Source organism: Chaetodon auriga, chromosome 10, assembly GCF_051107435.1.
Source record: "Chaetodon auriga isolate fChaAug3 chromosome 10, fChaAug3.hap1, whole genome shotgun sequence".
NCBI classification, from domain to species: domain Eukaryota; kingdom Metazoa; phylum Chordata; class Actinopteri; order Chaetodontiformes; family Chaetodontidae; genus Chaetodon; species Chaetodon auriga.
In genome coordinates, this window is record NC_135083.1 from 26,326,950 (window position 1) to 26,387,617 (window position 60,668).

The 60,668-nt window shown below is 39.5% G+C and overlaps 2 protein-coding genes across 3 annotated transcripts; one reads left to right on the forward strand and one right to left on the reverse strand.

Annotated features, from left to right (window-relative positions):
- Positions 1-3,848: 3,848 nt before the first annotated feature.
- Positions 3,849-37,379, reverse strand: clcn6 (chloride channel 6). Of its 2 annotated transcripts, none has more exons than XM_076740518.1 (23): positions 37,242-37,379; positions 28,297-28,356; positions 27,777-27,842; positions 27,481-27,546; positions 27,325-27,391; positions 25,370-25,473; positions 23,357-23,483; positions 22,670-22,737; positions 16,346-16,404; positions 16,089-16,221; positions 14,672-14,785; positions 13,520-13,686; positions 13,221-13,332; positions 12,716-12,845; positions 10,309-10,462; positions 9,587-9,743; positions 9,378-9,484; positions 8,336-8,522; positions 7,582-7,742; positions 6,845-7,001; positions 6,637-6,744; positions 6,396-6,521; positions 3,849-6,214 (listed from the first exon to the last, which is right to left on the reverse strand). In XM_076740518.1, the coding sequence occupies exons 1-23, from the start codon at positions 37,314-37,316 to the stop codon at positions 6,134-6,136; spliced, it is 2,586 nt and encodes an 861-aa protein (XP_076596633.1). In that variant the 5' UTR covers positions 37,317-37,379; the 3' UTR covers positions 3,849-6,133. The 2 variants fall into 2 exon arrangements, with proteins under 2 accessions (XP_076596633.1, XP_076596632.1); XM_076740517.1 differs by having other exon boundaries at positions 25,370-25,476.
- Positions 37,380-38,181: 802 nt separating this feature from the next.
- mthfr (methylenetetrahydrofolate reductase (NAD(P)H)) lies at positions 38,182-54,797 on the forward strand. Its single transcript, XM_076740712.1, has 12 exons — positions 38,182-38,315; positions 38,934-39,195; positions 39,581-39,819; positions 40,435-40,545; positions 40,634-40,827; positions 45,277-45,527; positions 48,845-48,979; positions 49,176-49,356; positions 49,851-50,033; positions 50,139-50,240; positions 50,337-50,456; positions 51,955-54,797. Exons 2-12 carry the CDS (start codon positions 38,948-38,950, stop codon positions 52,174-52,176), a joined length of 1,986 nt encoding a protein of 661 aa, XP_076596827.1. The 5' UTR covers positions 38,182-38,315; positions 38,934-38,947; the 3' UTR covers positions 52,177-54,797.
- The last annotated feature ends 5,871 nt before the right edge of the window (positions 54,798-60,668 follow it).

The following is a 60,668-nucleotide window of genomic DNA, read 5'->3' on the forward strand; positions in this document are numbered from 1 at the left end:
ACCTCTGGATTCAGAGAAACATTTAGCTTTTTGACAATTCAAAATTATTAGTCACAGCAATATCCAGAAACCATCTTCAGAAGTGGCAAAGATAGATAATCACAGCAGTAAATAGCCATAATAGTCAATGACACCACAGCAGTGTTTGTGCTCAGTGTTTTGATTCTGATGTGAGTGTGTTACATTCTGTCTCCTCTCCCCTGTATATAGTCATAGTCCCTATAATATTATATTGAAAATTACAATACACTCACTATGCTGGTAGAATGGATCATATTGTTCCACGATGACAAATTAAAACCAGTGTGAACAAAGCCATGAGGAAAAGTACTGATGACAGAGAAGCATCATGTCAGCATTTGAAAATATAGTGATGTTAGCAATGAAACAATATAAAGGGTCAACTGTAAAATATGTTGCTCACAGTAAAGTCTGTATAAAGTTGAAATGTGGATGTTACACCACGGCTGAATTTCTCTGGGTTTTGTTTATGTCCCTGCACTTTCATTTTTCATGCATTTGTGCTGAGGAACATATGTAACACATCTCCTGCTGCCTTGCCTGAGATATAGTTGACATAGTCAAAAACAAATGTCACATTTTGCTTCATTAATTTTAGGCATTGAGATCTGGAACTGGTTAAATAAGGCACTTAATAAAACATGGCAGTAAAAGGGTGTAGTTGATACATTTAAGACTTCAGATCACGGCCACATTTAGCCTGTCAGGTCTGGGGGTGGAGTAAAAACACACACTTTTGTTTTATTCTGCTATTTGTGTGTGTGTGTGTGTGTGTGTGTGTGTGAGTACATTTGTTGTTGTTAATTGTACTCCGTTCTTAACCACTTCTTTGTGCATGATGCCATGTTTTTTTATGAATTATGAGCAGTTTTAATTATAATCTACAAAAGGTTCACACAGTTGTCTCCTCAGGATAGTTTCCTTGGTAAAATAAAAAGGACAGACTATGTCCTCACAGTTGTATATTTCCAACAGGTTACTGCTCTCCAAAAACTCTTTTCGTCACTTGCTACAGAACATTGTTACAAACCTCAAAGCAGGAGCCATGGTTCCTGTCATTTGGTGCCACCAGTCAACAGGCATTACTGATGGGGCGCCCCATGGCTCATTTGCTGCATGCTGTCCCCTCTCTCTGCCCTCCTTCCTGTCATGTCTTCAGCTGTCTCTGTCACAATAAAGGCAAAAAGCCCAAAAAATAATCTTGAACAGGCGTTACTGACTATTACCATGAAAACATGATGCTTAGTTCAGAGTTAGCAGGGAGGAAGGATACAAAACTTTTTAAAATGAGTCAGTACAGTACATCAGTACAGATCACTTGAAACTATCTTTGTGAAACTGAGCCCCACTCTTTCTGCCAGCACACACCATTGTCCCACACTGCATTCAAAGAAGCCCAAGGGTTTACAGCCATGTTCGTAGTGTATTAGTGTTATATTTATTGTCAAGAAAAACAAATGAAGGTATTGATAAAAGTTAAGGCTGACTATTTTTTTCCTGTTACTGATATATTTTCGGGCGGCACGGTGGCGCAGCAGGTAGTGCGCGTGCCTCACAGCAAGAAGGTTGCTGGTTCGAACCCGGGGTCGGGCAGGGCCTTTCTGTGTGAAGTTTGCATGTTCTTCCCGTGCATGCGTGGGTTCTCTCCGGGCACTCCGGCTTCCTCCCACAGACCAAAAACATGCTCGTTAGGTTAATTGGTCTCTAAAATTGTCTGTAGGTGTGAGTGTGAGTGTGTGAGTTGTCTGTCTGTGTGGCTGTGTATGTTGCCCTGCGATCGGCTGGCGACCGGTTCAGGGTGTACCCCGCCTCTCGCCCATTGCTAGCTGGGATAGGCTCCAGCCCCCCGCAACCCCGAAATGGGATGCGCGGGTAAAGAAGATGAATGAATGATATATTTTCAGGCCCCATTTCTTTGCTTTACAGCTCTCGGTTAGTTGTGTCAGAAATAGTTAATGCTGAACTGCACCTGAGCTGTTAGGTGTATCTGTTGGTCTCAGGTCTGTCAATGGCCACTTAAGGGTCAATGCTTATGCACCTGTCCATGATATAATGAGATTCCCAGGTCTGTCATGCATCACTGTCTGGATCTATAGAGCTCATCACATAATACATTAATTATCAAGCTTCAAGGAAAACTGCAGCGTATCAGACTTGGGTTTGTTGTCATGTTATTGTAAAACTGTACTTAGTTTTCTGGATAAATGTTAAATATCTTAAACTAGCTTGGTTGCTAACCAGACAGTAAGTCAATTGTTCAAGTGATGTAAAAGGACTCCTATCTGCAAACCAAGCCTCTTTAGTGGAGGGGGGGTTATACTCTGGCAGAGGGGGGTTGTATAAAACTAGACAGAACAAAACAGCTAATTTAAAGTTTGTACTAGTTTGGACTCGCTCCATCAGCTCTGTCAGTGCAGTTTGCTGTTTACACACACAATTTTTGCATCATGTTAACCAAGGTTGAACTTCGTGCAAAAGATTTGGACAAATTTACTTATTTTACTTTACATGTGTTTGAGTGGAGCAGCTGACAGCTATTAAATCAACAGATTTTGCTCTGACATTTCATCAGGATTGTCAAAAGGTTTCTACAAAAACGTATGCTAATAGAGTAGCCCAAAAAATGCTATAACTGGCAGTTTTTAATTTCACCAAGGGCACTGCCAATCACTTTTTCTTTCACTACAGAAAGGCAGAATTTCTGACCATGGTAAATAAACTTCTTGACTTTATGGAGTATTATTATGGTTTATTATTAATCTAGTCTCATAGTGGCACCACAGGAAAGGTCAAGATATTCCCTTTCATACAACTTTCCCAAACCACCACTTTCTCCTTTCTCTATGGGCTTCCTGCTTGTGTACCCTAAGACCCTAAGATTAGGAATCAATCTCTGGAGACCATGAACATCTACAGCAAATTTTACCTGCTTAACATCAGCATGTTAAAGTTCAGTGTGTCCTAAATCCATATGGTACTTAGACTACAGTATGTATAACATACTAATTGAATATACAGTAAGACGAGTAAGTCTACAGCCAGGCTCTACGTTCTTGTCCGAAAACTCTCCATAGTTCACTCATTCATTGCTCCCTTTGTAACAAACACTCAGAAGTTTATTTAACAGTGAGTTCACTTTCATATTTCACATTTAAGACACATACTAATTATCATCATTTTGTGCTGTCACTGACAGCTGTGGTGTTGCAGGTATTGGGTAAAAATTCAAAGTGCTAGACAAATTTTAATGTTGGCCTGATGATGAAGAGTAGGCGATCATCAGTTTTCCAATTAATCGTGAGGAGAACATGAATGTTTGAACTACATTCATCATAAGCCATCCAATAGTTGTTGAGCTAGTTCAGTCTGACAGATGAACTGAAATTGATGCAAGCATGACAAAAAATCAACACACAACATTTTTTACTGTAATGTGCTCCACTGAACATCAGTAGGAAATTACAGAGAAAACAAAATGTCTTCACCACTTACTTTTCGTTTTCCAAGATCTTTTTGCTGCTGTGACCATTACCTACAACTGTGAGCAGCTCCTCTATTTCCTTTGTGCAATGCACTGTGGACTGATACTATCTAGTGAACACATAAGAAATTACTATATTTAATATGCTTATTATCCAGTTTCAGTGTACCTTATTTTTCCACTTGGACTAATGCCAACAATTATTGTCATTATCTGCTGATTATATTCTCTATTAACCAGTTTATCAACTGCCAAAATAGTAGCAAATTATTTTTCTGTCATTGTGAAAACAATCAGTTAATCAATTTGGCTTTTTGAAAAAACAAACAAACATGCAGACACTTTATATGACTGACAAAACAGAAGGACCTTTATTATTTAAAGGCACAAGACAGAGGTCTCCCTGCTCTTTTTGTTACATGGCAGTAGCTTTTTTGCCATATGCCAGATATCTACATTTGTAGAAACTACAAATTCCTTAACAAGTACATGGTGCTATCTAAATATCCACACCATCTGCAATGCCATAGGCCAAATGTATAACATAAAATAATCTTTTTTATTTTTTTTATTTTTTTTTAAATCAAGTGATCAATGCCTAGATTGTGAACAATATTATCCAGGACAGCCTCAGTGCATTTAGAAATGCAGTTCACATGACACAATCGTTCACAGCACAGGCAGCAAATCATAAAAATAAAATTATATAAAAATAAATATAAATCAGAGACAAGGAACAAATAAGGAATGTCTGATGTACATCATACTATGTGCCATTGTGGTTGTTAGCAATTCATCAACCTAGCATGCAGATCCACTTGCTTTACTTGCCTTTGCTACTTTAAAATTCGTAATCGCTTTCAGGAATGACAATGAAATGATGTAGTAGGACAGTGGGCCAGAAAGTTACTATACTGCTGAAGAACTAATAGCAGAGGACTAATGTGTATATTTTCGACATTAGCTTAAAAAAAAAAAAAAGATTTTTGCAGTTTGCCTTTCAAAAATCCAGTCCTTTAATTCCCTGTTACATAACAAAAATTTGGTCAATATAATTCGACACTGTCAATCATACAGTCCTCTTAGCCCTGACACTTCGTGACAGCCTCTAACACTGAACTGACTTAAAGAAAGTGACATTACGTCATGTCATAAGTGCAAAATAATGCTTGTGTTTTTACAAACTACTGAAGAGGTTAGAAAAGTTATTGTACTGTATGTCCAACATGGAATGAACCAACATAGTCACTAAGCAAACTCCTCCAAGAACTACTGAGGTCTACTTTAGTCACAGGCTGTGAAGGAATGTTGGCCTGCTCTTAACATATATATCCCAATTACTTAAACAGTGAATAAATGGACCGACAAAAGTGAAAAATAAAAGTGCTCCAGTGACAACAAAGATAAAGCATAATTAAGGTAATGACAATGTGAAGGTTAGTAAGGAACCCTCTGCCAGTGGTATTTCACTTTGGTAGTTTGTTATATACCAGATTTCAAAATGTGAGTAGCTGTCACTTTTTCAAACTACTAAGTTTAAACAAACTTAACCTAACATAACCAACTGCAGCAGCAAAAACCTTTATAGCTTTCAGGATTTTTCCATTGATAGTGACAAAACTAAAATGCCTCTTCACATTACTCCTCAGATGATTCATGAAACAGTATCTGTTCAACAAAGCTTGCTAGTCTTCTTCATGTTGTGTTAGCAAAGAGAACTACAATAATAAAGTTTATTGACAGGTGAAGAAGGCATACCATGTCTAAGACTTGTTTACTGTCATTTTCAGTGAACTCACAAGCTGTGATTGTGGTTGCAAGGACCAGTTTACATTTTTCATGATGATCTTAGAAGGGAGATCCACATTTCAGAGTTACTGTTTTCTTACAACAATCTGTACAGCTACACCAATCTCATCCAAACTTGTTGCCATTTTGTAGCTATTTTCCTGTTGCATCTTTTCACAGATGTAGGTACTGTAGCTGGGTAGCTATGTAGGACGATGACTTCTTAATTCCAAATCCTGCCTACAAAGCTCTGATTTGTCAATTGTGTCTCCAACCAGCAGAAACTGCAGTCAATGAGCTCATTATAGGACCTTTGACCTTCATCTGTGAGGATGACTAGGCTGACTGACTAACTTCAGTTAAAAGAATAGGATTCAGGTTGTGCAGGCAATAAACTACAGTGTGCTGCTGCTCGCAAGGCAATCTTACTCAGCTGATTTTAAAAAAGAAGCCTGTTCTATTATCAATTTCCTCATGTTCCTCACACTGAATGCACAGCAAGTGAATTAATTATCAGCCATCTTTATGGATCATTTATGGGACACTTGTGACTTTTTTAACTTCTATATAGATCAGCATGTTAAATAATGTTCTATTACACATACACTATATCTGTCCAGCCCAGTGGATCTGAGGCTGGAGGAAAGCTGACAATTCCTCAACATTTCACTTACTGAAGAACTGTGTTCCTACTGTACCTTAGGAAATGTGTGTATGGATGTGACTGCCCTGTATGTATTTGGAAATCCCAACATGCAAGTAGAAACGGACAGAGACAAAAGCTCAGGACCAGGCTGAACAGGGTCTGGGGGTTGGAAAGTCAGCAGGACATCCAGAGTCAAATTAAATAGTGATGTAGTGCTGTCGCAGTTTGGCCGCAAGGAACTCGTGGGTTAAATTATGTCTTGTGATTATCCCAACAATCTGAAACACATGGCAGATACAAACAAGAGTTTAGTCAGACACAACATAAGCCACTGCATGTTGGACTGAAATGCAACAACCTTATCTAAACATTGATTTACAAACTTCGTATCAGCCTTTAATAAAAGCTTATACTGGAGGAACTACAACCATTTGACAACTCTTTTCCATGACTACTTACTTCTCCGACAGCATTGACCACTGGTAAGTGTCGTAGTCCCATGGTCCTGAACAGGTTGAACACCTGAGAGATGCGGGTGTTGGGTGACACTGTATACGGACATGGGTTCATGTAGGGGGTGACATCCTGGGAACACAGGGAATGTCATGGTTTTTATCAACTCAAAATTTTTCTTTTAATATTGAAAAAACTTTCCACTCGCAAAAGTACTCCCCTAAGTAAGTGTTGGAATTGGTTGTACCACTATCATGCGGGGATTGAGCAGGGCGAGGTCCAAGTCATGGATGTCAGGGTAGCGTGGGTAATCTTCAGTCATCTCCACATAGGACAGCCTTGGCTGTGTGGCGCTCTGTGATGGATGGGTGGTATGGATAGATTTTCAGTTGGATGTACATAAAAAAAAAATTGTCACATAAGTGACTCTTTGTTTTTGTTTGTGTCTGACAGACCGACTGGTTCTCAGCGTAGCAGACCCCTCTGATGAGCAGGTTGACCAGCTGGGAGCGCAGGATGAGACCGTGGAATGTTAGCGGCCTGAAACGTTCTTCCATGGTCCACTCCTCACTGGGAGACTGATCTGGGTACAGGTTGGGGTAGGGAGCATACCTGCATGTGGACAGCAACAATACAACAATTACCAGAGGGCTGGTTAAGTGCCATAACGCTGACACAAGGAAGATTTTCCAAGCAATTCCTCGTGTTTCAAAAAATAAAAAAAGTATGGTCATATTCAGCTTGACATAGTATCAACTTAAAATATAATTTATTGTATTTTTATATATATGTTAGACAATTTGCACTTTAGCCTACTGATAGGTCTGCTCTCTGCTGGAGAACACTGAAATGTAATACACCTCTTCACTTTGTTTTGACGCAAAAATAAAATACACTCAGTATGTTTGCATTTACTGACTCAGTAAATGCAAACATAAAAAGCAAATAACAGCATGTACTGTGTTTCACTTAATTTCTATTATTGGTTTGTTTTTATAAAGGCATTTAAAATCTTGCAAGCCATATAAACAGTACAATAATCTAAAGTCACTTTTAATTTCAGTATAATCAGTATTTCAGTTACCATTGATGTTTAGTTGTCAGCAACTTACACTCCACTCTATCTAAATGTTACGTACCTGAACAGGTAGAACACTGACAGTATACTGGTGTGCCTGTGTGTCTGTCCTACCTTCTCTCTAACATCTGCTGCAGCAGGTCCTCTCCCTCCTCTGCCGGCTCTACCACAGCGTTCTGCTCATCACAAACATTCCTCAGCTCACTTGATGGGTACGACTTCATGGACTGGCAGCGCCGTCTCTGTTCCCCCGCACGGGACATCACACTGGATTTCTACGTGTGACAGTGAAGGTTCACACTGACCATTTGATTTAGAATGGAATAAAATCTTCTATCACAATATATGCAACTTTGCATTGCATCATCAATATATACATTAGAATATAGTATATTTTCAGGCTGGCCTAATGCAACTAGAGCTATTAAAGGATAAATTTGGCTTAATTCTATATTTGAGGCCACATGGTCCACTGCTACTGACACTACACAGAAACCTCTACTGCCACCTTGTGGTTCTACATACTAATTATTATTGCAGCGCTATAAACAGGAAAATTGTAGTTTTCAGGAAAAAGAGAAAAACGAAAGATTAAAAGTCAGCACTTAGAAGACAAGGAGAAAATGATTTGAACAAAAGATAATACTGAGATAAAATGTAATAATAGCCACAACATGTACAAGCAGAATATTACTTTTTATGGTTTAGCTGCACAGTGTACATTGTTGGCAGGGTGGCAGCATCATTAGTGAGATGTTTCAAATCCACAGGGTCATTCCTATCTGCTGAAATATCCTCAACCCCCACTTCTCTCTGTCCGACTCCCTCTGGATACTAAACTAAAAATGTTAAATGGCACAGGACGTACCTTGAAGCGTATGTTGTTGCTGATGAGGATGTTTCCCTTCATGAAGTCCTGTTCATTCTGCCGGTTTTCAGTCACCACAGGGAAGGCGTGATAGACAGTGGTACGTAGGATACTGACTAAAGACTGTACCCGGGTGTGGGGGTAGACATAGGTCAAGTTGGGCTCCATGATATCACTGGCTGTCAGCCTTGGAGAGATGACAGAAAGAAAACTCACAGATAACATAAACCCATAGGATGAGCACAGGGGGAATGTTTGACCTGAACCTGATGAAAGATGATAACCACTGCCAGACTTGGAGAGGGGTCAGAACTTGAGTGACAAACCTGGCACTTGTGCTATTTTTAGTAATTTGGTGGCAGCTCTGGCAAGGCTCACAGAGTGGGATCAGAAAGTAAGTAATTATTGTTCAGGATGTACACAGTTTCAAATATGACTGCAACACCTCAAATATCCTGCCCAGAACAGATGATGACTCTTTTCAAGCTACATTCACTTTTCCCTACATGATGAAGATCTGGCAGTAACGAGCAGATCTGCCACACATCACTGTGGTTTGACAGTAACATCATCAGATGAAGCAGATACCTGCTGACTTGGTGGTGATAAAGGAAAAAACTTAAGTGTGGATGACAGTTGCCAGTAAGAATTACTCATTTATCTTTATTCTGTCTCTCTAGTATTAATTTCATCATGAGACTAACATATAATAGGATCAACTGGTTGAACGAGGTAGAATACACTTGAGCAAAGTATGAATAAATGACTTGATGTTTTAGAGAGGTTTATGCTGGTGTACATACCTTCACCAAAAAAAGCAACTAGAATATTACAGAGATAGGTTTGCTGGGCATGCTACACAGTTGTTTTGTTCTAAGCAGGTGGGCGGTGGACCACATGAGATGCAGTCATTTTTAGCACCAAAATAGCAGTACACGCCTGGATTGCCAGTAATACACCCTCTGCTGCATGCAGAAAGTCACCAAACTACCAAACTGGCACAGATAAAAACATGTGTTTAAATTTGTTTAACAACTCTTACTTGTCCATCTCAATTTCAGTCTCCCACTCCAGCAGAGGCACTCCTCTCAGCTGGATGTGGATGTCATAGATGCCCTTGTTGAAGAAATCTCCAGTCCACTTGGCAACCTGATAGTCAACACAGATCTAGTTATCACATAAACCACATGGAAATAGATACTACTTAAGATACTAGACACCAAGAGATCAACACCCCTATTCATATCATACCATAAGAGTTATCATGATGGGCAACCCGTATGTGATTTCATTGGTAGATTCAATGAGGATGACAGTCAGACTGATGGTCATTCTGACCACGCCTCCAAGAAAAGCTGCCGCTCCAATTAGAGCAAAGGTCCCAGAGTAGATGTCCATTCCCAGTTTCCTAACAGATACACACACAATATAAACCAGTATAGTAGTAGAGGAGGGTGAGAAACAGCAGTGAGTGTGTGAGGTTAAGTGCATAATGACAACACCTCTATAAGCTTTTCTGTGTGTTAAGTATGGGACTGGAGTCAGGATGTGATTAGCTTACTTTAGCATGAAAACTAGAAACTAGGGAAACAGCTGAAACAGCTAGCCTGGTTCTGTCTAAACTTCAAAAATATTCCTAACAACACCTCTATAAGCTTATTTCCTAAAATTCTGAACTATTTCTTTTCACCTCAAACATTTCCTGGTTTGTCTTTATTCCAGCTGGACTAACTGGGACCATTTAATGGAACATATGTGTGAAATATTGTTGAAAATAAATAAATAAATAAATAAATAAATAAATAAAACATTCTACTGAACTCTTAAAAGGTTTGTTTATAAATTTGTGAGATAATTTGCTATACTGAAAACAATTATGACACATTTTGACATTTGTTATATTTCATGGCCATTGGTAGGGAAGAGTGGACAGCCAAACCTTGGTCATTAGAACATTAGGAGAACATTGTTACACTTTGAGGATGTTGGCAACCAGACGTCCAAAAGCTGCCCCACAGAGCAGTGAGGGGACAAAGAGACCGCTAGGTACAGACACACCATAGGTCCAACAGGCCAAGAGGAAGTACAGCAGGAAGAACACTGACAGAGTCACAGGGCTGAAGGTACCTGAGTGGAAGAATGGGAGACAGGTGTTCATTATGACCAGTCGGTGAATAATATACCTGAAACGGAGCAATACAAAGCTGCAAGGATTAGTGATTACAGGACAATTCACTGGTCTCATGCTGATTTCTATAGCTCTTGTACAACCCTGATTCCAAGTTGTAATGCTGTGTAAAATGTAAATAAAAACAGAATGCAATCATTTGCAAACAAACTGCTTATCGACAACAGTTTTATAAAGTGTTCTACAGGTGATGCTTGTGAATGACTGAGCCTTCTGATGATGCCCCTTTCAGAACCAATCATGATACTATCACCTGTTAGCAATGAACCTGTTTACCTGTGGAATGTTCCAAACAGGTATTTTTGGATCATTCCACAACTTTTCCCAGTCTTTTGTCCCAACTTGTTTCAAATGTATTGTTGGCATTAAATTCAGAAAAAGCATATATTTATGAATATCACTATAGTTGATGAAGTAAAACATTAAATTTATTGTCTTTGTACTGTTTTCAATGGAGTACACGTGAAAAGGTTTTATTTACGTTTTATACAGTGTCCCAGCATTTTGGAACGGAGACGAGTGCTGTATCCAAGCATATTAAGAGAAAGTTAAGTGGAAGAAAAAAGTGTGGTAGGAAAAGGTGCATTTATTCTATATATTCTAATTTTTTGAGCTGCACCTGTAGGCCATGCCCATTTCCGCCTTTTTTTTTTTTTTCCTCCACAAAATTGAGGAATACACGGAACCTACTTTTTCAAACTCAACCTGGGCTCTGACTCCAATCTGCACAAAACCTTTTAACAAAGAATCTATGGACTCTGATTAAAGAAATTTGATAAAAGACTTTTGATTATGCAAAAATGAGCAAGTTATAAAGGAACAGCTTCCTGTAGGCTGAAGTGAAAATAAGAATTGTTACATATCTTGGAAACGATCACTACTATTAACATGAAACTCTGGTCAATAGTTTCCCAAACTGGAGTCAGGCTCTGTGCAGAATTTGCTGCCAATCAGTCACTAGGGGCCCAACAAATGCAAAAGTTCCTATCTTGTAATTGGCTACATGGATTTGCATGAAACTTGGTTTGCATGGTATAGGGCAATGACTACATTAATGCAAATAATTCAGTACTGACTGATTCAAGTGGGAATGACTTATTACAGCAAATCCAAATTTCATAATAGAAATCTTCAAAAAAAAAAATTGAAAGAAATCACAGAATTTAAATTTTTAGCACATCCATTGAATTGTGACAAAGGTTTGTCTCACTGCAACCCATGATCAATTTAGAAGTCTGTCAAAATCAATAAACAGACATTTATAGACATTCTTTGAAAACTCAATATCATATATCAAATAGTGTTCAGATATGCCAAATAATTAGTCCACAGTACCGTTTAGTGTCTTACTGTATGTACTTAGTATTGTATGCACAACATATTATAGTTTGCCAAATGTTTGATCAAACTTCATTCAAATATTTTGACAACACAGTGAAATGTGAAACAAGTCCTGAAACCTCAGCTAACCTACATCAGCTTCTGAAAGAAGATTTACATACCTCAACAGAGCATTAACATATAAGGGTGACCACAATTAATTATTTGAAAGAAAATCATGAGTTTTGCCTCATGTCAATTACATAAGAAAGGAGCATATCAATGCTTGCTATCACTCTGGACCCTGATCATTGTCGCTTCTGGCTATGTTATTCATTTAATTAATCCAATGTGCATATTAAGTATAAAACAAAAAAGACCGAACTTGAAACCGAAAATATTTGCTCAAAATGTTGTAATAGTGGACAACATACTGGATATGTGTACCACATTTTTGGCATTTTGGGATTCTATTGATGTAGCTAACAAACTGACAATATTAAAAATTCATAACTGGTTTTACAGCAGATGCAAAAGTGAGTTTAACAGTTTCATGAAATATGCACTGACTTTACTAAGTCAAATTTCTTTTGGCAGAAATGTGATTGGGCTATAACACTAGATGCAACTTTATATAAAAAAAAAACATGTGAATTTAAAGCACTTGAATGTGCCATGTACAGTTTGCAAGATATGATATGTTTGATCTTAAGGTTTGGTTCCATCACTGCTGGTGCTTCAATTACAATAAGAAATATACAAATGAAAATTAAATTATGTGTTTAAGTACCAGAAAATTCAAGAGCAAATTTAAATATGATCTGATTTAACTAACACTGAGCTGTTAGAATGTGTCTGCATGCTCATCTCACCTTCCTGGTGGAAGAGCTGATGAATGGCAGCCTCCTGTGGATTGAAGAATAACGTGGCCATGTCATTGTAGGTCTTGTTGGTGCAGAAGAACTGGCGGTTGGTTGAGTTGATGTCGTCACTGCTGGACAGCTAAAGACAAAACTCAGATCTTAATATGAGATAATAAACACGTGATGCTAAATGTAGAGTGAGTGGTAAGAGGACTGTGCAGTGTGCTGCATTGCTTCAGTTAGCAGAGTTTCTGCAGTGCTCAATTTAAGAGTTTTAAAATTTAAACCTGACATAAAGAAACATTTTAGAACTAACATTATTGGCTACTGCAGGCTTTTTTCTGATGAAAGTGAATTCAGTGCTTTTTCAAGACCTGCAGATACACCACATTAGCGTCTGCTTTCATGAACACTGTACTGAACTTTGAAAGATTAATTCAGTCAACCATGTGAGAGTAGACTTGTGAAACTTGTGCTAAGCACTGTCACGATGGAGGAAAGAGCTGATACTCACTGTGGTGTTATGTGTTGTGGGTGAGGACAGGTCACGACATTCACCCAACAGCATTGAAGCTGCAAATATCACCACTGTTGTCACCATGGCAACCAGCAGACTCTCTAGAATCCTGTTAAGTGCAACAATCAGATCAACTTCTGTAATTACAAGCTTCAAAAGAAATTTGTGTCACATTTTCAAATAGTTGCTTTCAAAAACACAACTGATACTTACTAGACAGTTAAGTTGAATGACAGGCGTGATGATTTGTATGAAGATGGACTGTTCCCTATGTAAAAAGCTTATGCAGTAATCACCTGATAAACTTGGCCTTGGGGTGAATTTGTCTGATGCGGTACTTGGCCAGGCTCTTGTTCATGCAGTTGAAGAGTGCCCCCAGCAGGCCACCCGCCACCCCCATCATGACAAAAAAGGCCAGGTCTACTGCAGTCCATAGGTGGCACTTCCTGTCTCCATCTTGACACTGAGGAGCAAGGAGATTTGCAAAAAGGGGTTAACCTGATACATGACTGTATCATGTTATATAAGACTGACAATGAAAAATAGTAATACTTTTATTTATTGTAATTCATTTACAATAATTTGTTAATCAATTAATGAATTAAGACGTTGCAAAACTCATCAAATAAAGGAGTCTAGAGAACTAAAATACACTTAAGATACAAGGAAGCACAGGTAATTAAATCAAACATTAATAGCAATTTTTAAAGTTCTGAGTAGCTGCTTGAACAGACAGATCAGAGCAGTGACAGAGGAGTTTGAGGAAGGTTGCGGATGTTTGGGGATGGAGACAGAGAGACAGATTACTTTTCAGTGATGGTGGATTTAATGTAGATGTAGAGCTGGATATCATTGGTGTAGCAGTGGAAGTGGAGATAGTGACAACAAATGATATTACCAAGGAGGAGCATGTAAAAGATGAACAGGAGGGGACCAAGTACTGAGCCCTGGGCTACACCTTGAGATAGAGGAGTGGTGGATGAGATACAGTTGTTGATGCTGATGACCTGTTTTTCTGTCTGTGAGTTATTACTTCAGCCAGGGGAGGGCAATACCAGTGATGTTGAGGGAAAATACACTGAGTACAATGTTCAAGTCCAATTCCTTGTATGTGCACACATACTTGGCCAATGAAGCCGATTCTAATTCTGACTTTGAAGAGGGTGGTTTCTGTGCTGTATTTTGTGTGAAATCCAGATTGAAATGGTTTGGAGATCATTGGTGATGAGCTTGGTTTTGAGTTAAGAGGTGAGAACATGTTCCAGTATTTTTGACAAGAATGAAAATTAGTTTTTAGAGGTTAAAGTTTTTGAAATCAAGCAAAAATATTTAATACCAGTAGGATTACTTGTATAATGGATTTAAGGATACGAGAATATGAAACATACATGTAAACACATACTTTGTGGCAAATGAAGGAGCAACTTCAGTGATGAAAGGAGCTTTACCTTGAACTCTCCAAAGTTGAGCAGACCAGGCTCCTGGAAGGAGCCCCACTTGTTGAAGCTGATTCCTGAACGGAAGAAGTTGAGGGTGAAAGTGGCTGACATGGAACAGAAGAGCTGTAAGAATATAAAACAGAAGAGCTGAAGACAGGAAACAGTTAATCATAGTCGATGGTTAGTGCCCCATGCTACATATGTGTAATTGTATTGCAAAGCTTTCTCACCGACAGACTAAGGCAGTGAGTTCAAACCAGGTTTGTTTGTTTCATGTCTGGATGATATTCTCTAACAGCCACGCAGTTCTTGATATCATGTGCCACAGTGCTCAATTCATGGACCTTTAGTCTTCTCTCCATACAGTTCCTATTTACCCTTGAACTTGCATTGTTTTCAGTGCAACAGTGACACCAAATTATATATGAGTTTTCTCTTTATGAATAGGGTGTTTAGCTAAAATAAACGTTAGTCTACACACTCTATATTCTAGTAACAACACCAACATCATTATCTCTGAACATTGCATTGACATGGAGGTTTCATTGCTCCACTATGTATCCATCCTGGGCCACTATGCTATACCTACAAAGAACACAAGGCCTATGGGGGTATAAAGAAAACACAGCTATAATAAAATAAAGACAGAAAAGCATATTTGAAATCATTATTTCAAAAAAGGTGAAAACTGAATAAAACTAAGTGTCTCCAGCCTCATTAGTACTCACAGGAGCAAATAAAGGAGTGCTTTACGCTGTGAGCAGGGGGGTAGAAATGTTGCTGCTGTTTATTTAATATTCTAATATTTTCCACAGTCAACATATTAGCTTCAGGGTTTTAGCCTTTGCAATATAGCATCAAGCACAAAGTACAGTTGAGGCTGAATGACATTAGTTTTGCAGGTATTTGGTCAGAAACCAACTTACTGGACAAAGCAAAGTTTTGACCTGATGATCGTACTAGACAAAATGTCAGATGAAAAAGAAGTGAGGGGAACACAGAGGATACATAGTTTGGGAATCATGTCTGCACCAAATTTTGGGCCAATCTATTTAGTAGATGTTGAGACATTTCACAGGATAAGTGAAAATACTGATGAAAAAAATCAGGGTTCAGATAAAACTAGAGTCATTGGGAATCATCCTCTAAATATGTTTATCACATTTCATGATAACATTCAACAGTTTCTGCCCGAACCAACGTTGTGGTAGGTTTGGCAGAAAAGTCAGAGGATCACCAAAGTCATTAGGATTCATCTTTTGGGGGAACATGAATGTCTGTACAAAAATGCATGCATCTATCTAACAGTTGTTGAGATATTTCTATCGACCAAAGTGATAGACTGACACTACCATCCCTCTAGCCACACTGCATGCTTGGCTAAATGTCTTGACCCTCTTAGTGTTGATTGAATAAGGTGATGTACCACTTTCCAAGTGAGGGACTGGTTCCAGAAAGATGAGCCCTCCTCCAGACTGAAGAGCGTGCCACCTATAGGAGCACCAAAAGCAGCAGCTACTCCAGCAGCAGCACCCGCTGACACAAAGTCTCGCTTGTCCCTGAAGAACAGCAAAGACAACATGATGGGTATGTTTGACAATATTTGGACCATTTATTGACTTCCAGGGAGGCAGTCAACAGTATGCAGTGTTTTGTTAATAAGAGTGTGTACCACAGTCATACCTGTCACTGCGGAAGTAGGGAAAATCAAATTTGATCCTCTTGAAAGTTATGCTCTGAAACTGATGGAGGGAGAAAATATGATGAGCACACTTAAGCCAATAAGTGTCAAATGCATCAGTGGCTGTGTTAAAGCCATAGCAAAGAACATTAACAACATTATGTACACTAGCATAATTAGACAAGATTATTTTAGCTGTTGTGTTGGTTTGATGTTGGTGTTTGTGGGTGGTTTTTTTTTTTTTTTTTTTTTTTTTGACTCATCAAGGCCAGCTTTGGTATTTGCCACATTCATATGCAGTAGACAACTTCTTCTTGTGATCTAGTGTTAAAAAAGTAAACAAAAATCACAATAATAGTAATATTGAATCACAATACTTGTATAACCGCAGTACTTAGGAATTGCAATACATATTGAATGGACACCCAAGTATCTTATTAGTGTCAAATCAGGAGATAAGCATATCATCCAGTTCTAGTGTTGATCTCTGGCCCCTGGTGAGACCATAAATGGACTCGCTACAGTTCACATTTCAACCTGGCATCGAGGTGGATGACACTGTCATCTATCTCCTACATAGATCCTTCTCTCATCTGGGAAAGGCTGGGAGCACTGTGAGAGTCATGTTTTTTTGATTTCTCCAGTGTCTTTAATACTATGCAGGCCACAAATCTGAAAGACAAGTTGGAGTGCACAGGGTGGGCCACCACCTCACAGCATGGATCATGGATTACCTCACCAACAGACCACAGTATGAGAGGACACAGGACGACGAGTTCAACATGGTTCTTTGCAGCATGCTGGCCTCACAGGGACTTCACCCTCTGCTAGGGATGTAGCGATATATCGAATCTTGCAATATTGCAATAAAAATATGGCTTGATGCCACCATGGGACTAACGCTATCTATCGAATTACATGGTTATTTACTCTCTAATTGTCAAAAATTATATCATTTTTGTTTGAACAGCAGAGGGTGTACTTGTACTAGTCAACAAGACAGACTGCTGTCACCCTTTGGTGTAAGCCAAGCACTTCTAAAAATAGACCCACCAGATGAGTATGCCAACAACATGGACTTTTAGAGCTGATGTATCGCAGCATTTTGGTTTTCCCTTTTCAAGAACTGACAATGGCAAAAAGGAAACTAACAAATGCAAAAAAAATTGCAAATACTGCCGAACAACAGTCAACTGCACTGCGCACTACACAACACATCAAACATGAGAAGTCATCTGGTACATCACCACCCACAAAATCACAAAAACAACATACTGTGAGAAAAAGCTTCAGACAGGCCAAAGGAGCCTGAAAGAAGCATTTGGAGCGCCGTCTTGCCATAACAGTCTGAGAGCTGAAGAAATAACGTGCATATCTGAATATATCCTCCTGACTACCAGTAGTTCAAATTTGTCCTCTGTGGAGGACATTTGTAGACCTGAATATCTCCCACCCACTGCATACTACTGAATTAACTTGTTTTGCTATCTAAAGAGGACATTTAGGGCTTTTCAATGATACCAAATGTGAAGGGGTAGGGCTTTGGTACCTTTCTCTTTCTCATCAAGGAAAATGGCATCCATCAGTGCAAGCGCATTTTATGGGAAGAGGAAAAGTAAGCTCATAATACTTTTTATTGTGCAAATTTTGGCTTGAAATGTTGTTGGCATATTTTATATAAGTCTCTTAACAACACATTAAAACATTGTCTGAATTATTTTAACTGTATATTAGCATAGTATTTAATTGTTTAAAAAATGTCCTTAAAAAACAATTTTTCAGTATTCCAATTAACTTACAAAGATTGGGGAATTATAAAAAATTGATTGGAAAATATTTTTTTCCTGGCAGTCAGGAGGATATAGCCCAAAACTTGAGGCTGTTTTCTGTGGTTGACAACGATGGATTTCAAAGGTCAGTAAACACACTGGAGCCAAAGTATACAGGTCCATCAAGGTCATACTTTAGTTGTACAGTGATACCAGCTCTGTACCAAGAAACAAAAGAGAAAGTGACACAGAACCTCAAAGAAGCAGAGTGCATCTGAATAACCACAGATGGGTGGACTTCACAAGCCTCAACACAAGGGCTCAAGATAGCTGAGATTTTGAAATATGCTGTTTTAAGGTGGGAGCTAGGGGACATGAAGAATAACAGAAATCATCACGATATTGCTGTTTGCACACACTTTAAAAGAAAAACAAAATGCAGCAGTCAGTAGCAGTCCATTCATAAAATAAAATAAAATGTAACACTCAAGCATTTCGAATGAGCTATTCCATCGGGTGACAGCATCCATGATCTGTTTATGTACTGGCAGGTTTAACAGTCTCTGTTTGGTGGTCAGCATAGCTGTGGCAGTTGAACTACAGTGAAAAAATACTGTTCATGCCAATTTGCTGGCTTACTTTTTACTTTTTATTTTGATTGAAGAAATTTGTTTTTCAGTCAAAAACAAATTTTATATGTATAAAAAATGCTGTACACACTGATTTACTAATAAAGGAGATGCTTTCAAGTAATTTCTCTTTCATTCTGTCTTTTTTTTTAAATATTGCAATAAATATCAAATCAAAAACGTTTTATCGAGGTATTCTCGTACCTTGAGTTTTTGGTCTTGTTACATTCCTACCCTCTACAGTGCAGCCTTCATGCACAAATCAGCTAAATGTCACATGCAAAAGTTCTCAGATGACTCTGCATCACTGCCCTTATCACAAATGGGACAACAGGGAGCACAGAAAACTGGCCAAGGAATTTGTGGATTGGTGCCAGCAGAACCACCTCCAGATCAATGCAGGGAAACCAAAGAGCTGGTGGTGGACTTCCATAAGAGCAAACACTCGCCACTGAACTAGACAATACAAATACACTATATAAAAAAGACCACAGCTGACTGTATCTACTGTATCTGCTGAGGAGACTCAGATCATTTGCAGTGTAGGGGGCATTGCTGAGGACCTTTTATGACTAAGCCAACCAACTATCTTTGATGAAGTGATCTGCTGGGGCAGCAACATCTTGAAACAGACTGTTGAAGACTGGTTAAGCCCCTCCACTGAGTGGAGGTGGTGGAAGAAAGGAGGATGATAACTAAGCTATGATTGTCAGTCAGAAAAAATAGGAAAGAAGGAGGCACTGCGTGCATTTTTTTCTAAACAGTTTATGTGTAATGACATTGACCTGGGTGAATTTACATTTGAATATCTGGCTTGTGAGCTCAAACCAGAATTAGCAGTTCTCACCATTACACTGTATCAGCCACCATAATATTCATCCCTGTTTATGCAGGAATTCTCAGAGCTCCTGAATGGAGACCTGAATATTCATATCAACAAAAAGAATGACTCCAAAGCTATGGAGCTTGTGAATTTACTAGACAGCTTTGAATTTACAGAACACGTAAATGAAGCCACTCATCAGCATGGTAACATTCTGAACTTGGTAATAGCAACAGGGTTGAACACTGACAATGTTTCAGTAGCAGAATTATCTATTTCTGACCATCACTGTGATTTTGATGCCAAACTAATCGTAACAAAGACTAAATGGGAACAACAATACCATGTTGTCTACTTTAACTACTCTTGCTCTACTAAGGGTTAAAAGGAGTTTGACTGACAAAATCTCCCCATGGTTAAACAATAGCATTGTCTATTGAGCAGCTGAAAGAAAATGGAGGAAAACTGGGCTCACAGTTCACTGTAATATACACAGTATATATAATAAAAGCCATGACTGTCTATAACAAAGCAGTACATCTGGCAAGAAAGGATTACTTTTCCAAGACAATTACAGAATATACTAGAAACTCTCGAATATTTTTCTCCACTACTGACCAGTTACTCAGCACCACCTCCACCCGTCCACAGTCCTCTACATCAAACTGTGCAGAACTTGCATCACTCTTTCATAAAAAAAACAATCTAAATCAGAGCCAGCACTGCTGCTGATGTGAACGCAGATGAGCTCAGCAAACCCTGTAAAAAAAGGATGGAACCATGGAAAAATTCTCCTGTAATACAATAGCTGAGCTCAGCAAGACTGTCACTGAGTCTAACTCGGCCACCTCCTGCATTGACCCTGTACCTGCAGCATTTTTAAAGCAGATGTTTGACAGTGACTACTAGGGTTGAGCCGTGCTCGTGCTGAAGGAAAATCCTCATTGGGTAACTGACTGTCTTCACGCTCTGTGATCGGCCAGTCACACACAGCGCCCGCCCCTCCCTACACAGTCATGTTGCTCTCTTCAGTACTCCTTAGGTTTTGTTCAGCTTGCCTCTATTTCGGTTTGTATGATATTTAAAGTTACTTGGTGAACTTGTTTTGTAACGTACGTGGTGCATTTGACAAGACAGTGCTGAAAACGGCTTGTGTCGCATTGGTCACTGCCTCCACTTCTTTTTTTTTTTTTTTTACCGTCTGCTTGCTCTTAGTTTGGCTGGTGATGTTGTGATCAAAAACACTGAATCTCAATTCTGAGGCTGTTCTGTAAATATTCATTCATACACTTAAGAATATTCATGTTCTGAGTTCATAAAAAACTTGTTCTGTAAATAGTTCTCTTACTTTTGTGATCAAAAACATTGATTTGAATCTCAATTTGGATAAAGCATTTTTGACGAGTACGAGCATGATACAAGTAAAACTCGTCAATATCTGTGCTCGTGCTGAAGGAAAATCCTCATTGGGTAACTGACTGTCTTCACGCTCTGCTCTGTTCTCACGACTTGTTTCGTAACGTACACAGTACATTTGACAAGACAAAGCTGAAAACGGTTCGTGTTGCGTCGGTCACTGCCTCCACTCCGCTTGGGGTTATTTTTTATTTATTTATTTTTTTACCGTCTGCTTGCTCTTAGTTTGGCTGGTCAGTTGGAAAACTTTGCTCGTACTGAACGCAGTGCTTTTGAGAAGAATACAGTGAACAAGGCTGACATATTATTTCCCTGTTTGCCATCACTGGATGTTTGCATGAATCACCAAGTTCACACAGATCATTAAAAATAAACAGTCTTACAGACCACTTACACACTTACACACATATAGCTGAACACACAAAGTGGCCTATATTAATATTTTTATTGTTTATCAATTTCAGACTTAAAATAATGTACTGATTTAAGCCCCACCCATTTCCGAGTACAGATACGGATACAGATAATTTAGATGGTTGAATAGATACAGATACAGATACAGATACAGATAGTGGTGTACTCGCTCATCCCTAGTGTCAAGGCACAGATCTGGGGGAGGGGACAAAAGATTTTCAGCAACATTGAAAATGCCCAGTGGTAGCTGCCATCATTCTCAATTGGAAGAAATTTGGAACCACCAACAGTCTTCCTAGATCTGGCCACCCAGTCAAACAGAGCAAGCAGGGATGAATGGCGTTGGTAAGACAGGTAACCAAAATGGCAGTGGTCACAATGAATGTGAGCCATAGTTCATTTGTGGAGAACCTTAGAGAAGGACAAAGTGCAGCACTCTATCAATCAGGCCTTTATGGTAGAGTGAACAGACGGAAGCCGTTTTTCACTAAAAGGCACAGCTTGCTGAGAGTTTGCAAAAGGCACTAGAACGACTCTTGGACCATGACATGTAAAATCATCTGATCTGATGAAACAAAGATTGAACTATGTGGCTACATTTCCCAACAGAGTGTGTGGAGGAAACAGGGCACTTAGCATAACCTCATTAATTCCATTCCTACAGAGGATCTCAGGCTGGGGCGAAGAACTACATTTCAACAAGACAAGGGCCCAAAGCTTACCGCCAAGAAAACACAGGAGTAGATTTCACAGTAGCTGTGAAAGTCCTGGAGTGGCCCCGCCAAAGTCAAGACGTGAACCTAAGAAATCATCTCTTAAGAGATCTCAAAATAGCTGTGCACAGATGCTCCCCATCCAACCTGACTGAGCTTGAAGTATTTTGTTAAAATGAAGGACTTGTCGCTATACTAGTTTTGTTAGATCTTAGCATTTGACACCACTGACCATGGTATCCTGACACAGAGACTGGAAGACTTAATTGGCAGTAAAGGAACTGCACAAAGATGGTTTAAATTGTTCTTTTCAGATCAATTAATTAATAATGATTCATCTGTGCACGCTAAAGCCAGTCAAGGAGTTCCGCAAGGTTCTGTGCTAAGACCGATATATTGACCCTATACATACTTAGGCAACATTATCGGGAAACACTTTCATTGCTTTGCAGATACACACAAATATACATATATATACACACACATATATGCATATATACACGGTAACTTCAGACATACATTATATGAGTTTAAATTGTGTTTAGGATGTGTAGCGGTGTACCTGAGGAAGGCCAGCTCCCACAATGGCTCCACAGTGTATCATTGGACCTTCTTTCCCCACAAACAGACCTGAGTGGACACAGACCAGAGTCAGAGGCACTGTCCACCCACCTGCTCATCACTGACCCATCAACAGCACCAGAAATAAAAGATGACTCTGTTTGATTAATCAATAAATGATACTTTGCTTTAATGTTACTTGAAGGTGACAGCTGACATGATGGCTCATCCATACAGTATAATGTCATTATTTTGTGTGTTCAAAGTTCAGATACAGAAATCTGTTTGGGATCTTTGCTTTGTTGTAGAATATTGAGCAATTTTATCTCAATGGGCCTCAAAATATTAAATGAAACCATGTGAGTTTGGAGGGGAAATGTTTCTTTGGCGGAACTGCTTACAAGAAACATGACAAGGGGTCAAGACAGTAACTTTAAATAAGATGTCACAAGCCAGGGAGGTTGAGAACCACTAATCTTAGTGGTTCTAATCTAAGTAACTTGTAACAATAGCTGTCAGATAAATAAAGTGCAGTAAAAACTGTATTATTTTCCTCTGAAATGTAGTGAAGTAGAAGTACAAAGTGGAGAAAAAAATGGAAATATTAAACAACCCAGACTTGAGGTAAGACATCAACACTGTAATCCCTAAGTATTTTTATTGTACAAAGCCCTCTGCCATACTTTACCTCCAGCCACACTGAACAGGACTCCAGTGGCCTTGCAGAGAAAAGTTCGTAGCCGGACAATTCCAGGAATTTTAACTCCGTTCAAGTAACTTTTGATTTCAGGGATCCCCGAACCTGCAGCTACTGGCTGATAAAGGACACCAAAACATAGCGTGTTAGCATCATCACATGATTCAACAAATGTGTAGTGTATTCTCTAGTATAACAAACGCATTTCTACCATAATCTATTGATGCCTGGTAGAAATGGGGTCATGTAAAAGTAAGGTGGTAAATGTTTACCACCTTACTTCCAGTCTGTACAATTTTATCCTAAAGGATAATAAACACCTGTCCAGCAGGCAGTTTGTGGTTGACTCTTTCATCTTTTATGAGGGGATGTTATTCACCAGGTGTCCAAATCTCACAGAGGAATTTGATTGTAACAAATATGCTTTTTCCTGAAGTCTTCGGGACCTTTTGATTGAAATTTTCAGATGTTTTTTTAGAGTTCCTAAAGGGAGCATTGACTCAACAGGTTCAAGTTATAGATCAGGGGTAGGGAACCTCTGGCTGTTTGACCCAGTCCACAAGGAAATTAATAATTACATAAAAGGAAAGATTTTTTAAGCAAAAAAGAAAACATCATAAAAATAGTAGACATGTTCTTCTGAGTGGTCACTGAGTGCAACTTACTGGTAACAATATAACAATTTATCAATGTCAATGTCAATGAATCATGAGCGCATTAACTGATGATTGATGCAGTTTGACACAAAACAAAAGTAAACGTGGAACGTCGCACTCCGCAAGAGAAATGGAGAAACAATTATTTTTGTTGAAGTAAAAGTCAAGTGCCTAAGTTAGTTTGTGGGGATGAGATCAAAGTGATGAAAAAGGCCAATCTCAGAGTCATTACAGCTAAAATGTGCCAGACTGGATGAGCTGCAAGGACAACCATACTTGTAAGTTAATACTCTTGGGCAAACTCTGCATGCTCATCAAGCACCTTTCTCAAAAGAACACTGTAGGAGAGACAGTGTTATGAAGGCAAGTTTTGTGGTGATAGAGCTAATACCTAAAAAGGTGAAACCTCACTCAGGAGAATTTGTGAAGGACTGACTTGTTGCTGCTGCAGAGCTGCTAGCACTGGACAATGTCAAATATTTTCCAAAGTGTCTGTTTGTCTGGAATGATTCATAGGGATGAAGGGAAAACCTGTCATGGAAACTCAGTGACAGCAAGTGTCTGTGTGATTTGGCCTTCATGGTGGACATTATCATGCACCTCTCAGAGCACAACCTCAATCTCCAGACAGCTTCTCGGTTCTCTGCTTTCAAATGTGAAATCATTTGAATCAAAATAATAAAGCTTTGGTAAGTGCAACTGGAAAGGGAAAACACACATTTTACTACTCTGCAAGAACATGCATTGTTATGACATCTGAATATGCTGTGAGTGTTCAAAACTCCTTGAGGCAGTTGGCGAGAGTTTTCAGTACATGAAAAATAAACATATATTTAACGTAGTTTATAACAACCATGGTTGCCTGACCAAGTTGTTTGTTGCCTGACAACCCAAAACATGAAATCATTGAACCGCAAAGCAACAACCTACTACTGTGAGCAGTAGGTGACTGATCCAACCCTGAAAAACCAGCTAGGACCAGCATCTTCAACTCTACCATTACCATCTGACATCAGACCCCTCACCAAAGAGAAGCAACTCCAGTCAATGCTGAGGTTAGTGTGATATACATCTTAAGTAAATTAGTATGGCCAGGGGCGCACCTGGGTCCCCCATTACATATGCATAAAAACATTCACTGCCCAATCACCAGTGACCATATGTGCCACCCCCACAGAAAATTTCGGGGGGTGCCATGGCGTATGTCCCTTGAGGGATAAAAATGAAATGTTACAAAAACTGAAATGGCTCTTGAATGGGGTCGGGAACCCTTGTCCTGTTGTAGATATTAAATATCAGCAGCAAATAAGTTCAGTTGGAAAATCCAAATGTATCTGAGCAGTCTTACCTCAATGAGGACGAGCACACTGGCGATAAAGATAAAGGTCATGTTGAATGCCAGGAGCTCCAGCAGAGACAGAGAGAGACAGCCTTTGTCACTGCACTTCTCAACTGCTGGAAACATTAGGATAAGGTAGAATAACCACCGAAATTGATAATAATTGATAATCCATCTTTTTACAGGTTGGATGTTAAAACATACTGGCATGAGTGGAGAATGGTGGCTGCCTGGTTTTGGGAAACATTATTAATTACTGGAATTATTGTGAATGATTTTTTTGCCAACACGCAAACATGGGGAACTGCTCATATGCTCTTTTTATGCATCTCTATATTCATTAGGCACTACAGTATATACATTGCAAATTATTGTGGAAGGAGACAACTAATAATTTGCACATTCTGTACACTGAATTCACTGCAGTGACTGCAGACCCCATAACAAAAGGAAACAAGATGTATACCAGATATGCCTTACTGTCCTGGTAATGTACGGATAATTACTGTGAGAGGAAAAAAGAGATTTCCAAAATAAAGTTGAAATATCTTCAGAAAAAGTTATAATGTTACAAGAATCAAGCATCATTTCAAAGAATTTAGTCTTAATGTCACAATATAATGAGATAAGATTTTAACATTTTCAGAATGTGCCCAACTTCATTCTTGAACTATATCAACTTTGATGTTGTAAAATGATGTGCATTCTTCAAAAGTATTGGACTTTTTGTTTGATTACAGCACATTCTGATAATAATATGACCATTTCCTCAAGTCAAATCAAATATGTTCATAGAGCACATTTAAAAACAGCCTACACTAACACTAACATGCACATCAAAACATCAAGCTCATTGGCATCCATAAACAATACATAGGAATAGGAACAAGTCAAAAATCAGGCACATCAGGAGGATTCAAACACGAGTGAATGAAAGACAGTTCTGAGTCTGAACTTAAAAGAGTCAGTGGAAGAGGCAGATCTAACAGGGAGGGGTGTGATTTTCCACGGTCTACGGGCTGCAACAGCAAAGGCGCTGTCACTCTTGGACTTAAGATAAGAGGCATACAGTCATGGATGAAAGTATTAGCACCCCTCTGGAAGTGTTAGTTTTCTAGCAAAAGTCGCACACTTTTGGAAAATTTTTGATAAAAATAACCAAACCCGGATCATTTCAATAACTTAACACAACTAAAACAACAATTGGTTTCCCCAAATTCAACACAAAATACCACCAAAATGCTGCGGGAAATGAAAACTGCATGGTCAAAAGTATTGGCATCCCTTCACAACAAGTGTCTTTTGTACTGATAGAAGCACATTTCTCATTGTTAGAATCTTGTGTTAAGGTTATGGGTAGTCAGACTTCAGCTCTGTTAGCATTCCTGACAAATATCAGTCCATTTCTAAAGGACAATAGGCTCCAGTTGACTAACATTACAGTTCAATTGATTTCTATGGAACACTGATGTTTTCTCCTCGGACTTCCAAATATTTGAATGAATCTACCTTCCCCTTTACATGCAGCTGATTTTCAGTGCCAGAGGAAGCAAAAGACTGCACCACCGTGCTTCACAGACAGCCAGTGGGGGGAGCCCGCAAGGAAGCTGTCTGGCATCCAGGTCACTGCCTGGGATAAACAGCTGGAGAAAGATGGACTTGGTCTCAAGGGAGGATTTCTCAGCTTAACCAAGGAAATTGGACATTTATTCCAACTCATAGCTTGTTTCCTACTACGATAGTCACAGGGCAAAACACATTATTTTCAAAACATAACATAGGTCCTCACCAAACATTAGGACTTTACAGTGACTGTGATGCTCCGCTGCAACCAGCACATCACAAACTGTATTACCTTCTGAGTATTGATTTTCACAAATACTTCTGTGGGTCATGATAACTGATGTGAGAGTGAATTGGGCTGTTTCATATTTAGACATTTGCAGAGGCAGGTTAAAGGATACAATCACCAACCAGAGTAAATTTGATTTTGGTGAAGAGGTGTACGAAGAAATGCACAAACAGGCCCACCTGAAAGAGACATGAAGACAATTGTCCCTGGTCATCAGTAGCATTTTGGAATCTAGCAAATAAAACCAAGATATCTGAAATGCACTTACCAGTCCCACGGTGACTCCAATAGCAAACATCATCATCCAACTTACTGCTTCATACTTTTTGGCTTTCTATTGGCAGATGAAAAAATGTTTATAAAAACATTTTATATAAAATATCTCAAATTGAGAATCAAAGGTGGGGTAAGTGATTCTAATCAAATATACTGTTTGTCAAGGGCAGTGAATATCTCCTCATGGTCGGCTAGCTGTCTGTTGTGTGTAGAAAATCAAATCCTATCTGCATACACTGCAAATATGTTGTCCACAACTGAGCAAAAGACACTTTTAGCTTGTCTTACCTTGTTGTCCATCCCCTCCAGAATCTCCACATGGGGCTCATTAATGCAGCGGTCATAATCCAAGCTCTGTAAAAGTCAAAAAAGACATACTTTTATTAATCACAACACACACATGCTACAGGGGGAGACTGCACACACGCCAGGCTTAGTGAAATTATTTTCTCCGCATTTGACCCATCCTGGTAAGTCTTTCCTCCGCGGCAGACCAGGAGCGGTGGGCTGCCAGCTGACAGCGGCGCCCAGGGACCCAGTTTCTTTTTGTCACCATTCGGTCAGGTGGTGATCTTCTTGCATGTTTTTAGTGGGGTTTTTTTTAATGGAGGATGCCCCAGGTGAACACGGGTAGAACATGCAAACTCCACACAGAAAGGCCCCCCCTTAAAGGGCCTTTCTAAAAAAATTGGAAAACAAATATTGTGTAAGTATTACCAGAGTCACACATCCACTGACTCATGTGTACAAGGCACAGCATGAACTGATTAACACTGGCTAATGATTTTTTCCCCCCAGAGTTTCTCACCTCATAGTCTTTCCTGGGTAGAATCTCATCTTCTTCATCTCTGATTTCCCCAAGGATTGTCTTTGGGAAAAAGAGGAACACTTTGAATACAGTAGAGTTTTTTTTTTAGAATACACAGCAGGGACAGCCAGTTACAAACTACCTTGTTTGCTGAATGCCAGTGAATTCACAAGATGGAGACTGTTGAGAGTCCTGCTATATTTTGATTATGAATAATTTTGCAAGAAAATTTTGCAGAAAATTATGACATTGTATTGCCATTCTTGCTTAATTAGAGGAGCTTGCCAGACTCAGAATTCAGTTAATTTAAAGCTGACTTATTTTGCAAGTGTAAACACCTGACAGAGTGAGCTCACATAGATATAGCGATTCAACATTCTAATAATCTCCCAAGTAAAATCAAAATAAAACTGAAATTGACTTGGATAGTAGACAACTGTTGGTAAAACAAGGCAACTTAATCAAACATAAAAGTTGTTGGTGTATAGAGTACAAAGCTAAATGGTGTGTAATATGCATGCTAGATTGAAGAAGGAACTGTTCAACCAAAAAACATGACAATGTTGTTAACCCACATATAGTTATGGGTGTGTTCGGATGTGCCCATGCAATCTAAATCCATACAACAAACTGAGAAGTCAGACCATACCGGTCAATAATAGTATTTAAAAATAAGGGAAATTTTTCAGCGCCCCATCTTGGGTCATGCCGCCACCCTTACACTACCCCTTACATGTAGAAAAGGCTACAAGGTTAATTTGTGCATTATTTGAAAGATATGTAGACGTCACTTGCACATTATGCTTAACTTACTTGAGAGAGACTACTCGTAAGTGAAAAAATTGATTGCAGAGGCATGATATCACGGTGTTGGTGTTGTTCCTACAACATCATAATTATGTTGCTCCAGGACTGTCATTGCAACAGATCATTGCTCCATGACCATCAGATTGTTGTGATGTCAAAGCTTTGCAACTTGGAAAAATCTGGAAAAGTTAGCCTTTCTAACATTGTGAAAGGGTCTATTTTACCTCAAACCATGATCTTTTCCAAAACCTACCCAAGTAGCTTTGCTGCCTAAACCTAGCCAAAATGTGACAGATACCTGAAAATAAGAAAAGAAACTGAAAAAAATAAGATGTCAGTCAAGTTCCACGCAGGACATGAACCTCCAGTCTCCCGGATAAAAATCCTGTGGTTGACCCATTTATCCACCATGACTTGCTCCCTATGTGGACTTAGTCACTCTTTGATCAGCTGCAATGCAATTATAGTCCTGGAGCAAGATTATTTATGATGCTGTAGGAACAACACTAACATGGCAATATCAAATTAATGGTCGCATTTCTCTCCATCTGATACACTAAATCCATGTGGCATATTTTACAAAAAGCATGACTTTGACCAACATACGAGTAAACCTCCACCCATTTGGAGAAATACTACTCCCCAAGGCATTTTTTCAAACATTAAATGTTTACTTTGGGTATGCATTACTCTTCTAATTACAAGCTGCACACTTGAGCACTTGTTTTCCTGATTAAAACAAGCAACAAGGCAACTATGTCCACAGGCCAACTGAACAGTTTGTCTGTTTTATCATTTGAAAAGGAGCTGACAAAGACTTGTGTTGAAATGCTGAAATGATTTCACCGTTGAAGACCAAGCCCTGCTGTCTTGCACTGTGATGCTGTGGTATGTATATTGCATTGCTCCTATTATTTGCTGAGACATGGTAGCCATACTTCTGTCAAGGTGTTTTTTGTATAAATTGTACCTACGGTTTTCTCATTTGAGGGATTCTGAATGTAATGACAAATTATAAATGAATCTGAACTTCATTCATCTCACACTTGCACTCACAATATGGTTGGATACACAATGCTTAAGTGGTGAATAAAAGTGTCACACAGTCATCATCAAGAAATATGGTTGTACACCTACCCCTGCTATTAGAAAATCTGATGAGATGTAGTTGTATGTTAAGGGCTACTTCAGTGAGTAGACCATTGCAGTCATCACAACTTCAAGTCTGACATTCCCTTTATGCAACACTTGGGTAATTATTATTAGGTAAACACTACAGCATTAAATGGAGAAATACTGTTGCACCTATCAACTTCCACTGATACAACATAAAAAGTGAGTAGGCAAATTTGGCAAAATGTTTTAATGAGATGTTAAAATAAGAGTTGCAAAACTATTGGTTGATCTACAGATCATTTTTGCTATGGTTCCTGCACACATCAGCTGGCACTGAGGGAGGTCCCAGTGCTATCAGAGTGTCCTGCATGGGGTGATACATGTCCTTCATCAGGGACATATCTTCATGTAGGGAAATGATCATCAGTCCAGATCTTCACAGCCTTCCTCTGTGGAGACTGTCTTTTCAGCACCGATGTGTATCCTGGCTGCAGATGGACGAGATTGTGATCAGAGTGACCGAGGGGGGGGTGTACGCCTGACATTAGCATACAGAAGGTTCAGAGTTTTATTGTCCCTTGTGTGGCAGTTTACATACTGTGTGAAGTTGGGGAGAGTGGCAGAGAGCAAGGCATGGTTGAAGTCCCCAGAGAGAGAAAGAAAGAGAAAGAGGGCCTGTGGGTGTCTTGTCTGCAGCGTAGACAATGCGCTGTTTATGCGCTCGCAGGCAGCAGTACCACCAGTCAACGGGGGGATGTACACAGTCAGCACAATAACATGTGAGAACTCCCTAGGAATGTAATACGGCCGAACGCTGACTCCAAGAAGCTCAATGTCCCTGTTACAGAGCTGCTCTTTAACAGTGATGTGGCCAGGGTTACACCATCTGTTGTTAAGAAACACACACAGTCTACCACCTTTCTTCTTACCGCTCTCTGCCACTTTCCAGTCCGCACGGACTAGGGTAACTCCGGCTAAGGAGACAACAGAGTCCAGTGTGTCCTGGTTCAGCCATGTCTCCGAAAAAACATATAAGACTGCTCTCCCTGTACTCCCGCTGCAGCCTTATAAGCGCCAATAGTTCGTCTATCTTGTTGGAGAGAGAGCGGACGTTTCCCATGATAACAGCCAGTAAACATGGTTCATGTCTCCGTCTTCTCTCCCGGCGCTTGAGACCACCTCTACAGCCTCTCTGTTTCCTCTGTATCTCCGCTGGAATCTCTGGTTTCCCAGTGTGGAGCAGTCCAGTGTGTCTGAGAGCTAACAGCTGGTCCTGTGTGTAGACAATAGAGCCATGGCTGAAAGGGTCTCCCAAGTCATACTCAAAAAGTCCAAAAAATAACTGAAAAAAAAGCGCAAAAATTACAGAAGTGGAGCCCCTACTTGCGCATATCCATAGGAGTTTTAGAAAACAAGAAAGAACACAAGAAAAACACACAGAAATACAAAAAAACACTAAAGTGAGGAAAACAGAAGACAGAGCTGCTGCAACTTGCTGCCACTCACACGGCGCCATCTTGGAGCATCTAGACTTCCTTAGTCATCCATCCAAGAAATTAACAATACATTCACGTTCTCATTTTTCCTCAAAACTGTGTTACATCATATAATCCATATTATTTGTCGTATTAATCATTATTCATATTCATTCTCATTATTGTGTCAAATAAATTATGTTTTTCATTTAAGTTGTTGTCAGACTGTGTCCTTTTAAGCGGGAAATAGACAATCACTGTATCGAGATCTTATGCTTCAGATTATCAGACTGATATACCGTTAATTCATTATTATTAAACCAGCATTGAAAAGAAATAATAAATAAAATCCTTCTGAGCTGACCAGAGTCCAACAAAGTCATCACAATTGCCCGTGCACTCCAAAAGACTCATCCGCAGATACAGTCTGCCCTGACATTTCTTATACAGTGCATTTGTGTAGTTAGTCCAGTCCAGTTTATCATTTAGCTGACCAAGGATTTGTAGGACTACACCATCACAATATCTGTTCCCTGGATGTTCACTGGTGTAGGAGGAGAGTGCTTACACCTGTGGATGCCCACCACCAGCTCTTTGGTTTTCCCTGCACTGATGTGGAGTTGGTTCCCCTCGTGCCAATCCACAAATTCGTGGGACAGTTCTCTGTGCTGCCTGTTGTGTCCATCTGTGATGAGGTCAATGATTGCAAAGTAATCTTAGAAATCTTGCAGGTGGCATTGTGCTGACTGCTGCATGAAGGCTGCAGTATAGAGGATGAAGAGGAAGGGAGCCAGAACTGTTCCCTGCGTAGCACCAGTTTTGCAGACAACCAAGTTCAAATCAGAGTCCTGTCTCCTCATATACTGTGGTTGGTTGGTGAGGTAGTCACGATCCATGCTGTGAGGTAGTGGGGCAGGGGCAGGTGACTGATCAAACTTATTGATGGAAAAGTTGGATTGTCCATCTTCTTCCTGTAGCTGGTTTCCCCTTCCTGAATCTCCTCCTTAGCCCCGTCTGCACATTCTTCGATGTCCTCTTTGTTTCCTCACTTAAAAACCCCCTGTTTCTCCTTGAAAAGAGCCTTTATGTCTGTTGTTGGAAAAAGACTGAATAAGCCTGATGGGTATGGCATTCTTCACACATAAACTCATATCATCTGCTATACAGTGTGTGTAACAGCTCTACCCAGTGTAGCAAGATGTGATGAGTTACATGCCTCCTTGGTGTTGGCATGAAATAAATCCAGTATTTTATTGTCTCTTGTATAGCATACTGAGTGAATGTGGGCTGAGTGGAGTACAGAGAGGTATGATTAAAGTCACCAGCAATAATGAGGGCATGCGCATGCCAGCTGCAGTAGGGCTGTCGACAAATATCCTAAATTCTAATATATATTTGAATTTTAAAAAATACATTCATTCGGAAAATCTGTCTGTCATTATATCAGGTGAAAAATAATTCCTAAATTAGATGTGAAATTATTCCAGCTCTACTACATGCTGTTTTCCCCCGCTGCTTCTCTGATGTCGACGCTCACCCCTGTCCCAACTCCATGAATCAAGGGTTTTTTTCAACCAGAGTTTGTAGTGCTTGCTGTTTCTGTTAAATTTAAATGAAATGTATTTTACATTAGAAAACAATGTTTCTGTGAATGGAGACTGGTGGTTTTAATGACAGTGATAAAATGACTACTTCTGGTTAAAGAAAAGGGATCTTACTCTTTAACAAAAAGGTCTACCTCCTTGTGGGTCATTTCAATAATGCTGTCAGACACTTAGGATAACAACTTGAGCCTGTCAGTGGCCAAAACAAGCACTTTGAGAGGATGTACAAACACCTGAACAGATTACTTTGCAGCCTGTTTCATGGCCGCAGCGCTTCCACAAAATACTTGAAAAACTTTCAAAATTTTTGTCTCCATTAGTCAGTTGGGACACAAATAATGGGAAAATAGGATCCATAGTACTGTTTACTATGAGCCTTTATTGTGGCCGAACATAAGCCTGCTATAAGAACTGGCAACCCTCAATAAGCCACGGTTCTATATTATGTAGAGCCATGGGGTGGCAGTTGCAATGCACTAAAGATATCAGGCATAGACTATATAGAAAAGTCAATAAGGGGTAGAGAAAGATTTAAAAGGTTGGATATATAGACTGAGAGCCACACATTACCCAGGTTCAAATGGGTAATTCGACTTGTCTTTCTCGTAACTGTCCTTTATTTAGAAACTATCATTTGCTGTTTTGCCTTTGTGTGCTGAGAACTTAAATATTACAATGTATCCAGATGTTGTGTGTGTTGTTCTTGCTTCTGATGAACATGGTCATGTGACCTTATCTGCCTATACAAATTCACTGACTTCTTACATACTGATCCTGTGACTTCCAACCTGTAGATGAAAGAGCCCAAAGCGACCATTTTGTATTTGCCCTGATAAAGTCTTTATTGGCTCAAATGCATAGTCATATCTTTACTGTTATTATGATTCAGTAGTCATGAAATATTAAAGACTTTTTTATTCACTATAAAAATACATAATTGCCTCCTAGAAATAGCAAAGACCATGGCTACTCATTAACCACTGAACAACCAAAAAGAAGAATAAGAAGTGTGCCAGACTCGTGTTTTACCACCAGTCAGGCAATATAGCATGTTGAAAAGTCACAACCCGTTGAAAAGGAAGAAACCTCCAACAGTGTCCTGTTCAACACCATTCAGAGTCTCACTCATAAATATGATACCCAAGGTGACCATATAAAAGTTTGCGAGTGGCAACTGAAGGAAAATACCAAAGTGATAGTCAAAATCAAAGAATCAGTTGGCATACATTATCTTTGAAAGGTGAAGACAAGGTGAAGAAGCAGGTGGCTACACTACAGAGAGAAAGCAGCACTGCGTGAATAATGTCTATAGCATTCAAGGTTCAAGCAGAGAAGGACATTAGAGCTGAACAGTGTCCCAGACAGAGAGAGGGGGAAAACACCAAAGATATGATTAGGATCCAGACCAAGGTATCCCCCCCTCAGCCAAGCAACTGCAAAACATGGTGGATCCTGTGCACAAGCACAATCATCTGACAGTTTTCTATGAGAACTGTCCACTATCAAGTTTAGAAGATGTCCAAAAATGCCAAGCTGTGCAACAAGATGAAAATCTTCTTCAGAGAAGACTTCTATAAAGAGGACTGAGAAGTCCATGCTCATCTCTGGTGGAGGAGGTTAGGAAAAGGGGACTTCTGCGGGATGGTGATACTGTTATTTGCAGATACTGTGAGGTCTACAGAAAAAGAACATAATTTTCCTTCCTTGTCACCAGCTGTTAAAGATATATACTTGTGATTGTTTAGAAATGTTTCAATGTTCAGTCGCATTGCATACTAAGCATACGCAAAATGACTAATGACTCTACTCACAACAGACTGTTTCAAGCTTTGTTCTTAGCCAACTAATGTGGCTTAATAGTGTTTGGCTGTTGGTTGAAATTAACATGATTCTTGAAGGTTGCGGTTTACTTTAATCCTGTATTGAGTTAGTGTACAGATTCAAGTTATACAATATGGTATTTTCTTTATTATTACTAAATGTTGGAGGAACAGCACAAAGCACAAGATAATACTTATTTTTTGCAAGGAGCAACGAAGGATTAATTTTTTTTCCTACAAGAGATGGACTCTCAGATTACTTGATTTTGTTGGCATATGACATAAAATTAATCCAGATAAAAACGATACACATTGAGTAACCAAACAGGGTGGACCCAGTGCTCGAGACTTCTGGTTAACAACAAGCTATTTCGTCAAATTTGTCCCTCTCCCCTTACTGACCACTGCGTTACTACTCTCTTGTGTCCATTGGCCGTTTACAACAATCAAAAACGCCAAACTGTTGTTACAGTAGCTTCGAAGGTTTTAACAGTCATTTTTGTGAATGCTGTTATCATCTCAGATTTCGCCCATTCATAGATTTTATTTTGTCTTTAAAGTATAACAATTACAATTAATACAATTAGTTTAAAAATAAACATTCGGATGACATTTTATGGAAAATATAATCTTCTAATAACTTGAAAATTTAAATGGCTTTTGATATTTAAGATATATTCTTCATAGTACCTGCAAGATTTACCAGTAAGAAATGTCAGTGAGGCACTTTCACCTGGACCCACCAGCAAATAGACAAACGGCCTCAAGTAGTACATATTAAGTTACGTCTACAATAACAAAGGTGAGTAGTTAAGCCTTTGATTTAACATAGCTGCCTAGCTTGATGTCTGTAAACACGCACGAGTACTTCCAAGCCCTTCTCGACATCAGTGGAAAGCATATGACATTAAATTTCTACCAGAGAAGGGGATCTTAATCTCAGACAGTGATGCTGGACAAATACTCATAAGGTATGCTTATTATGTATATGCGCTCATTTGCGCAGCAGGATTTTTTCATGGTCATAATGAAACGGACACTGTTGCTATTTTCAAATACCCCGGGATACCACATTACTGCGCTACCCTAAGACACAGGTGTAGTGTTATAGGCTTAACTACTCACCCTCGTTATTGTTGATGTAACTGGATATGTACAACTTAGAGCCATTCTCCCATTTGCTGATGGGTGCAGGTGAAGGTGACATTTCTTTGTGGTAAATCTTGCAGGCATCATGAAAAATATGCCATTGCTGGTAAAAACAACCAGAAGACAAGTGAAGACTTTATGAAAAGGCCCACAACACAGAGGAAGTGACACTCACTGAAGGCCCGCCTTTACATTTTCATTTTGATCACTTTACAACATGTTGATATGTAGATGTAATGGCACTGTTTCCCTTATTGCATTTGAATATTGTCCATTTTAGAGCAGGTTAAATCTTTGAAAATGAAATGTCATTCAGCTTTTCCACTTTCATTTTAATATGATCATTGTACACCCATATGCTTATGTAAAAATGGAAGTGCAAATTGGATTATTGCATGTTCATTTGAATTATTACCCAAATAACCAATACATAAATGGAAAAATAATACCGCTGAGGAATTACATTTTCAAGTTAGCATTTCTATTCCAATAAAGTCCCCTGTGGGCTTTCATATTTTAAGTGTATATTCCTAGTGCTAAAAAAAAAATGAAAAAATAAACAGAAATTGTGGTGACACTACCTGTCAACGCCACAAGCAGGACCTCGGTATATCTCAAAGAAAGGAAGCCCTAATTTGCAAGATTTGGAAAACGGAGTTTGGTCAAAGAGCTTGCCCTCCATAAACACAAAGAAAAACAGCAAACAACATCTACCCGCGACGAAATTACATTACAAGGAGTGCTGACTGCTTAAGCCTCGTAATTGGTTATGCAATGAGAATGGCTTTAAGATAATTGTGGTTTGCTTGCAAAAACGAGTACGATGACAAGAGTAAACAGTCACTGAGCAGCAGGGTGGCGCAAGCAAGCCAGAATATGGCACTCAGGGAGTTCAGAGAAATTCTCAGGAAAAATACTTATTATAAAATAATCAAGAGATCCCAGTTTGGCCCAAGTATTGCATCTTTCTTTACCAGTTCTTCGGGTGTCCGCGTCCCTCCTTCTCTGCAGCAACATTGGCAATAAAAACAGTTTCCACAGCACGCCATCTTGGTTGTTGTGTCATGCTGTGTTCAGGGCTAATAGTAAAACGGTCAAACTCAAAATCGAGGACAGATCTTGAAAAACACATTTAATGGTAGTACATACGGTGGCGTGTCTACATCAAATACAATAACCTTGCCGTATCTGCGTCCTAAAGTTGGTCTTTAAAATGTACCTTCATAATATTTTCACTATCGTTAAAAAGTTGTTATATTTCCCACGACATTTAAATCTAGCATTATCGTCTTTTCCATAGTGTCGTGTGACGACAAAGGTCGGAAGTTGTTCCAAAATGTCAAAATTACGTGTAAATTACGCACAAGCCTTTTAATAAGGAGCATCCCGAGTCTTTAAAACCACGCACGAGACCGTGAAACATCCCACAATTATATTTTTTGTGATATTGCAAGGAAAGCTACTTGATTGGGTAGGGGGCCGATTTTAAAAATGTGCATGCAATATTGCGCAATGGTGTTTCCCCCAAATAGAGAGATATTTTATGCTGCATTTGTAGCCCGTGGGGAAACCGGCGAAAAGGCCATCTACTGAGACGACCATTCACTTTTAACTGTCAGATAATAAACATTTGCGTATTATTGTTATATATGTTGTGATCGCTCGGTCTCTCTTGTCAGGATTCTAGATTAATTTCAACAAAATCAATAACAAAATCATAAAAACTGAAATGTATCATGTGTACGAGTTAAGTAACGTTATGAAAAAGTTTATTACAATTTAGACCAAGGGTTAGGTTCATGAAAAATAATATCAAAGTAATTTTAGAACGATTTTGCAAACCGAGGAGTCAACCACTCATTGGTTTCATCGGTTGAGCGTAAACGCCATATTTTCCCTTGTGATGTAAATGCAGCACAGGCTCGTTGGCACAACCCACGCTGCGTTGGATACCAGAGGACTACCCGTGTGCATTTCCTTTGCCTTATCAGTTAATGTGTCGACTTGGATGGGAAACAGTGTTACACAAAGACGAACGGCTGGGGGAGGTGGGAGAAGCAATAGTTGCTTAATTTACCCTACGTAAAGAGAACGTTCCTGTTGTGGTACTTCTGTTTTTAATGTAACGTTAATACTCCAAAGGCTAACATTGCTCGTGAGTCACGTAGCTGTCAAGCTAGCAGGCTTTAAATAGGTGCTTGCTGCTACCATAGTTTTCACCTGGATGTACGCGTGTATGAGTGTTACCTGGTATAAAACGAGCGGCTCGTGTCACTGTGTTTGGCACGTTATCGAAAACATCAAGTACAAATCACTCATGATTTGCTACTTTAATCCTTGCTGTAGAGGGGCCGAGTAGGTTTTGGTGTGGGGGGCCCTTTTGTGGGTCCCTGGTGGGTTGTATGCATAAGCCTGCAGGCAGAACTTTAAAAGTGTAACTTGGACTTTCATTATCCCGTAGTGCTATGGATTTATACTGATTATTGTTTGCCATTTTTTTCATGGTGTCTGAGGTTGTGTCTTGCCAAAAAAGCAATAGTATGTAATAAGATGTTGAACAGGGTTTGGTGTGACTTTTCCCCATGCTGGCAAAGTAGGCCTGTAGCTAAATATTTCCAATCACCGAACAGAGTTGGACATATTTGTTGTGTATTGTTTTCTTTCAGTTTAATCTGCCATCATGGTGAACCAGGTTCAGCCCGGGGACAGTAGTTGGCAGTCATGCAAGAGTGACTCCAGTGGGGCCAGCAACAGCAGTGGGGAGAGCTCCAAGGAGAGCTCTAGGTGTTCCACACCAGTGCTAGATGCAGACCGGTCGGACAGGCTACGGGACAAGATGCGGAGGAGGATGGAGTCTGGAGATCGCTGGTTCTCGCTGGAATTCTTTCCTCCCCGCACAGCCAGTGGGGCTGTCAACCTCATCTCAAGGCATGTGAAATCAAACTGGAAAATACAGGAAATACAGTGTACTTAGAATTGATCTACAAAGCCCATATAGTGTAAAAGCTGTACACAAGGACATGGTCAAATAATTTTTGAAAAGATATAATTTGTTATTTCCAAAATAAATCAGCAAAAAACTCCACATCTGCCTAGTTCAACAATCAACGAGTACTTTTAAGCAGCTTTTCCTAATCCATAGTTTGCTTCTATGTCAGTGACCCATTTTGACTTGGCCGGTGTTCTAGAAAAGAGGGTGGAAGATCAGTATCATGGTTCATCAACATAGCATTATCTGTAGCAACTCAAGCATTTTATATATTGTTACCAAACAACAGTTGGACAATTTCTATTTGACCTAATTTTTCCTCAGATTTGACCGTATGGGCTCTGGAGGGCCCTTGTTCATTGACATTACCTGGCATCCGGCAGGGGACCCAGGCTCAGACAAGGAAACGTCATCCATGATGATTGCCAGCACAGCAGTCAACTATTGTGGCCTGGAGAGCATTCTCCATCTGACCTGCTGCAACCAGACCAAAGAGACGATTACTGGTTATCTGGGTAAAGCAAAGCACTTGGGTCTCAAGAACATCATGGCACTAAGGGGAGGTGAGAAAGGTGGCATTTGTTTACATTCACAGTTGTAGGAGTGGTGGTACCATGTAAAACACTCCTCCTGTGATTCTGAGTGGTTGAAATTATTATGAATGAAGAAGTAAATGTGTGCTCCGTTGTTTATCCAGTAGCTTGTTCAGTGTGTGGACTATTTAACCTTTTGTTTACAGGCTTTTTAGATACTAACTGCATTGAAATGGCACATAAGAGGGAAGGCATGTACCTGATCTGTGGATAATGTATGTATGTTTATATAAAAGTCATACTGTGAAAATAAAGCTTTGACAGGAAAGTCATAAAATTTCAACTTTATTCTACAGTGTTGGATATGTTTTTCCATCACAGCGGCCTTAACCTGTTGAATTGAATCTCTTAGCTGCTGTTTAATTTCGTTTTGCTGTCCAGACTTTCTGAAATCAATGTGGATACAATCTTGACATAACAAAACACGGATTTGGCCTAGCAGTAAGAACAAGGCCTCTTCCTTACAAATCTGATTTAAGAAACAAATCTGTTTTGCCGGCAGACTGCATAGAGCCTTTGAGTATAGCCTAAGAAATCATAACATATGGCTGCCAGCTGATGTGTGATATTCTGATATCTCCACAGACCCAGTGGGAGCAGACTGGGAGGAAGAGGAAGGAGGCTTCAACTACGCCATCGACCTTGTTAAACATATCCGATCGGAGTTTGATGATTACTTTGACATTTGTGTTGCTGGTATGTTTTGTGCCTCCATATCGGTAGTAGTCAGTTCAAGTGGAATTCCTTTTGCAGTATAGTGATTTGAATAAGTTTGTGTATATAGGATACCCCACAGGCCATCCTGAGGCAGAGAGTTATGAGGAGGATCTCAGACACCTTAAGGAGAAGGTGGATGCTGGAGGAGATTTTGTCATCACCCAGCTGTTCTTCAGGGCAGAGACTTTCCTCAAGTTTCTGGATGACTGTCGGGCCATTGGCATTACATGTCCCATCCTACCTGGAATCTTCCCAATTCAGGTAACTCACTGTGGCTTCCAAGAACAAGAATACTGTTGTTATTATCATGAACATATCACAGGCTGATTTTTGATGAGCTCATGCTTGGAAACCAGTCTTACAACTTCATGAAGCAGTAGGTCCGGTCTTAATTTTGTATTGGCCTTTTCACACACACACACACACACACGCACATACACACTACAGTACCATAGGGATCACATGTTTTATTAAAGACTAGTACCTCTACTTTACTAATAAAGTGAAATAAAGAGTACTAAAAAGAACATACTAAATACAGAAAATAATGCTAAGAAATTATGTATTAGTAGGGTAACAGTACGATATTTACATCCATTAAGTCCCTCAGAGCAGCTTTTCATGTGAATATCCACTGATTGAGGAAAGGCTAAACAGGGTTCTTTGTTTTTGTGAATGCAGTGAACTTTGTTGAAAAGTTTTGTCAGTAGTCTGTTTTTAAGGAGTTCACTCTGCTCCTGCTCTAGGATTTTATTTTGGTTGCCTTTTACTGCTACTTTGCCCTGCTATGTTTCATTGGACTCACCAGGGTTTGATTCAGAAGGGAGGTCAACTAATACATTTGCTGGGCTGATATAATATTAGCTATATTAGCTTCGTCAGTATTGGTGTATATGTTGGCTGATGAATCACAGGAAATCAAACTGAAATATCGATAACCAGATAGTTTCTGGTGAGCACTACATAATTTCCTGCACAAGATAAGGCTGGGTGATCAATCTTGATAGGGGATCACGATTAAAATTACATTTATGATTGTGGACAGCAGTGTAACTTCAGAGCAAAGCCTACAGGGAATGACATACTATCACAGAATATACTTTACTGGAGTCAACAATGCACATTATCCATAAGTGCAATAAATGGAAGACTGTATGATCAATTTATCAAACCCCTTTTGCATAAGCAAAACACAAACTTGCAGAAATGTGATGCCAGAGGTGAGAGCACTCGCGAACAGAAATAACTGATGAAAAGGAAAAGGAAATAACTGAAAGGAACTAAATTTGGTCTGAATGACCAGTTTCCACATGATATAAGTGAATGCTGCCAAGTACCCAATCCTGAATGACTGCAGGAGAAACAGCAAGTGAGTGTCCCTGGTGTCGGATAAACTACATTGACAGCCAACTCCTTTGAAACACAAAATTCACAAAATTACCCTGTGGCTCTTGCACCATGGGCATAACGATCAACATAATGTACCTGTAAACCTCTCCCTTAACCCGAGTTGTATTTATATTGTTTGATTCTTTTTTTCTCTTTTCACGCCACGCTTATCTATGCACCAGCTCTGCTCACTACATACATGCACACAAGACTATACACTCAGACTGCTGTCCCACATACAAACAAAAACACACACTTTTAGCTTCATATCTCCTCATCCTTCTCCTCATTCTGGCAGACGCACAGACACGCGCACACACTCTAGTCTAATAAATCTAACAGAGGCTTGCTCTAACATACTAACATAACATAGATACTCAATAACTTAGAATAAGCATTCATTTGTGGACTAGAAGGACAAAAATCTTGAATGGTCCTATTAAATGAAAAACAGACATTTGCTTCAAGGGATTCATTTTATCTAATTCAGAAATGTATAACCTCAAATCTCAACAGTTCAGTCATGTACTGCATCTATCAATGACAAAAAATTCACAATTGGCTACCTATTAGGTCCCAACAGTGACTCTACATTACAAGAACCAACAAATATGATAATTGAACTGAAAGTCAACTAAACTATTAAAACAATACATGAGAGATTTTGGTTTTGGTGACAGTTTGAGAGTGAAGAACCCATCATCCAGAGGATATTCTTATTTCTCCCTCAATCACTCTCCTGATTCAGACTTCTATTTGTTCAGTAACACACTTGTAATCAAGGTTTCTTAGACCATCATATGTCTAATCATTATTAATGGCCATGCACCAGTGTCCCTCACCTTAAACATTGCATCTGCTACCAAACATTCTCCCCGCTGGTGTTTCAGTACCTCATTCCTTAAAGATTCTCATTTTGCTGCCTTTATACAGAGTACACATCCCTTATGGAATTGAATGACTCAACAGAAATTTCATCCTTAATACTATGGGAAACAGTAAGGTGGCAAATACAGGCCAGATAATATCATTTTCAACTAACAAAAATATAAGGAACATGAACTAGAAAAGCAACTGCAACCATAGATTAAGCAATTTACAGGCATGTACTCAAACTATTTTAAAGAACAAATGCAAATGAGTTACAAAATGCCAAATTCCAACTTGACGAAATTAAAATTCTTCAACATCTTAAATAGGATAATTTTGGAATTGGCAGTATGTCAGGCAAATATTAAGCTAATCTGTTACAACACAAAAAAAGAATAGCTCCAACCATAAAGAATACAGCAGGCAAAGCCACCAATAACCAAAAGAAATAAATACAATTTCCATTTAATGTTCAGAATGTATACTATTTGAACATTGAACCTGACCCAACAGAGATACAGTCCCTCCTTAACAACCTGGACCTACCTAAATTGTCTAAGCAAGACAAGTGCTTCGACGCTTTAGACATGGCATTGACATCAGATGAACTCTACTCCTTAGCCTTATTAGGGCTTATTCCATTAGCCGAATAATAAATGACGTGGACCTGATGGCTTCCCTCCTTAACTGAAACACCTTTGGTGCATAATATTCCCACTATTTTACACACTAACTTCAGAAATACAAAAAACAGCACAGATTTCCTTTGCACATAAATACATCCATCAAATCTGTCCTACTCAAACACAACAAAGATCCGACTCAACCTTCCATCTACCATCATCTGTCACTAATAAGCACTGACTTAATAATTTCAAAAGCCCTAGCCATCAGATTAATAACAACCATGTCCAGGTTGTATCAAAAACAGACATGCTTCAGATAATGTACAAAGGCTATTAAACCTTATTAATCTCACACAGCAAACTTAAATCATCATGATTATTGTATGAGACACAGAAAAAGTATTCAACCAAGTTAATTGGACTTAACTTGCACTACACAAATCTGGCCTTTGGGAGTCATTCAGCCATTGGATAAGGACATTATACACCTCACCCAAAGCCATTGTCACCACAAATGGTATCACATCAAAGAGTTCCACATTGCATTGGGGCGCCAGGTAAGGATACCCAGTCCCTCCGTCATTGTTTGCTATCATCATAAAGCCACTTGGTGCAGCTGTATGTCAGAACATTGCCATTGAAAGAGTTATTACCACAATTCTCCAATATAAAAGTAACCTCTATGCTGATGATATTTAATTGTTCCAGCAAGACTCCTTACTTTCATGAGAAGAAACCTCTAACCTCAGTAACACCTTCTCTAAAATCTCTAATTACACAAACTGGAACAAGTCCACCATACTCCCACTCTCAGAGGATGCCTGGGATTCTGGAGAACAGAACTTATCGCTACCACTTCTCACTGGTCAGAGTAGATAATTGGGTAGTGACATCTCCCGCAGTCTGTCAGAGATGTTTCATCTTAACTCCATTCCATTGTCCATTGGATGAATTACAGCTGTCAAAATGAAAATACTCTCCCATATTAATTACTTTTTTTGAGTGCTGCCTGTCACACCAACAGATAAATGGTTCAGATCTGTTGACTCTTTCATTACACATTTCTGCTGGGAAAAATAAATAAGTAAACTATCCACTTTACAAAAAAAATAAGGTGGCCTAGGGACTCCAAACTTCTACTACCTGGCAAACCAAATACAAAACCTTTTTTAATGAATTGATCAAACCAATCTAAGGAAGTTGTTGACAGAAATGGGAACAATCAAAGTGATGAGGCACACATTAAGATGGTCTGCAAAATATTCAATCAGTTGATGCTTACCAAACAGGAAACGCTAATACGTTAATAAATTCTATATATATACACACACACATACACACACACACACACACACACACACACACATATATATACACATACATACATACACACACACACACACACACACACACACACACACACACACACAAACACATATATAGGTGAACCAATGAACCCTCTGGTATTTTCAAACTTCGGTCATTATTTTCATACTCTTAAAACTGGCAGCACTATTAAACTATATATTGTGGTAAATATCTATTGATCAGTATGGAAAAAATTGTGACAAGTTTTTTTTTGCCATATCACTCAGCCCTAGCACAAGATACCTGAAAGTTTTACCCCACAGACCACATATCAAGCTTTTGTGCAGAAGAAACTGTGCTCACCACAAACCTTTGCTCATGTCTTGAAAGGCTTCATAGATTGAAAATGGAGTGAAGCCAAAGTTGTATCTGCAGCCAACATATGTTTCTGTTAGGATAAAATTTCAAACAAACCATCCACTGGGCTAAAGCTGAACTTTAACTAGTTTGTCTCCAGGGGTACCAGTCTCTGCGCCAGCTTGTGAAGCTGTCAAAGCTTGAGATACCAGAGGAGATCACCAAAGTCATTGAGCCCATCAAAGACAATGATGCTGCTATCCGCAACTACGGAATTCATCAGGCCGTGGAGATGTGCCGTGTGCTGCTGGACAGTGGCAAGGTACCAGGCCTCCATTTCTACACGCTGAATCGAGAAGTCGCCACCATGGAAGTGCTCCGACAGCTAGGCCTGTGGATAGAAGACCCCAGGTCAGTTATCTCTCTGCCTGCTTAATATTGTACAACATCAGTTCCCTCTCAGTCATTTGTGTCCTGTTCAAATATGCTTCAGATATTCTAGTAGAGGATAGACATACTTCCACAGTATTTCCAAGATAAACCTATATAATATTTACACACAATAGATATAATAGATATATTGTTTTTCCACTATCGCATATCACATTGCACATGTATGTATATCACAGTATGGCCAATGTACACTAAATCCTAAATCTATGTTGAATATCAAATTGATATACAATACGATATACTTTATTGTCCCCATGGGGAAATTTGTTTTGGACTCGTTGGCTGCGCACAACATGCCTCCACAGTGTGATAAAACAAACAACATAATGAATTGCACATAGTCAACATTGCACATTACAGTGCTCTTTCCCACTTTAGACAAAACCATCATGTTTAAAGATGAACATTTTGTGAAATAATAATGTGATCATTGTGTGTAGCACTTTGAGATTCCTTGGAATGAAAAGTGAGTTATAAATAAAATGTATTATTATTATCATATTGTCACTGTAGGTGCTATATGTTGAGATATTTATGTTTATGTTTGTGTTGGCATCAGCTGTCAGTTTGACATCTTTCACGCATGTCACGGGGGGTGTGGTTAAGGAGCAGTGATTGAGTGATTGAATGATTGGGCATATATTCACCCATTCACCGCGGCGGCTGCATGGAGAAGGGGGTGAGTAGGGAGAGCGTATTTTTTGTTGACCACTTAATCTAACCACAAACTAAGTATTTAAACACCTGGCCTTGCTTTGCCTTACTTTGCCTGTTTGTTCGGCGTTGGAAATAAATACGGACACACTCGGAAAATATGGAAGTGGCTTTGTCGTTTGTGCAGCGAGTCAGCAGTGCAATGCTCCCTCACTTAGCCTCTCAGTGACTCCGCCTTTTGTTTGGAGTCACTATAGTCACGATTCAGCTCCAGTCAGTAAACAATAACACTGGATCATTAACCCTGGCTTTTAAGTCCCACATACACAGCTCCAATTTGTATTCAGTTCAGTTGCCAGTCCTAACTAATGCTGCAGCTTAAATCTGCAACAAGCAAGATTGTTTCAGGCTTACTGAGCAAAACATGAAAGAACCACTTCCAGACCAGGCAGCTATGGAGGAAAAAATGCATTTCCTGTAACAGCCAGGTGGATAAAATAGCACAAGTACAATAGAGCAGAGTGATGTCATTTAAAACAAGTAGAATGACTTTGCATGTTGATCTGTCACACGAGAAATTAGGGGCACAGGATTCAGGAAATGATTCAATTTGATTTTGATTCTTGGGATCACAATTCAATTCAAAATCCATTCACAATTCAAAACAATTATGATTTAAAATCAATTTTTTTCTTGATTCAAAATCAATTCTCAATTCAGTGTATTCACAGATTTTGTTCTAGATTTGCTGTTTTGAGGTGCTTTTCTCATTTGACTGTGGTAGACACTTTGACACATCTCAAGGGAAAAAAAGTCATATTGAATCAAATGTAAATGTTTACTACTCAGTGTCAACCCTGAGTAAGATCTATTTTCCTTCAGTCCAAAAGGTAAATGAATACTCAGTTCAAAAAGAAAAATTATTGCAAAGATAAACTGCAAAGTGCAAACCTTTAATTAAAAAATTTAATTTCAAACTTCACATTGCAAATTCATGTCATAATTTAAAATGATGCTTCAAATAACAAAATTAAACAAACAATAGCTGCCTGCTACATTTAGATGCAAACTAAACTTATCTATGGACTCAAATTTTCAAATAGAATAAAGCATAACAATTTTAGCCACAGGGCTCCCTCTGAAACACTTCTTTCTTTTCCTGGTCTTTCACATGCAATAAGTCAGGAACACACAGTAACACAAACTGGGCACATCATACTTCCTAACATCAGAAGTGGCCAAATAATATAGCAGACAAGTTGCAACAAGGATTTGGGAAAACAATAACAGTCGTGACACAGGCAGTTTTAGAGCTCTCAGTGGAATGAGGTTGATGGTGGGTGCAAAACACTTAACATATTTTAAGTTGCCCAACTGTGTAGCAGCTACCATGTTAGTGTTATCAGTAACTAGTACCACATTGGTGGTTGCGAGCCCCTATTCCAGTGTGACATTAGTGCCACTCTAACTGCTTTCTTCAAGGCCTCTTTGATATTTTCTTTTATTTCTTAGAAAAGCTGAGGGACCACTTTCTCAGTAAATATAGTACATCTAGGCTCAATTCTGTGCCTCATGTACTTAAAGCCTTCATTATCAGCAACGCTGCAGGGATACAGATGTTGTTTTTTTTGCCCACTCCAAGTTGATTGAAAGTTTTGAATGTTGTTGCAGAGTGCATTGGTTTACTGGTGTGGTGCTACTGGGAGTTGTTCCAAATCTGTCTCTGGATGATAGCGTATCACGTGCGTCCTCAAGTTTGTCGTGTTTCCAAAACACTTCACCTTCCCTTTGCAAAGCTTGCATATTGCATCAGTCTTTTCAAGTGCATTATTGCCTTCAAGACTATAAAATCCAAAGTATGTCCAAATGATTGCCTTCACTGGCGATGGGTTGTGTTTGCTTTTCTCTAAAGTACTCCCAGGCAGGCACTTCACTTCCTTCTTGCTCATGCCAAGGAAGTGGGCTTGGGTGGAAACCAGCACGGCATCATCACACCACCTATGAGATTTAGCCAGTAAACATATGTCAGAAAAAATGGAAAACGGCATCGTCACCAGACTGAAAAATGTGTATCAATTTCTTTGTGCACTCCTACTGGGAATACAGTAAATGTTTACAGTTCAATCAGAGTTCCACTGTGGCTATAAAACATGACATTTACAGCTGCTAGAAAACACATTTTCACAGTACTCCTCTGGACATCAACAGTGCAAACAGTGTTTATGTTGAAGGTTACATGTTTTTGAGATTATTTATTAAAAAAAACACACACTGATTTAAAACATAGCGTCTGTTTATTAATGCATATTTATAGGTTTGTATTATTGCAATTGTTTTTGTATTATACTGTTGTGTTTTGTTTTTGTAACTTTTACTGTTTTGCAATGATTTCATCAAATCATGTTAGATATGCTGCTCTCCATCCTGAATGTTGCATATGATTGGTTGTTACAAGCCCCACCTCTGATGTGTGCAATCTCATAATTAATTATCCAGGATCAAGACAGCCTGAGAAGATTCAGCGTGTTTTGTGAACCAGGCCCCTGTATTTTGTTTGGACCAGACTTATGATTTTGAATTACAATGGCAGACAGCGTTTCAGAGCTTGTTTTCTTTACCAGGCGGCCTCTTCCCTGGGCAGTTAGTGCCCATCCCAAAAGGAAGGTAGAAGATGTTCGACCCATCTTCTGGGCATCCAGGCCCAAGAGTTACATCTACAGAACCCAGGACTGGGACGAGTTCCCCAACGGCAGATGGTCAGCTCAGTTACACATGAACAGATTTTACATGACAAAACTTGAATGTTAGTTTCCTCATTAGTGCATTTTATTTAGTGAATAATTGTCAAATTATTATCAACAGGTTTTAACATAGTTAATTTGGATGAGACAAAGTTTTGTAAATTGGTGTGAAGGATACTGTCAAAAGATTAAACAGTGTTTATGTCTTCAGGGGGAACTCCTCATCACCAGCTTTTGGTGAGTTAAATGACTACTACCTGTTCTACTTGAAGAGCAAGTCATCTAAAGATGCACTGCTGCAGATGTGGGGTGAGGAGCTGATGAATGAAGAGAGCGTCTATGAGGTCTTCACCTGCTACATCACAGGCCAACCAAACTGCAGTGGACACAAGGTAGGCAAGGTGGAACAGTGAATATTGTTTCTACAATTGTGATGACTGATAACCTTCCTCACATGAAACTGTTGAAATATGTTTGCCTTGTGATGTTTTCTGTTTGGTTATTGGAACACAGTATAGTTTCCTAATCTCAGATAAAGTTGCTTAGTGTGCTCTTACCTTAGAATAAAGGCACCATGAGTAGAGATCTGAAACTGTGATCAGCACTACGATTGGTTAAGGAGATTTAGCATTACATTTTCTGACACATTTCAGTTCAGTTGTCAGTCTTACTTAAAGGAACACTTCTGCATTTTCAACAAGTGCTGGTGGGTGTATTTTTGAACTTTGGATAGAGCCAGGTTAACCAGCTAGGTTAACCACGTCATAACATAATGCACAGACATGGGACTGATATCCATCTGAACATCTCACTCTCAGGAAGACTCTAATCAAATATAAGACAATATACCATGTTGATCATAGTCTAAGGTTCCCCCTACTCCTAGGTGATGTGTTTGCCATGGAACGATGAGCCTCTGGCCCCAGAGACCAACCTGTTGAAAGATGAGCTGGAGAAGGTCAACAGACGAGGAGTCCTCACCATCAACTCCCAGCCCAACATCAACGGCAAACCTTCCACAGACCCTATCGTAGGCTGGGGACCTGCAGGAGGCTACGTGTTTCAGAAGGTAGGAACACTTTTTCTGTTGTTTGTGTCCTCGGCTCAAGTGGTTTTGGAGTGGGGTGTTTTTGTCTGATATGTCGCCACAATCCTCTTGTGTTAAATCGAACAGGCCTACCTGGAGTTCTTCACCTCCAGTGAAAATGTGACTGCTCTCCTCAAAGTACTGAAAAAGTATGAGCCCCGCGTCAACTACCACATTGTTAATGTGCATGTAAGTTTGAACAGAAAGCACTTCTGTGTCATTCTGTGTTAGTGTGTGAGTATGCAGTATATATGATCAATATGTGACAAACAATATTGTGTACAGGGCCGTAACCTGACAAACGCTCCTGACATGCAGCCTAACGCTGTGACATGGGGGATCTTTCCTGGCAGGGAGATTGTTCAGCCTACAGTAGCGGACCCAGTCAGCTTTATGTATTGGAAGGTAAGATAGACCAGCTAATGTGCTCGAATTAAGGAATGTTCAGCCTTGTTCAGGTTGCTTGTTTTTGCAGGAAAAAAAGCTCCAAAGTTGAAGGGGGGTCATGAACATTTAGCAAAAATGAGTGACATTAAAAATTAATTTGTGTGTGAATGTAGTACTGATTGTTTACTCCCCAACTGATGAAAGTAACTCAAAAATGTACAATCTTTCCATCCTGATGAGTGATAACGGCATGCATTTGTGATACTGAGTGGAGCTACTATACATTGCATGCATACATACTGTGGTTGATATAAAATGACTTGCACTGTGAGACTTTGAAAAAGAGTAGAGATGAAGCAATTCATCCTTTTTATTCGTCTCTTGTTTACATATGCAAATTTATATTTTGCAACAATATGATGGAAAACTTCTTCATAGCTTAGATCTTATATTTACCAATAACACATATCTGACAGATGTGCTATTGGTAAGACATCTCTGTCAGACTCTAAATAAACACAGGTGTTGTTTAAAAGAAATGTTTATACTAAATAAAATGTCTGGTTATTTGACACGTAGCTGTCTGACATCATTTGGTCATTTCTATCCAATCACATCTTTTTACATTCTACAGTATAACAGCATATATTGTGCCACATATCCAAGCAGTGATGGCGTTATAAAGCCTCTGGGCTGTAGAGCAGCTCTCTGTGGAGAAGTCTGTCCAACTCACCTGTCTACTCCCCACTATTACTACCCATCTGAACTTACAATATGTACCCTAATAAGGGCAACCTATCTCTCAAATATTATATTTTCTCTTTGATTTGAATAAAAAATAAACATCTAATGTTAAATTTGAGCTGTAGTAATTAAATGAATATATCACCATTAAGCAGATAGCATCCATGTTTTAGTCTCTTGAGTTATTCACTACACCAGGTGCTGTAAGACCAAAAAGAGTTTGATTTATTGCGTCAGAAAGTGTTGATTGTTGCAAATGTCAATTTCAGCAATATTGTACAATTGTAAAGTTTGACTCAAAAGTTATTATTGTTAAGTGTTTCAGAATATTTGTCTGAACACCATCTCCTCACCTTTGAAGTACCGTGTCAGAATCAGAATCAGCTTTCTTGACCAAGTATGTGTACACATACAAAGAATTTGACTCTGGTTTAAACATTGCGCTGCTGCATTGCAAAAACTCTGCATTGTTGGCCAGTCAGTGGATAAGCACAGATGTGAGGGATTTTCTTGGTTAAGAAAGTTGAGAAATGCTTTTACTCCCAGTCCTAACACAAAGACCGATTCTGTCACTCTGGTGGGGTCCTGCTCCCTACTCACACCTTTGTGTATTTTGCCTGTGTTATGAAAAGGTTGGTGTGTTGAGAGATAACAGGGATATGTGGTTGATGTGATAAATAAAAAAACACAAGCAACAAAATGTTTTCAGAAGCACATTGTGTTTGCTTACTAGATGTTCCCCTCACCAAACCTGCCCCCTTTTTTTCCTCAGGATGAAGCCTTTGCCTTGTGGATCGAGCAGTGGGCCAAACTCTATGAAGACGAATCTCCTTCACGGATGATTATCAAATATATCCATGACAACTACTTTCTGGTCAATCTGGTAGACAATGACTTTCCTTTGGACAACTGTCTGTGGCAGGTCATTGATGATATGTTTGAGCTACTCGATGCACCTCCAGTGCCACTCAACATTGGAGCAGTCCCTGAATGAAAGAATTTTTAGGGGAAGAAAGTGGAACTGTTAGTATTTTATGCACTGTCTAAAAAGCTGCTATTTACAATACAGAGCTTAAGTAAGAAGTGCACTTCACAGTATTTTTTAGACTTTTTATACTTTTTTAATTTTTTTTTTATCTTTTGTCTTTTTGAGTGAATGGAAAATATGTTGGAAAATGAAACTATTTTCTCACCTAAGCTAGATCCAGAGCTTTGTAGGAAACATCTTTGACCTCTTTTTTACCTCCATGATGAGTAGCTTCATCTTCTGGAGCACTCCCAGCTTCTAAATTATGCTTGTTCTCATACAGGTTTTGGGTTCAGTCACCTTGTCTCTAAGAGTTTCCCTCTGGACAGATGTCACTGAAAAAACAAGGAAAATTAATTGTGAACATGCTCTATACTTTTAAAGTGTTTTCAGCAAATGTTTTTATTTTCACGGAAATATTTCAAATGCAATATTTGAATTAGATTTTAAAGTGATTTTTAATGATGTCTACTGATAGAGACATGTATGGATGAAACTTCTTTTTAATCTCGTGATGCTATGACAAGTTAGTCAGATGTGTGAGCTATTGATGACTATTGTACCACAGACCACTGCTATACTTTCTACGTACTGCCTTAACATGTTTTAAGTGTGCATCATATTTGTTTGGTTCTGCCTGCTTTCTAAAGCTCAGTGAATAGTTCATCCGTAACGAGTAACCTGGTAAGTGTGTGTTACCTAGTCATCAAGTCAAGAGCATCCAGCACCTTTATTTATTACTCATGAATGTGGAAAATAGCTATAGTTACAATGATATTATTAGGTGTTCAGGCTAAAGTACCACCATTACATAACTCCAGGCCCTAAGACACAGGAAGGGATTTTCCACATATTTACTAACTAACCTCGTAACAACAAATCCTTGCCACAGAACAATGAAAGAGGTGGTGGCGATAAGTCTAACCACTACACACACTGGTAGCCTTACCTTAACCTGAAGCTGTCAACCATACCACCAACACCAGACAGACAGGACTTGCCTTTGCCACATAGACGTACAACCCTACAGGCAACATCATCTATAACAGTACCTGAACAGTTATTACAGAAATGTTTATAAGTTAAAGTATGTCATAAACACAATAAGGAGCAATAGAAAACATCCTAACTGGGAACATATTGGTTTGGGATGTGTATGGCGCAGGACAGGAGAGCCCTGCAGTAGGTGATTAAAACTACCCAGAACATAACTGGTACCCATTTACCAAGTTTCATTGATATTTATGAGATGAGGTGCCTGCCCAGAGCCCAGTGAATATTAAAAGATATTATCCACCATAGCCACAGCCTGTTCATCTTGCTGCTGTCTGGCAAGTGCTACAGATGTAGCGATCTATATTCCCAGGATCCTATATTTACAGTGTTCTTTGTTCCCCCAGTTCAGTATTCTGTTAGCACACTTTAATTCTCCCATTGTGTTTGGGTCAAACCCCTAGCCCTTGGAACATATGACCCTTTGGCATGTTCCCATTATGTGTCATGTTAAATCTGGGGAACTTAGGAACCTGGGAACATAGGAATGACTCTGAAGTATCCCCTGCCATACCACCATAGACTACATTTATGACTTATTTAATCATCCATTTATATGATTTTTGCTTTGTGAGTAGCGTAAGGGACTACAACTACATTCAAGTTGTAGTACATTCTACAACTGTGTTGTTCCCTGTGTTGTAGAATGATAATTAAATGTACCTTGTAAGCCATGCAAGCAGCTACTTTATGACTGTGTGAGATTGTACTAAGGCACAGTGGTGCTAAATGTTAGGGACAGCATTCTAATATGCCAATGTTTAGCACATATAATGTTAACAAGATTGGCATCTTCAATGTGAGCATGCTAACATTTGCAAATTAGCATTAAACACAAAGTGCAGCTTGATGGGAATGGCATTAGTTCTACAGGTATTTGGTCATCAACCAAAGCATTGCACACATTAAAATGTTAACCTGATGATGGCACTGGATTAAATTTCATGACAATCCATAGTTGAGATATTACAGTAAAAGCCATATAGCTGCAAACTCACTGCCTTTTGGCAAAAAAGAGGACAAGTCTGGGGACCACAAATGTCCGTAAAATATGTCATAGCAATTCTTTCAGTAGTTGGTGACACACTATGTATGCATAGCAAATTCATGTCCATTTGTCAAGTGTGAACTGAAAATCCTGATTACAAAAAAATTGGGACGCTGTAAAATATACAGAAAAACGTAATGTAGTTTGCAAACAAGTGTTCCTGAGCCCATGTAGTAAGTTCCCTTAATGCATTCACGTGTTTTACAAAGTGATGAACCTTACATCATCCTTGTTTGTGAATGACTAAACCTTTCAAGGATGCCTTTCACACCCAGTCATGATAGTAACATATTGCCAATCACCCTCTTGTGGAATGCTCCAGACTGGTGTTTTTGAGCATTCTACACTTTTTCCAGTCTTTTGTTGCCCCTGTCCCAACTTGTTTGAAATGTATTCTTGTCAACAAATTTAGAATTAGCCTATATTTACAAAAATCAATGAAGTTGGTGAAGCAAAACTATTTCTACTGTTTAAGTTGAGTATATATAAAAAATAAATAAATAAATTGAAAGGATAGAAAATTATCATGTTCTGTTTTATGTTTTACACAGCATCCCAGCCTCATTGGAATCAGGATTGTACATGAGGTCATAGATAAACAGTGTAGAAGGTGCAAGCAGGATTCTGATCCCCCAGCATTACTCTTGTCATGCAATAGACTATATTGCCAAAAGTATTGGCTCACCTGCCTTGACTCGCATATGAATTTAAGTGACATCGCATCCTTAATTCACAGGGTTTAATATGACGTTGCTCCACCTTTTGCAGCTATAACAGCTTCAATTCTTCTGGGAAGGCTTTCCACAAGGTTTAGGAGTGTGTTTATGTCATGTCATGTTTCTCACACATGATCTCCAACACTGACATAAAACTCTGATTTATGTTTTAAACCAGTTTGACACACAGAAAGACCAACTGTTTAAGACGATTGTTTAAGATATCATATTCAGTCATATTAAACGCTGCACTCAAAGAGTACAAGAACTGAGACATTATATTCATCGGAATGTATTTTTGTTATAGACAGTCATGGAATCTGTCAAATGTCAGAATTTGTCATTTGACCTCTTTTTAAACTTTAGTAGAGCATCAGTATTTAAGGCGCATGACATGGTGTCGTTTTCAACCATGTCATTTTAAGAGCAGTCGTAGCTGTGTGACTCAAATGATCTCATGACATAACTTTACTTAAGCCTTGCCATTTCTGAATCTCCTTTGAACCAAGTCAATTAAGATTAGGCTGGCATCAAAAACAGGCAGTGATGGTCAGAAATAGGAAATTCAATACTGAAACCTTATCAATGATTAACTCTATTGTTATTAACAAATGAGTGGCTTCGTTTACATGCGAGGTGAGCTCAAAGCTGTCCAATAAATTCACAAGCTCCATAGCTTTGGGGTCATGAAGCTCTAGCAAGTTCATTCAGGAAGACTGTTCTTTTGCATGCTTAAGCCGTGGAAGATTATCCAATTTCACCTGATTGGTGCTCTAAGGCTTAGAGCACCTAGCCTTAGAGCACTAAGAGCACTGAATTAAGATATCAGCTGTTCTCATCAGCTAGTCACATCTATCCAATGGCAGAGAGACACACTTTCACCATTAGCCATTAGCATCATCGAGCTGCCGTCTTTTTAAATATGATTCTCTCTCTGCCTTAGTTCTTTCATGATGCTGTTATATGCACCTCTGTACCTTCCCATCACAGGCCAGTCCTCGCAGATCTTCGGCTTTATCTTTTCATCATCCTCATCAGCTGATCGGTCAGAGTCACCAGCAAAAACCACCACCAGTGTCTGAACTCCATGGGGGGATTTATCTTCCTGCTGTTCAGGGCAACACCCCTTGATTACAAAATCTCCCTGTGGAGTCTAAATGCCAAAGACTTTCACTGTTCACCTGGACAGCTTGGGAGTGCTGTGTGCCTGCTTCTGCAGTTTTAATAGGTTGATTCTGCATGGTCATAGTTGGTCATCACAGTTACAAGATGTAGCAGCAATAAATGGTTGTTTAAAAATAATTTTGTTACAGGCTTGCAAAATGGACCCAAATGCAAGACACACACAGGCTTCAGGTAAGTTAAAGAAGATTTATTAAAGAGAAACAAGGAAATTGAGTTGGAGATGTGAGGAGCTGGCATGGGCAGAGGAAATGAAGGAAAGACATGGAATGCAAGAATGCATACTGGGGTAATAATCTGTTAATCAGGCAAAGAGTGAAGTAGAGCTGGGGTTCAAGCACTGCCAGGTTGGTGAACTGATGGACAGCAGATGAAGACTTTCAGCAGGTGTGCCACATCAGTAGGGATCCAGGAGCTGGGAGGTATCTATCACATTTCCACTCCATTTTAGATAAATCAGGCCTAGTTCCATATGACGAGTGCCTTGACAGCTACTTTCCTCATTGAAACTCACATGAAACTCCTCTTCCCTGGAGGCATAATAGGAAACATGTTCACTGAATTTGATGAATTCAACATTACTGTTTATCAGTGATGAGTAATGAGAAGCGTAAATTCTGAAGGACTATGAGTTCATAGTTTGAGTCGAGTATAGAGGCTGTATTCACTGGTTGTGTCTCTGTTTTTCTTACGGTTGCTTTTTAAAATAAACAGCCAGGTTGTAAACTGTCATTTCTGCTGTTCACAAACTGACCTCTTTGGCTATCACAGCTGTGTCTCTGCGCTGGCCAGAGCAGACATGTTGGGCATCCACAGGATGGGTTGCCACCACGCTGATTTAGGTGGCAGCAAGGTGCGATTTGTTTTGAGAGCAGACCAGGGAAGATGCCAACTGCAGTTGTGCCGAATGACCAGGCAGACTGGCCAGTGCCACAGCCACCAAATACCAGTCCATGCTATCTTAAAACCAGTAAAAGGACTGTATTTGTATAGCACTTTTCTACTCTGAAGACACTTTTACAAAACACTTTTACAACTCAAGTCTGCATTCACCCGTTCGCGCACACAGTCATATGGCAGCTAAGCCACCTGCTCATTATGAACAATATCCACTCACACAGCGTATGGCACACTGATGGCATTCCTTATCTTATCTGAGGATACTTCGGCATGTGGACTGCCGAGGCCAGATTGAACTACTGACCTTCTGATAGGTGGACAACCGCTCTACCTCCTGAGCCAAGGCTGGGGAACAATAGTCTTTATGGTGGGGGGGAAGAAGGAGGAAAGAAGGGGAAGAAGACGGAAGGATTTTCATGGATATTACACAGTTTGACAAAGATGGACTGTACGAGATGACAACTGTCTGGCCACTGGGCAGGGGATCCTGTTGCTTCCAAGACACAATGTGTCATGCTCTCCACACCTGGTGTAAATTCAGGTTTCTTTTTGGAATACCTGAAGCGCCCTGTTGTCAGCCGCACCTGGTGTCATGCAGCATATGCCACTCGCTGCTGGTATAAGTAAAAGAGATCAAAATCAAAATGCACAACATCACAGACATAAAAATAACACATCTATCAGAGTGTAACTTGTCACAAAAAGATGGACCAGTTGTTGCTCAAGTGCTGCTGGGGCTATGACAGGTGGCCCAGATGGACCAGCAGAGGACAGGGTGGCTGGGAGGGTGGTTGAGAAAGGAAGGCCAGAGTGCATTCCAATTTCTCTTCTGCACCAACATCCTCTAGCATCTCTTCAGTCATTTCCGACTCAGGATTTACATCCTGCAGGGCCCTTCCTGTCTGGCGGTATAGGTAGTCCGTACCTATTAGCTCCCCTGGGACAGATGTGAGAATAGACAGAGGAACATTAGCTTTCAACAAATTCATTCAACAAGATTTTATTTTATTTTATTTTATTTTATGGCTAAGGAAAAAAAGAAACTTATTATGATAGAAAGCTAAATCTCACCAGTGTAAACAGTGAGTGGGTCGCTGAAAAGAGGGCACAAGCTTCCTTCCAAGGACCTTGACACTATGGTTGTTGACACACTGTACGAGGTTCCCTGAGTAGCACAGCAGGGAGGGAGGCTTGACTGCAAGGGATGCAGCTTCTAGGTCCTGGTTCCATCTGTCCAGATATTCCAGGAGGTACAGCTGGAAATTCAGGCTGTTGGCACTTGTTCCTTAAGATAGTACCAATGTGAGCAATAACTGAAGTTTAATTTATGGAAGAAGAGGAAGAAGATGGAGAAGAAGAAGAAGAAGAAGAAGAAGAAGAAGAAGCAAAATGAAAAGTTACACTATAAATATATGATCTTGCTGATGTGATGACCCTCCCTGTTTGCTTGCTTTCTCTCTCTCTCCTCTGACATCAGTAGGCTCGTCAGTGGCATTCGCACCACCTGGACTCTTGGAGGCTGTGGGCCTACAACACTCTCTTGGAGCTCAGATGCTGGTTCTCCCCCCTTCCTGCGACAGCTCCCGGTTTTTGTTTGACCTTTTTGTTTCTTTATTCCACCTCACAACACACACACATACTTCTACACACATGCACTCACTTACACCACTGATCTTACAGACCACACACGCCATGATTAGATTAGGTTGCCTTTATTTATGTTATCTTTCTTTAAATAAATACTTTGTTTGTAGGTTTTTTGTGTGTATCTCCCTCTTGGCCATGCGGCTGACACTGATTAATAGTGATTCATACAGACCTGGAATGACCTGTTCAGATACAAGTGGAATTATCTACTTGTCTCCTCTCATCCACTTTGTGCAGTGCAGTGCCAGTTCGTCTTTGGACATGTGCTGATCCACTAGTTTACCTGTGCAACCCAATAAGGGTTGGCTAAACTTGAGTTAGACTCAGTTAACAACCTGACAATGCCACCTTGGGAATTTCACCCAGGGAATACATCATATTATTAATTATTACTTTGACCACACAGGTTCACACAGTGAATTTACATGAATCGTGGCAGTAATTAATAATAGCAACAGTATCGACATGCACCATGACGGTAACGTTATGCCATGATAGTAATGCGTAATATCAATCAATAATAACTTAAGAACAGCTTATTAAAAAATAATGCTAACCCCTTGAATAATCATCTGTGTCTTTTGTGATTGCAATTGATGCCACTGACAAAGGACGGAAACGGCGAGACGCGATTAGCTAGGGGGAGAATGGAAAGGGGGACAGGAGATTGGACGAGGGTAGCTAGTCTCTCGGTCCCCAGGCACCACTACAGCCACACACACACACACAGTACATTTGTCTGGATACAAAGAAAAGATTTAAGAATTCTCAGGGTATTTTAGTGTCAGATGAAAATGTTAGTATAACACCTTTAGGACTATGGTAATTCTCATTTTAAGCATGAATTTACTCAGAACCAGTAATAAATTCTCAATAACAAGTCAAAATACCTTATTTCGATAATTAAGGAACAAAATGCTTGAAGCAAGTGAAATACTCGAATACAAAAACTGTCTGGTAACTAGAACTATCTCGACTTTCAAAGGAATAATTTGTCTTGATTTAAGATATTTCATCTTAGATTTCAGTTTTTGCAGTGTAAAGTTCAACTAAAGGAGCAATGTGACTTCTTACTCAAGCATGGTTGAACCTGGAACAACAGTAAACCTTTTTAATGCAGATCAGAAACAGAATAGCCTATAAAACAGGGGTCTCTGTCACGATCCTACAGACCTGTTTTCTCCCAGTGTGTTCTTTTTTCCTTTTCTTTTATTGTTGCCTGTGTGTTCTCCCCTGTCTGTCTAGCTGGGTGTTCACTTACACCCAGTCAGCTACACCTCCTCAGGTGCTCACCTGACGTGCATGATCTTGATTAGGCACAGAATAAAAGGAGAGAACTCTCTCCTACCTGTTGCTGGATTGTCCCGAATCCCTGGCGGTGTCTTTGTTCATTCATTGTGAGTACTGCGCTACGCTATCTCCTCTCCTCATTAGTTGCTAATGTTAATTGTTTTTTGGACTGCCGCTGAACATCCAGGCTTGTCACAAGGGAGCTACTTCAAGTATTACACACACAAAAAAGTAAAAAAAAAAAAAAAAATGTTCAACTTTTCGAACAACTGTACTTCTCAGCCTGCGATCGGCTGGCGACCGGTTCAGGGTGTACCCTGCCTCTCGCCCATTGCTAGCTGGGATAGGCTCCAGCCCCCCGCAACCCCGAAAGGGATATGCGGGTATAGAAGATGAATGAATGAATGAATGAATGAACGTACTTCTCAGCATGAACTATTCCACTATCATTTTTGGCTTTTCTTGCTAAATGCTGCCAGACACCTGAGAGCGCTTCCTCTCAGACAGCTGGGCCACATTTGCTCTGAGGGAGGTGGCAGTTGAAACCCTCAGTGTGGCTTGAAGGCAAGACATCACTAAGTTTGGACCTATTCTTTGATGCATATCAATATTTGCAACTTGAA

Bases quoted from the DNA above. Each gene is read 5' to 3' on its own strand.
- clcn6 (XM_076740517.1), bottom strand. From the start codon at position 37,316: ATGGCGTGCTGTGGAAACTGTTTTTATTGCCAATGTTGCTGCAGAGAA. The intron at 16,405-22,669 runs GTACACCGCTAC...TCCCTCCATCAG, and splicing joins TGGGAGCTGGCCTTCCTCAG to TTTCAGAGCATAACTTTCAA. The intron at 13,333-13,519 runs GTGATTACTGCA...TGCACTTAACAG, and splicing joins CCCAAGGCCAAGTTTATCAG to GATTCTAGAGAGTCTGCTGG.
- mthfr (XM_076740712.1), top strand. From the start codon at position 38,948: ATGGTGAACCAGGTTCAGCCCGGGGACAGTAGTTGGCAGTCATGCAAG. The intron at 40,546-40,633 runs GTATGTTTTGTG...TTGTGTATATAG, and splicing joins CTTTGACATTTGTGTTGCTG to GATACCCCACAGGCCATCCT. The intron at 49,357-49,850 runs GTAGGCAAGGTG...CCCTACTCCTAG, and splicing joins CAAACTGCAGTGGACACAAG to GTGATGTGTTTGCCATGGAA.